At 42.8% G+C, this 72,089-nt stretch overlaps 4 protein-coding genes and 1 pseudogene across 5 annotated transcripts; 2 read left to right on the forward strand and 3 right to left on the reverse strand.

Annotated features, from left to right (window-relative positions):
* The first annotated feature begins 9,571 nt into the window (after window positions 1-9,571).
* Window positions 9,572-10,525, forward strand: LOC112117398 (olfactory receptor 6C74-like). The gene has a single exon (XM_024215345.2). The coding sequence runs from the start codon at window positions 9,572-9,574 to the stop codon at window positions 10,523-10,525; it is 954 nt and encodes a 317-aa protein (XP_024071113.2).
* Window positions 10,526-24,404: 13,879 nt separating this feature from the next.
* On the reverse strand, window positions 24,405-25,202 carry LOC112117397 (annotated as a pseudogene).
* Window positions 25,203-30,856: 5,654 nt separating this feature from the next.
* On the reverse strand, window positions 30,857-31,801 carry LOC112117364 (olfactory receptor 10A4-like). The gene has a single exon (XM_024215319.2). It carries the CDS (start codon window positions 31,799-31,801, stop codon window positions 30,857-30,859), a length of 945 nt encoding a protein of 314 aa, XP_024071087.1.
* Window positions 31,802-33,322: 1,521 nt separating this feature from the next.
* LOC112117363 (olfactory receptor 10A7-like) lies at window positions 33,323-42,305 on the forward strand. Of its 2 annotated transcripts, none has more exons than XM_029912609.1 (2): window positions 33,323-33,347; window positions 41,392-42,305. In XM_029912609.1, exon 2 carries the CDS (start codon window positions 41,451-41,453, stop codon window positions 42,303-42,305), a length of 855 nt encoding a protein of 284 aa, XP_029768469.1. In that variant the 5' UTR covers window positions 33,323-33,347; window positions 41,392-41,450. The 2 variants fall into 2 exon arrangements, with proteins under 2 accessions (XP_029768469.1, XP_024071086.2); XM_024215318.2 differs by lacking the exon at window positions 33,323-33,347 and adding an exon at window positions 36,591-36,601 and having other exon boundaries at window positions 41,375-42,305.
* Window positions 42,306-53,268: 10,963 nt separating this feature from the next.
* LOC112117396 (olfactory receptor 14A16-like) lies at window positions 53,269-54,204 on the reverse strand. Its single transcript, XM_024215343.2, has one exon. The coding sequence runs from the start codon at window positions 54,202-54,204 to the stop codon at window positions 53,269-53,271; it is 936 nt and encodes a 311-aa protein (XP_024071111.2).
* Between the last annotated feature and the right edge of the window lie 17,885 nt (window positions 54,205-72,089).

A 72,089-nucleotide genomic window follows, 5' to 3' on the forward strand; every position in this document is an offset into this window, starting at 1 on the left:
ATGGCAGGTGGTGGTAGAACCTCTTATGGGTCTGAGTGATTCCCCATGGATGGGTATATCTGTATTAGAATGTAAGGGGGTTGGGAGCGTGTGTTAGGAGAATGTCATTGCGACCCACCTACACCCCAGGAGAAGGTGACCGATGCCTATCTTTTTCTGTACATCTGTTATTTCTCACTCTAATAGGAACTGTCATCACAAGGTGTGCTTTTGGTTCAAATAAAAATTTGAATGAAGAAACCTGAGCATCTCGGACCAAGAGTGTATCATTCTCACACAACAGCTCTTATGAAGCACGTGACAGTGACACAAACAGACACAGAGGCAGGCTCTGCATAGGGTTCTTGAACTCTTTATGTATCACAGAAAATATGTAGATCCAGGCAGAAATAATAAACACACCAACATGCATTTCCTTGCCTCAATTTCCTCATTATTCTGGAGCATTCTCTGGGCTTATGACAGAGTCCTCTGGGGTGTCCAGGATCCACCGCACGTCCACATGGCTGCATCTCTGAATCATGGAGTCTTTCTTTCTCTCTCTAAGTCAGCTAGCTTCCTTCTCCCTCAGTGGTCCCAGAGTTAAACAAGAACCCCCTGCTAGGGAAGCAAGCCTGCCCTCTCTCCTGCCCAATGTTTTCTGTGTGTCTCCTCCTGACTCACTGAGCCTCCGTGGTTTCTAAAGGCTCACACCTCTGCCTGGGTTTCTTTGTTCTGCTACAGGGCATTTTCCATACTAGAGAGCCCTGCAGAGAAACTTGGACCATGTCTATACGTACAGGACTGCACCAGTACAGCTGCCCCACTGCAGGGCACATGTGGTGAAGATGCTCTGTGCCGACAGGAGAGAGCTCTTCGGTCGGCATAAAACCCCACCTCTGCGAGCGGCATAAGCTGTGTCGGCAGGAGAAGCTCTCCCTCTGACATAGTGCTGTGCACACGAGCACTTATGTTGGTGTAACTTATGTCGCTCGGGGGATGGGTGGAATATTCACACCCCTAAGCAACATAAGTTTTGCCAACATAGGATGTAGTGTAGACAGCTTTGGCTGAACTGGTTTCCCAGTTCCTTCTGAATAGGTGAACATTACGATTTAATGACCCACCCTTGTACCCTGTCCGAAAGGGATGTGCTACAGTCCTGTCAACCATCTGCTCTCGCTGAGGCATTCCATGATTCAACAATTTCATAACATCCACCAGAATTCATAAGCTGTGCATAGACAGATTCCCTGAATTGTGCGATTTTCAGAATCATATTTTGAATATTTAAGAGGGACTTAAGTACATGGGCTTTGTGTGATTCTGGTCATCTTTACAAGGGTAAATTTACCCCAGCCCCAAGCATTCACTAAATTATTAGAGCACAATCACCTCATAGACTTTAGACTTTAAGATCAGAAGGGACCATTATGATCATTTATTCTGACCTCCTATTTTCATTGAAAGAAGCAGCTTTAGCAATGTCTACATAAACAGTTGGAGTGCTGTATCCAGTTCTGTGTGCCAGATTGAACAAATTGGAGCAAGTCTAGTTGAGAGATCAAAGGTTTAGAAAACCTGACCTGTGAGGAAAGGATAAAACAAGTGGGCATGTTTAATATTGAGGAAATAAGACTGAGGGGGGACCTGATAACAGTCTACACATATGTTAAAGGTTGTTATAAAGAGGAAGGTGATCAATTGTTCTCGATGTCCACTGTAGGGAGGACAAGAATGGGCTTAATCTGCAGCCAGGGAGATTTAGGTTAGGTATTAGGAAAAACTTTTTAAGTCTCAGGGTAGCTGAGCTCTGGAACAAGCTCCCAAGGGGGGTTGTGGAATCCCCATCATTGAAGGATTTTAAGAACAGGTTGGGCAAACACCTGTCAGGGATGGTCTATGTTTACTCAGTTCGGCCTCAGCACATGGGCTGGACTTGATGACTTCTCAAGGTACCTTCCAGCCCAACATTTCTCTGATTCTATGATCTGGTATTTCAGACAAATATGAAACAATAAACCATGGTTTACATAGAAAATAAATCAAAATGCGTAAAACCTGTTATGACAAAAGTGGGGCACTCAGTGGTGAACCTTGATCTCTACCCCAAAATATGGTTTATGTACTAGATTTCACAGATGTCATATTGAAATGTAAGGGGGAGGACACAGTTACAGCACATCTCCCCCCACCAGTTGCAAGAGCGATGATTGTGAGCCATTACGGCTGAATGAGTCTAATCACCAAACAACTGAGCAACCATCTGGGAGCAGCATCTTAGCATGTTTGGCTGGCTGACTGTGAGAAACAGGTCTGAGAGAGAAGAAAGAAGATTTCACACCTCAGGCCTGTAACACAGATTGCTGAACAATATTGTAATTGATGGCCAGAGAGACATAGTGAGGGTGGTTTCTTTTTAAAAAACAGAGCTTTTCTGAAAGACAGACTAGGGGAGTCATGCTCTGGAAGACAAAATAGGACCAAAAGCTCCTTGACTTACTAAGAGAAGGTAAATTGGTTCTGTTCTATTCCTGTAACTTAAGTGGAAAGACCATTAGATTTAGCTTTAGTGAAATGTAAGATTAGAGGAGTCAAAACATGCATGTGGTCTGGTTGTTGTTTTGAAATGATTTCATCTAAAGCTTTGTTCTGTTTGCTAATAACTGAACTTGTTTTCAGAAGACTGTTTATCACCATATCAGTGGTCATAGGCCCCCAAAGGGAGGAAACACATGTGTCAAGTTGAACTTATTCAGTAATAAGAGGTTGGCATTAGATGAGGGGTTGTACCCAGGTCCTGGTCCAAGAGTAGAAGGATCATAAGATTCCACGGGCAAGAGACCAAACACGTGAGCCAGTGCACTCAGAGAGACCACACGGTGGTTGGAGGTGCAATTAGCGCCATAACCATAACATCTCTTAATTGTGCCTTTTTGAGCTGCCCACATCTTGGTTTTCCTGCTATGAAAGACCACATGTTTGTAATCAAGGCAACTGTTTCATTGCTCCTTAGGTTGGTGCTCATGACAGAAGCTGGTTGAATGCTGCAAATACCAACCAGAAAACCAAACAAAAAATAGGTTGATACAACAGTTAACCAAACTATGGGCTATGATCCATTGGTGGTTCATGGGACACTTGCTGTTGACATGCCTCAGGTTCCTCTGTAGTGCCACCATCTGGCAGAAAAAAAAACAGTGGGTGGGTGAGGTCCTAGGTAGATCTGGGGAAAAAAGTAGTGGTGATACTCTTCTGAACTCCATCCATGAAATGAGCACTGCACATGTGAGTCACCAAGTAGATTGTGGTCACCGGGTAGGATGTACCTAGTGAAATTTGGCTGCTGCTTTATTTGGGTCTGTCAGGCTCCAAGGGCTTGGCTCTTTCTTGAGTCGGGGGAAGAGAAAGTGGATGATACTTCCCTAAATGCCCTTGGGGGCAGCAGAGGGTAAGGGATGGGAGTCAGATAGTTTGGAGTCTAGTCCTCAAACTTAAATATTCCATCCTATCTGCCTACAATATAGAAAAGCCATGCTGATATCTTACAGGGTTTTTTTTTTTTTTGAGATCATGTCACTAGCTGCACACAACTAAAGGCTGACTTCAGATACCTCTAGAGAATTTGGCCATAAACTCTGAAAATAACCCAATTTCTAGATGACTCTGTTTCAAAGTTTCAAAGAAAGATAAAAGTGGCTTGGTCAGAAGAGATCTCATTTACGACATGAGATTAAATAGCCAGATTGTCTCCTCTGGGGTCACAGTGACATGAGTAAAATTGCCTATGGTCGCAGCTACATAAACATGTTAATAGATCCCTTTGGTAGCACATGCCACAATATTTGTAAAATCCATGAAACAGGAAAGAGTGGGAAGTGGGAGGAGACAGAGAGAGAGAGAGGAAGAATTTCCTGGGTCTTAGTGATCTGAAATTAAACAATAAAAAGCCAAGGGACCTCAAAGCCAAAGATTCTTTCCTGAATGAATTTTGTCAGTGGACCATTCTGAGGATTTACCTCATTCTGTCTGATATAATTGTGTTTGTCTTAGACATGGCTGGGTGCATGCTGGATGGATGGAGGCTGTGTTTTATATGAGAGAGAGAGAGAGAGATGTTGCCAATGGAATATGTCTGATTACTGTTCAAGACAGAATGGATGAAGTGTCAACTTTCACAACAGGTAATTTTTTTTTCTCTTTTTGTTTTTTGTTTAATCAAAATTGATATTCTTTTTTTTCTTTGCAAAAATTTCTTTAGATGGGAAATAGCTTTTTGAGGAAACAGAAATTTCACCAAAATAAATTGTTTTAATAAAAAAAAGTGGTTTCGTTGAAAAAAAGAAAATAAAAAAAGTGTTGTTTGTTTAGTTGTTTGTTTTTGACAACCAATCTCCCCAACCCCCCAAATTGGGGGTGTGTGTTTTTTCAATGAAAACTCCAAACATTTCAATAATATTTTAGTTTTTTTTTCATTTTCATCAAAATTGTTCATAGGGTAGAAAATATCTTCCCAGCTAGCTCTACTTAACAGTCCCTTTTGTTTCCATCTATCTTTTCCACAAATATTGTTTTCATTCTTTCAATCCTTTTTTTTCCCTGTCCAGATCTGAACTCCCTCTATTTCTGCTCTATCCCATTATGAGATGGGGAGATCAGTACCAGAACACAATATTCCAGAAGAAGACATCTTATTAATTGATGGAATGGCACAGGAGTATTTTCAGTGTTATTCTCCATCACAATTCTTATTCATCATGGCTGAGTTTTTTTCAACTGAGCTTAATTTTCTGGCTCCCACTGAAAGTTATAGCTTGCCCCTTTGAAAATAACAGACAATAGGACACTTGAATAGTAACTTTCCATTTCTGGGTAAAATAACTTATAGAATCATAGCTTCATAGAGTCCAAGGCCAGAAGGGACCATTGTGATCATCTACTCTGACATCCTGTATAACACAGGCCAGAGAACTTCCCCAAATTTCCACAGGCCCTACAACTTCCCCAACCTCCTTTCATGTCCCAGTTGCCCGTCTATGAAAAAGAGAGAAAAAACACTGCCCTTTCTGCTGTGTTACATGTGCGGAGAATGAACTAATCAGTGTTTGTCAGTGACATGGTGACAGGTCAGCTGCCCCATTTCCCTTTTTCTGGTCTTCCCTGTCTTGGGGTGGAATCTTCTTGCCGGTCTTCTACTCTCGGTGATGGGGATGTGGCCACACTGCCCTGTGTACCAACAACATATCAACCTGCAGCTCCATCTGGGTTTCAGAGAGACAAAGTGGGTGAGGTAATATCTTTTATTGGACCAACTTCTGTTGGTGAGAGAGACAAGCTTTCAAGCCACACAGAGCTCTTCTGAAAGTCTGGGAAAGGTATTTCAAGGGTCACCGCAAAATGCAAGGTAGAACAGATTGTTTAGTATAAGTAGTTAGCACATATTCTAAGGGACCATTCAAGTTAGAGTGGCCCATTAATACCTCTGCAGTCACAGGACAAAAAGAAGGGTTAGTACACTACACATCTTTGTAATAAGCCATAAATCCAAGGTCTCTGTTCTGTCCAGGATTTTTAGGGTTTAGCAAAGTTATGAATTTAAGCTCCCAGGCTTATTTTTTGAAAGTGTTGTGCAGGATGAGGATGATAGGTCAGATATAGAGTGATAGCTTTGTGAAAAGTGTTCACTCACAGGTGACTGTCGATTTCACCCAGATAGCTGTTATTGGGTCACTTAGTGCACGGGATGAGGTACACCACATGTTGGGATAGGCATGTGTAGGACCCATGGATCTTGAAAGGTGTGTTCCGGGGAGTGTTGATCATTGTAGCAGTGGAGATATGTCTGCAGGTTTTGCATCTGTTATGGCAGGGTCTGTTGCTCTTTTGTGTTGGTGTGTCATAGAATCATAGAATCATAGACTTTAAGGTCAGACGGGACCATTATGATCGTCTAATCTGACCTCATGCACAACACAGGCCACAGAATCTCACCCATCCACTCCTGTAACAAACCCATAACCTATGTCTGAGTTATTGAAGTCCTCAAATCATGGTTTAAAGACCTCAAGGTGCATAGAATCCTCCGGCAAGCAACCCGTGTCCCATGCTGCAGAGGAAGGCGAAAAACCCCCAGGGCCTCTGCCAATCTGCCCTGGAGGAAAATTACTTCCCGACCCCAAATATGGCAATCAGCTAAACGCTGAGCATGTGGGCAAGACTCACCAGCCAGCACCCAGGAAAGAATTCTCTGTAGTAACTCAGATACCACCCCATCTAACATCCCATCACAGGCCATTGGGCATATTTACCGCTAATAGTCAAAGATCAATTAATTGCCAAAATTAGGCTATCCCATCATACCATCCCCTCCATAAACTTATCAAGCTTAGAATTGAAGCCAGATATGTCTTTTTCCCCCACTGCTCCCCTTGGGAGGCTGTTCCAGAACTTCACTCCTCTGATGGTTAGAAACCGTCATCTAATTTCAAGTCTAAACTTGCTGATGTCCAGTTTATATCCATTTGTTCTTGTGTCCACATTGGTACTGAGCTTAAATAATTCCTTTCCCTCCCTGATATTTATCCCTCTGATATATTTATAAAGAGCAATCATATCTCCCCTCAGCCTTCTTTTGGTTAGGCTAAACAAGCCAAACTCTTTGAGTCTCCTTTCATAAGACAGTTTTCCATTCCTTGGATCATCCTAGTAGCCCTTCTCTGTACCTGTTCCAGTTTGAATTCATCCTTCTTAAACATGGGAGACCAGAACTGCACACAATATTCCAGATGAGGTCTCACCAGTGCCTTGTATAACCGTACTAACACCTCCTTATCTCTACTGGAAATACCTCACCTGATGCATCCCAAGACCGCATTCGCTTTTTTTTACTACTTTTTCCTTCAGTTTTTTTCCCAAGACCTTGCATACTACAGATGTCAAACTAACAGGCCTGTAGTTACCAGGATCACTTTTCTTTCCTTTCTTAAAAATAGGAACTATGTTAGCAATTCTCCAGTCATACGGTACAACCCCTGAGTTTACAGATTCATTAAAAATTCTTGCTAATGGGCTTGCAATTTCATGTGCAAGTTCCTTTAATATTCTTGGATGAAGATTATCTGAGCACCCGATTTAGTCCATTAAGCTGTTCGAGTTTGGCTTCTACCTCGGATATGGTAATATCTACCTCCATATCCTCATTCCCATTTGTCATCCTACCATTATCCCTAAGCTCCTCATTAGCCTAATTAAAAACTGAGGCAAAGTATTTGTTTAGATATTGGGCCATGCCTAGATTATCCTTAACCTCCACTCCATCCCACTTCTTCTTTCTTTGTTTTCTTCTTATTTATATGGCTATAGAACCTTTTACTATTGGTTTTAATTCCCTTTGCAAGGTCCAACTCTACATGGCTTTTGGCCTTTCTCACTTTATCCCTACATGCTCTGACCTCAATAAGGTAGTTTTCCTTGCTGATCCCTCCCATCTTCCACTCCTTGTAGGCTTTCTGCTTTTTCTTAATCACCTCTCTGAGATGCTTGCTCATCCAGCTTGGTCTACAACTCCTGCCTATGAATTTTTCCCCCTTTCTTGGGATGCAGGCTTCTGATAGTTTCTGCAACTTTGACTTGAAGTAATTCCAGGCCTCCACTGCCTTTAGATCCACAAGGTCTTCAGTCCAAACCACTTCCCTAACTAATTTCCTTAATTTTTTAAAGTTAGCCCTTTTGAAATAAAAAACCCTGGTCACAGATCTAGTTTTGTTTATTCTTCCATTTAGTTTGAACTGAATTAGCTCATGATCACTCGAATCAAGGTTATCCCCTACAACCATTTCTTCTATAAGGTCCTCACTACTCACCAAAACCAAATCTAAAATGGCATCCCCCCTTGTTCGCTCAGCAACTACTTGGTGAAGGAATCCATCAGCTATCACATCCAGGAAAATCTGAGCCCTATTATTATTACTAGCACTTGTCCTCCAGTCTATATCTGGGAAGTCCTGGTCTGTGGGGAGCTTGCTTCTGATGATGAGCTTGGAGGGGTTGGGGGGAGTTGCATGAAGGCCAGAAGTGGGAGTTCAGGAAAGATTTATTTCAGGATCGGGTCCCCATTGAATATAGGTCGTAGTTGTTTGATGATACCCTGTATGGATCCAGTGCGGAGTGGTCCATGACAACTATTGGTGTGCGGTCAGAGGGGGGTTTATTTCTGAATTGAAGCAGGTTGTCACGGAGTATTTGGGTGGCCCGTTCCATGATGCAATCTACTTCTCTGGTGGAGTATCTGCCCACCACACTTTCAAAAGATGAGCCTGGAAGCTTAAATTCATAACTCTGCTAGACACTAAAAATCCTGGACTGAACAGAGACACTGGATTTATGGCTTGGCTTATTACAACAATATGCAATGCACTAACCCCCTGTTTTTGCCAAATGACTGCAAAAGGGTTAATGGCCTACTTTACCTTGAATGGTCCTTTTTGATATGTGCTAACTACTTATGCTAAACAATCTGTTCCATCTTGCATTTAGCTGTGACACTTGGAGTACCTTTACCAGATCTGAATCCAGCACAAAACTCCTAGTCAAATCTGAACATTTGAAAGAGACATCCAATCTCATTTTAAAGACTAAAATCCACCACATCCCTGGGTAAATTGTTCCAATGATATTTACTCTCATTTTTTTTAAAAAATGTGCTCCCTTACTTCAAATCTGAATTTGTCTAGCTTCAGGTTCTAACCATTTAATTCTTTATCTGCTAGATCAAACAGATTTCTACAGTCGGAACTCTTCTCCCTGTTTAGGAACATACAGACTGTGATCAAGTTGCTTCTTAACATTCTCTTGTGTAAGCTAAATAAATTGAGCTTCTTGAGTGCCTCACTGTAAGGCAGATTTTTCAAACCCACGATCATTCTCGCAGCTCTTTTTTTAACACTTCCCAATTTTTCAAGATCCTTTTTGAAGTGTGGACACCAGAACTGGAAACAGTATTGCAGTCACGGACACAGTAATGCTGTATATGTATGCAATGCCACCTCTCTATTCCTACTCAATATTCCCTTTTTATACATCCAGAGATTGATTAACTCTCTTAGCCACATCGTCACACTGGGATCTCAAATTCAGTTGGTTATCTACATAACACCCAAGCCCTTTTCAGAGTAACTGCTTTTGATGGTACAGTCCTCAATCCTGTATATGCGACCTACTTTCTTCTAGATATATGACATTGTGCATTAATTCGAATTAATTAATTAATTAATCAGAATGTCATGCAGTGCTAAGTCAAATACCTCACAAAACTTTATGATATCAACACAGTTACCTTTATCAACTGAGCTTGTAAATTCACCAAAAAATAAAAAAGTATCAAGTTTGAAGTCTCCAAATCAAAATTTGAATCTCTCTCCAAGAGATGTGCTCTCATTCAACCATAAGATATGGGCGTGATGCAAGAATTATTTGGGGAAATTCTCTAACCTGTGTTATGCAGGAGGTCAGACTAGATGATCACATTGGTCTCTTCTTGCCTTAAATTCGATGAATTTTTATCAACCCTATTTTATTCCCCTTTAGATAACCAATGGCTGGACTAGAGAAAGGAAACCATACACTCATTACAGAGTTCCTGCTTGTAGGATTTGAGACTTTTCCCAAGCTGCAGATAACCCTCTTTGTGGTGTTCTTTGTCATCTACCTAGCAACCATTGCTGGGAACCTTCTCCTCATTCTGACCGTGTGGACTGATCACCACCTACACACCCCCATGTATTTCTTCCTCAGCAATTTATCCTTCCTGGAAACTGGCTATGTCTCCAATATCATCCCCAGGCTGCTGGTGAGTCTTGCGACAGGTGACAAGACCATTTCTCTCCTGGGCTGTTTCCTTCAGTTGTTTGTTTTTAGCTTTCTGGGTGCTACTGAGTGTTTCCTCCTGACTGGGATGTCCTATGACCGGTACTTGGCAATATGTGATCCACTGCATTATGCAAGCAATATGAGCCCCAGGTTTTCCTTTCTGCTGGCCTTTGCTTCTTGGGCATTAGGCTTTGTGGCTCCTTCCTTCACAGTAATTATGGCATCCCTGTTGCCCTTCTGCGGTCCTCATGAGATCAACCACTTTTTCTGCGATTTAACAGCTGTGTTGAAGCTTCCATGTACTGATACTAGCCTGATAGAAATAGCAGCTCTAATCTCTGCCTCTATTATATCAATGATCCCATTTGTCCTGACCATCACGTCCTATGTCTATGTCATCCTGACTATCCTGAGAATCCCATCCACCACTGGCAGGAAAAAGTCCTTTTCCACCTGTTCCTCTCACCTCATTGTGGTTTCAATGTTCTATGGGGCTCTGATCATCATGTATGTGGCACCATCAGGAAACCAGTCTCTGGACTTCAACAAGGTGTTCTCCCTCCTCTACACGGTGGTGACTCCCATGTTCAACCCCATTGTCTACAGCCTGAGGAACCAGGAGGTAAAAGATGCCTTGAGGAGAGCTATCGGTAAAATGTGGCCTTCCACCAAAATGTAGCTGTCACTAAGTTCCTCTTTTTGAATGAACTTATAAGGGAGGAAAAGTTAGGAGTGAAATTTACATGTAAGACAGTCCAACAATGTCTTTCTTTGCCTCAAATTCTTCCCCCCCCCCTTTTTTCCACGGTTTCGGTTGCTGCCTTAAATCTTGATCTTAAAATGGTCAAGAGATGGCAGTTTTATTAATGATGCAGAAAGAAGGCCTAAGCAGTTTTTGTAACTGTCCTTAGCTGTGATTTTAAAAGGGGCCTGGTGGAGTTAGGCACCCAACTCTTGTTGAAAGTCCACGTGATCGTCCTGTCTCCAAGAATACCAGCTATGTCAGAGGAAAGAACCAATACCATGGTGATCATGGCTGGGATTCTTTTAAGATGTCACAAGTAATTAGACACTCAAATTCTTCTGACATTCAACAGGAATTTGGCACTTAATCCTTTTAGCTTCCCTTGAAAATCCCAGGCCAAGTTTTCGATGTAGTGAACCATATTGAGTTGTGGTAGGGGTAATCTCCCTTGAGCACTTATTTCTTTACTCTTAGGTCTCTTGAGCATCAAGTGCTGATGAGATAATGTGCATTTCTAAGAATCAGAGTCATACTTTCATGACAGGTCTCAGGCCTGCTGCTGTTGATACATTAAAGGATCACGGGAATGTGATTAAGCCCATATATTTTAGATTCTCATAGAAACACCGGCCTCAATAGGAGTGGGCAAAGAAAGCTATTCCATTTCATGGAGGAGTTTGATATTTCAAAATCAGGCTTCATTCTGACTAAGAGCAAAAACCAAAACATTAAATATTCTCCATGAAGGGGGATGGAGATGTGGCTCCAGGGCAGTCCAACCAGCTCTCAGCTTGAGCAGCTGATATTTCAAACAGTATCATAGAATCATAGAATATCAGGGTTGGAAGGGACCTCAGGAGGTCATCTAGTCCAACCCCCTGCTCAAAGCAGGACCAATTCCCAACTAAATAATCCCAGCCAGGGCTTTGTCAAGCCGGGCCTTAAAAACCTCCAAGGAAGGAGAATCCACCACCTCCCTAGGTAACGCATTCCAGTGCTTCACCACCCTCCTAGTGAAATAGTGTTTTCTAATATTCAACCTAGACCTCCCCCACTGCAACTTGAGACCATTGCTCCTTGTTCTGTCATCTGCCACCACTGAGAACAACCGAGCTTCATCCTCTTTGGAACCTCCCTTCAGGTAGTTGAAAGCAGCTATCAAATCCCCCCTCATTCTTCTCTTCTGGAGACTAAACAATCCCAGTTCCCTCAGCCTCTCCTCATAAGTCATGTGCTCCAGACCCCTAATCATTTTTGTTGCCCTCCGCTGGACTCTTTCCAATATTTCCACATCCTTCTTGTAGTGTGGGGCCCAAAACTGGACACAGTACTCCAGATGAGGCCTCACCAATGTCGAATAAAGGGGAACGATCACGTTCCTCGATCTGCTGGCAATGCCCCTACTTATACAGCCCAAAATGCCGTTAGCCTTCTTGGCAACAAGAGCACACTGTTGACTCATATCCAGCTTCTTGTCCACTGTGACCCCTAGGTCCTTTTCTGCAGAACTGCTACCTAGCCATTCGGTCCCTAGTCTGTAGCAGTGCATAGGATTCTTCCGTCCTAAGTGCAGGACTCTGCACTTGTCCTTGTTGAACCTCATCAGGTTTTTTTTGGCCCAATCCTCTAATTTGTCTAGGTCCCTCTGTATCCGAACCCTAGCCTCCAGTGTATCTACCATGCCTCCCAGTTTAGTGTCATGTGCAAACTTGCTGAGAGTGCAGTCCACACCATCCTCCAGATCATTAATAAAGATATTAAACAAAACTGGCCCCAGGACCGACCCTTGGGGTACTCCGCTTGAAACCGGCTGCCAACTAGACATGGAGCCATTGATCACTACCCGTTGAGCCCGACGATCTAGCCAGCTTTCTATCCACTTTACAGTCCATTCATCCAGCCCATACTTCTTTAACTTGGCGGCAAGAATACTGTGGGAGACCGTATCAAAAGCTTTGCTAAAGTCAAGGAATAACACATCCACTGCTTTCCCCTCATCCACAGAGCCAGTTATGTCATCATAGAAGGCAATTAGGTTAGTCAGGCACGACTTCCCCTTGGTGAATCCATGCTGACTGTTCCTGATCACTTTCCTCTCCTCTAAGTGTTTCATAATTGATTCCTTGAGGACCTGCTCCATGATTTTTCCAGGGACTGAGGTGAGGCTGACTGGCCTGTAGTTCCCCGGATCCTCCTTCTTCCCTTTTTTAAAGATGGGCACTACATTAGCCTTTTTCCAGTCATCCGGGACCTCCCCCGATCGCCATGAGTTTTCAAAGATGATGGCCAATGGCTCCGCAATCACATCCGCCAACTCCTTTAGTACCCTCGGATGCAGCGCATCCGGCCCCATGGATTTGTGCTCATCCAGTTTTTCTAAATAGTCCTGAACCACTTCTTTCTCCACGGAGGGCTGGTCACCTCCTCCCCATGCATTTAGGGATGACTAACAAGAATTTTAGTTATAAGCTGGGGACGCATCGGTTGGAAGTGACGGAGGAGGAGAAGGACCTCGGAGTCCTGGTTGACCGCAGGATGACTATGAGTCAGCAATGTGACGTGGCTGTTAAAAAAGCTAATGCGATCTTGGGGTGCATTAGGCGAGGTATTTCTAGTAGGGACAGGGAGGTGCTGCTTCCGTTATACAAGGCGCTGGTGAGACCTCATTTGGAGTACTGTGTGCAGTTCTGGTCTCCTATGTTTAAAAAGGATGAACTCAAACTGGAACGGGTACAGAGAAGGGCCACTAGGATGATCCGGGGAATGGAAAACCTTTCCTATGAAAGGAGACTCGAGGAGCTCGGTTTGTTTAGCCTAACCAAAAGAAGGCTGAGGGGGGATATGATTGCTCTCTTTAAATATATCAAAGGGATAAATACCAGGGAGGGAGAGGAATTATTTCAGCTCAGTACCAATGTGGACACGAGAACGAATGGATATAAACTGGCCGTGGGGAAGTTTAGGCTTGAAATTAGATGAAGGTTTCTAACCGTCAGAGGGGTGAATTTTTGGAACAGCCTTCCGAGGGAAGCGGTGGGGGCGAAAGACCTCTCTGGCTTCAAGATTAGGCTAGATAAGTTTATGGAGGGAATGGTTTAATGGGATAACGTGATTTTAGTTAATTAGGAAATAAAGTGCCATCGCTGGTAAAATGTGGGTCTGGCCTGTATGCTCGGGGTTCTACTGATCGCCATATTTGGGGTCGGGAAGGAATTTTCCTCCAGGGTAGATTGGCAGAGGCCCTGGAGGTTTTTCGCCTTCCTCCGCAGCACTGGGCAGGGGTCGCAAGCTGGAGGATTCTCAGCGACTTGAACTCTTTAAATCACGATCTGGAGACTTCAACAGCTGAGTTAAGGGAAAGTGGGTGGGTCAGCTTTTGTGGCCTGCATCATGCGGGAGGTCAGACTAGATGACCATAATGGTCCCTTCTGACCTTTAAGTCTATGAGTCTATGAGTCTATACTGTGCTGCCCAGTCCAGCAGTCTGGGAGCTGACCTTGTTTGTGAAGACAGAGGCAAAAAAAGCATTGAGTACATTAGCTTTTTCCACATTCTCTGTCACTAGGTTGCCTCCCTCATTGAGTAAGGGTCACACACTTTCCTTGACTTTCTTCTTGTTGCTAACATACCTGAAGAAACCCTTCTTGTTACTCTTAACATCTGTTGCTAGCTGCAACTCCAAGTGCGATTTGGCCTTCCTGATTTCACTCTTGCATGCCTGAGTGATATTTTTATACTCCTCCCTGGTCATTTGTCCAATCTTCCACTTCTTGTAAGCTTCTTTTTTGCTTTTAAGGTCAGCAAGGATTTCACTGTTAAGCCAAGCTGGTCACCTTCCATATTTACTATTCTTTCTACACATCGGGATGGTTTGTTCCTGCAACCGCAATAAGGATTCTTTAAAATACAGCCAGCTCTCCTGGACCCCTTTGCCCTTCATGTTATTCTCCCAGGGGATCCTGCCCATCTGTTCCCTGAGGGAGTCAAAGTCTGCTTTTCTGAAGTCCAGGGTCCATATTCTGCTGCTCTCCTTTCTTCCTTGTGTCAGGATCCTGAACTCGACCATCTCATGGTTACTGCCTCCCAGGTTTCCATCCACTTTCGCTTCCCCTACTAATTCTTCCCTGTTTGTGAGCAGCAGGTCAAGAAAAGCTCTGCCCCTCTGTTCCTCCAGCACTTGCACCAGGAAATTGTCCCCTACACTTTCCAAAAACTTCCTGGATTGTCTGTGCACCACTGTATTGCTCTCCCAGCAGGTATCAGGGTGATTAAAGTCTCCCATGAGAACCAGGGCCTGCGATCTAGCAACTTCTGTTAGTTGCCGGAAGAAAGCCTCGTCCACCTCATCCCCCTGGTCTGATGGTCTATAGCAGACTCCGACCACGACATCACCCTTGTTGCTCACACTTCTCAAGTTTATCCAGAGACTCTCAGGTTTTTCTGCAGTTTCATACCGGAGCTCTGAGCAGTCATACTCCTCTCTTACATACAGTGCAACTCCCCCACCTTTTCTGCCCTGCCTGTCCTTCCTGAACAGTTTATATCCATCCATGACAGTACTCCAGTCATGTGAGTTATCCCACCAAGTTTCTGTTATTCCAATCGCATCATAGTTCCCTGACTGTGCCAGACTTCCAGTTCTCCCTGCTTTTTTCCCAGGCTTCTTGCATTTGTGTATAGGCACTTAAGATACCTCATCGATCGTCCTGCTTTCTCAGTATGAGACAGGAGTCCTCCCCTCTTAGGCTCTCCTGCTCGTGCTTCCTCCCAGGATCCCATTTCCCCACTTACCTCAGGGCTTTGGTCTGCTTCCCCCGGTGAACCTAGTTTAAAGCCCTCCTCACTAGGTTAGCCAGCCTGCTTGCGAAGATGCTCTTCCCTCGCTTCGTTAGGTGGAGCCCGTCTCTGCCTAGCACTCCTCCTTCTTGGAACACCATCCCATGGTCGAAGAATCCAAAGCCTTCTCTCCGACACCACCTGCGTAGCCATTTGTTGACTTCCATGATTCGACAGTCTCTACCCAGGCCTTTTCCTTGCACAGGGAGGATGGACGAGAACACCACTTGCGCCTCAAACTCCTTTATCCTTCTTCCCAGAGCCACGTAGTCTGCAGTGATCCACTCAAGGTCATTCTTGGCAGTATCATTGGTTTCCACGTGGAGAAGCAGGAAGGGGTAGTGATCCAAGGGCTTGATGAGTCTCGGCAGTCTCTCCGTCACATCGTGTATCCTAGCTCCTGGCAAGCAGAAGACCTCTCGGTTTTCCCAGTCGGGGCGGCAGATAGATGACTCAGTCCCCCTGAGGAGGGAGTCCCCGACCACCACCACCCTCCTCCTCCTCTTGGGAGTGGTGGTTGTGGAACCCTCATTCCTAGGACAGTGCATCTTTTGCCTTCCAATCGGTGGAGTCTCCTTCTGCTCCCTTCCTTCAGATGGGACATCTAGTCCACTCTCCGCATTAGTACCTGTAGAGAGAACATGGAAACGATAGCTCACCTGTATCTCCATTGCTGGTACATGGATGCTCCTCTTTCTCCTTCTGGAGGTCACATGCTGCCAAACTTCTTCACCATCCTTCCATCCCTGCTGCGCCTGCTCTGAATCTTCAGAACAATGTGGCCGTAGAAGCATCTCCTGACGTCTGTCCAAGAAATCTTCATTTTCCCTTATGCAACGCAGAGTCGATACTCTTTTCTCCAAACCTCGAACCTTCTCTTCCAATATGGAGACCAGCTTGCACTTTGTACAGACAAAGAGTAGTGAAATAATAATGAGTAATTCATGTGAAAAATAAAATGAGTTGTTCAAACCTTTTTCAGGGTTGAGGGAAATCATGGGGGCATTCATACAACAGGAGGATGTCAGACAATAGTTGTTTAATGGCAGCAAATGTTGAGATTCAAAGAGTTACAGCTTTATAATCATTAAAACAAATAGTCAATATCACATGTCAAAATATACAAAGTCAGTATCCTTAAACTGAACACTGTTAAGTTCTCAAGCAGCATTTTTCTTATTTGCCTAGCTGTAAATTTTGGTTATTATTGCTAGAAATATTTTTTGTTGCTTTGTGTGTGTACATTGAAATCAATATTTGCCAACATTTACCAATAAAAATCTAATCCTTCCAAGCCAGTTATAATTAGAGCTGGTCGCGGGGAAAAAATCCTGTAGGGAAACATATTTTCTTTGAAATAATTCAGATTGTAATAGAAATACCAAAAGCCCGCAAAGATAAAAAAAAATCAGGTTTTGGTTTCCATTTTTGTTTTGTTTTATTTTTTTCTATAAAACCTCCAAATAATTTGATGAAAATGGATTTTCTTCCCCAATACAATTTCTGTTTTCTTGAAAACTTCTTTCCTTCGAGGAAAGATTTCAACAGAAAGTTTTCAATGCACAGCAAGATTTTCAAAGGATCTAAATAGGGAGATAGGCACTTAGGAAGATTTCCAAAACTGCCAAAGTGAGTTAGTCACCTCATTGTTTACAATGGGAGATAGCTGCATAGCTTAGGTGCTTTTAAAACTCCCACCTTTGTAATTTTGACCTCAGGTCTAGTGATGAGGAACTCTGGTCAAACACAGATTTTAAGAGGCTCATTTCAGCCTTCTTGTTAGTTGAAATACTTCTGTAGCAAAACAACCAACATTGCGGTCAACACATTTTCTTGCCCAGTGTTTTCCTCAGGGGGCCTTCACCTTGTTCTTCTTCAGGCTGTAGATCATGTGGTTTAGCATGGGAGTGAGTTCGGTGTAGGTGAAATATAGCAGCTTTTTGGTATCTGGGGAGTAGCTGGACTTAGGTCATAAGTAGGTCAAGCTGCCTTTACTGTAGAAGAGAGTCACTACAATGAAGTGTGGAAAGCATGTAGGGAAGGCTTTTTGCCTGCTGTCTCCTGACGATTAGGCTAAAGGGCCTATTTCTCAGTGAAGACCTATTATCAAGTGATCCAAACTCCCAGCAACATTTAAGAATAATTTGTAGTAATAATGCTAAATTGTATCACCTTTATTAAAAGCAGAAAAATTTAATTTAGTGAGAACGAGAAGTTTAGTCGTTTAATGTTTAGTACAATATTCTCTTTAACAGAACAAATGTTCTGAATGCAAGATGTACTAGTCATGTTAGTATGGGAAGTTTGACTATTGCAATATCTATATCAGAGAAAGCAGATTATGAGTAATTATCTTGAGTGGAAAAAGAGAAGTTATAGATTGTCAACACATCTAACTATAAAAGAGTGTATGTTTGGATTATTAATTGGATCAGACAGAACTGGGATTAGACTGCCTTGGACTGCAGCCTTTGGTTCCATAAGGATTGGATATTGCAGGTCTCTCCTTGTTATGCACTATTCTTAAATAATAAAGGCAACTTTATTAATAAAGGCAACCAAGCTTGACTACTCCTGTCTCACTATTTTATTGTTACCCTCTAAGACTGGACCACTAATCAATTTTCTATATAAAGGTAAGAGCCAGGATGGTGTAGATGATATGTATGTAAGAGACGAGGATCAGCATACAGGGGGACAATAATAATAGAGCCCATCAGGGCATACATCTGAGAAGAGCTTCAGGATGGGGGGCACAGGGACTGTTGCTGAAGTAATAGTGTTGATATACTATACTTAATAGTCTGTAAGGCATTTGACTTAATACCACACAACATTTTGTGGGAGTTGTAGTTCAGGTGCCTCACACTTCCATTCTCATTTATTGACCAGAATTCCTGATCAGGACTACATCTCCCTTATCACCCCTTTTGTAGATTCCCACTGCCCACTGGTGTATCATGGGAGATGTAGTATATCTTAGGTGCATGGCCCATAAAGGAAAATGGCCCATGAGGCAATTGAACTACAACTTCCACAAGGCACTGAGGAACCATATCCAAATTTAAATATTTCAGACTTCAGCTTAATATACTTGTTTTTGGCTGAAATATTTCCAATTTTTTTATTAAAAAAAAATCAAAATTTTCTGCATAGAGCAGACTCTTTTTGTGAAAACCTTTAATTGAAAACCCAGGTTTCATTGGCAAATTTTCAACAAGCCTTACTTTTTTTGGTCAAAACTAGAGCTGGAATAGATTTTCCAAATTTCCAATTTTGAGTTTAAATTAAAAACAATTGATAGAATTTTCTCTCTCTCCTTCCTTTCTTCTCTAGTGGGTCTGAATGAATGCTTCCCTGACAGCTAGCTGGGAGGGGGAGAGACTTTGGGTGTGTTTATGTAAATACAGTTTGCTCCTGCTCTGCTTACATATTCAGCAGATAGAGCAGTGTCAAAGTGATCAACTTTGGCAGGTGTTGGGTTACAAATCACCTTAGTAATGAATGCAGGGGTAGTGAAATATGGTTACCAATGTTGTAATTATTTTAGGAATACAGGGAAGCAGGACTGTGCTTAACCTGTCCCAAATGAGGGGGTCACCCTCAGTTGAAAGAACCTTGTTAAGCCAGGGAATTGAATGTCAGGGTCCTGTAAGAGTAGGAGGGGTGGGGACAGGTGTCTTAGCTAGGAGGCTGCACCAAGGGTCCTCCCTGGACTAGTTTAACCTGTTCTTCACCACTGTTTAAAGAAAGAGCTAAGTCGGCTTCATTAGGAGTCTCTTTGTTATTTTAAATGCTCGTTAAGAGCTTAAATCACTTGTGTGCTACTGTGTATGACATTACACTCTATATGATTTTATGAAAATATAGTAATGTAACAGGAAAATGCTTCATGCAAAAGGTCTATTGTAATGTATCATTACAAAGCTTATAATCTACTGAGTGTGATCATCCTATTTGTATAAATGTACCACTCTTGTATCTGAAACTAAAAATATGAAATATAACTCTGAGAGCCTATTGTAATTATGCAAAGTGTGGGCCATTAATGGTGGTTTGGAATCTTGATGACTCCCATTAACCGGGACAATTGACTGCAGATGGCTCTGTTTTACCTGTAAGTCTTCCTGTATATGTGTGTGCTGGCCAGTGGGTAATGAAGTCTTACAGTAACATGTGATCATGTCACCTGAACAGGATTCCATCTTTAACCTGGTGCTTTTCCATTGAGGGGTGGGGGGAACCCAGAGGGACAAAGGATTCCCACCTTATGCAAAAGATATATATGTGGGTGGAACAGCGAAAAGGAAGAGCCATCATGAGGAATCCCCTAGCTACCACCTGAGCTGGAACAAGGGCTGTACCAGGGGAAAGGACTGTGCTCAGACTAGGAAGGTGTCCAGTCTGTGAAAGAGACTTATTGAAACATCTTTCAGGATGAGATTTTATCTGTACTCAGTTGTATTACTGTATTAGGCTTAGATTTGCGTGTTTTATTTTATTTTGCTTGGTAATTCACTTTGTTCTGTCTGGTACTACTTGGAACCACTTAAATCCTACTTTTGGTATTTAATAAAATCACTTTTTACTTTTATTTAACCCAGAGTATGTATTAATACCTGGGTGGGGGGGCAAACAGCTGTGCATATCTCTCTATCAGTGTTATAGAGGGCGAACAATTTATGAGTTTACCCTGTATAAAGCTTATACAGGGTAAAATGGATTTATTTGGGTTTAGACCCCATTGGGAGCTGGGCATCTGAGTGTTAAAGACAAGAACACTTCTGTGAGCTGCTTTCAGTTAAGTCTGCAGCTTTTGGGCAAGTAATTCAGACCCTGGGTCTGTGTTGGAGCAGACGGGCGTGTCTGGCTCAGCAAGACAGGGTGCTTGGGTCCCGAGCTGGCAGGGAAAGCAGGGGCAGAAGTAGTCTTGGCACATCACTTGGCAGTTCCCAAGGGGGTTTCTGTGATCCAACCCGTCACACTGTGTTTCTGACCAGAGCTGAAAATCACTGAGAGCTGAAATCACTCAAGTTGGAGAAGTGTTTCTGCCCAGCCTGCAAAGAGCTGAAAATCACCACGAGACTGCTGTGCAGAGGTCACAGCAGAGAGGCAGGTGGCAGCAGAAGGTGACTGACAATCAGCTGGTGAATGAACAGCTGGTGAGGTGGCCAGGTGGCACAGCGAGCGAGTGGCAGGCAAGGTGGCCAGGCAGAACAGTGAGTGGCTGGCGGAGAGGCGCAGCGAGCGGCCAGCAGAGTAGCTGGTGGAGAGGTGCAGCAAGTGGCCAGAAGGGCGGCTGGCAGAGAGGGGCCATGGAGCAAGTAAGATGCCTCCTTACTTCCACCCAGGGTGGGAGGTGAACTCTGCAGATGCACCTATGAACTCTGGGTCTGCACTGACCAAGGACAGCAACTGTGAGTGGGGTGCAGAGAAGGGACAGGCACATTAAAGGGACTTTTGCGTTGCTGGACTTAAGAACCTGAAGGGAAAAGGACACTGCCCAACTTAGTTGGGAGTGGGTATTTTGCTTAGGGTTTATGTTTATGAATCCTGTTTGCAGTGTTTACCCAAATTAACATTGACTTACTTCCCTACTTTCATTAAAAGTTTCTTTTCTACACTAAGACTCTGTGCTTGCGAGTGGGGAAGTAATGCCTCTCAGGGGTGGTGTGTCATTTTTCCAGGTTACTGGGTGGGGGCTTGAGACTGTTGTGTGTTGTATCAATAAAAAGGAACCCCTAGATGTTGAACCCAGCCCTGATTGCTGCTGGCTCTGCCTGGCAAAAGGATTTTATATATATACACATTTTCAGCAATCAGAAAATGTTATTGATTTTTTTGAAAATTTTCAAAATTTTGATAAACCAGTAAAAAATTTCCTGTGAAATATTTTACTGTTTTTACTGTTAGACAAAACCAACATCTTAAAACAAACCAAGAAACCAGTATATAGCCAGTGGAGATTATTTCATAGGGCACATGTTCAATACAGCCCTGAAAAGAAGTGACATCTAGGCAGTTTAGAGACACGATTGCAGACTGGAAGTCAGGACTTGTCTATATGACAATTAGTGGATGTCAAGCTGGGGTGAAAATGCAAAGCGCTGTGTATTAACTTTCAGTGTGGACCCTGCTACCATGCACTAACATTTCTCCAGTGTGCATTGACCTACTCCTGTTTCAAAGAAGAGTATAACAGAACACGCTAGGGAACCTTTAGAACTCAAAACCAGGGTCCACATGGACTGGTAGCATGTGGTACATTTTCATCCCAGCTTGCTGTGCACTAACTGTTCATTTAGACAAGCCCTCGGATGCTGATCTTGGTAACAGCAGTTTAAATCAGGAGTTAGTCACCATAAGTGAGGCTGGAATCCGATCCCGGTTCCCTTCTTTGAAGGCTGATATTAATTGAATACTCAATCATAAAGGATATTATTTTTATTCATCAAACAAACTAAAGACACTAAAACTTAACTAAACTTATTTTTTTTTAAATTAACAACTAAACTTTACTTAAAAAATGAGACACAAAATACCAGATTTTTGCTGTAATGATAACTAGGCGTATACAAAGATACAGTCAATTTTCATGATCTTTATCTTTAAGCAGATAATGAGCTAACCCAAATTGACCAAAACAGATTAAGGTTTCTTCATCTTCCTGTCCTAGAGAATGAGACGTCGCTCACCAGGTGTTATGGATTTAAATTTTTGTTCAATGTACAAAATCATGAGTGAGTTGAGGCGCTGTTGGGACATTGTACTTCTTAGTTTGTTTTTTACATGTGGTAGTTTCGAAAAGGCTCTTTCACATGAACAGCTTGTAACAGGTAAGACTGCAAAGCATTGAATAGATTTATAAAAGGCCTGGAACATGGAAGACTGATCCGATTCCTTTAGCTAATCAAGCCACTCTCTGGTGGTGTTCGTAGTGCTACCTTTAGGAACAGATCCGTCATAACCCCGAAGCAATCTGACTTCAGCTTCCAAATCATCCAAGGACAGTTTACATTTGTTGGCAATGATTCTTATATCATATACCTGCCAATGTCTAAGCTAAGTTTATTGCAGTCACAATTTTACAAGTCTCCTGTTCAAATAGCTGGTCAATGCCGGTAATCATTGAGTCTAGGAGTGGGTAAAATGAAGTTATACTCTCCTGCTCCTCTTTTGTATCAAAGTGATGTTGGGACTCAAACTCGCCATCAATACGAGTGGACGTTTTTCTCTTAACTGGGGGAATCGATATATCATTCTCTACAGACATTTTCACACTGTCATTGAAAGTAGATTGAAAATATTCTGGGCCACTTCTCATTGCAGCCAAAGAGTTATGCAAGCTTTTCACCCCTGTTATTGCAGTAAGTAAGTTGAGATCTGGAGTTTGAAGAGCCTTACTCACTTTTACCACCATCTGGAGAGTAGGGTGCATCATGTGAAGGGCAAAGATGAACTTGAATGAATTTAGTTCATGGATAAGGCCCCTGGCTTTTATTTTAGCGTCAGCAAGGCGAGTTGTTTCGATCATCTCTTGTAAAGCTTGTAAAATGATGGAGTAGTTTTGTTTTACAGCAGCCACTGCTTCTGCTCTGCATGCCCATCTTGTGTTTGATAGTGACTTCAAAGTTTTCAACTGGGATCCTACTTCTTGTGAAATCTTCTCCATTACTGCATGTCACACAGGACTCCCCTCCATGAAGGCATAAAGAGTCTGAATAACACCAAAAAAATCAAAGACAGTTCTGTTTTGTTTACTTGAAGTGCATGCATCTACTAGGACGAGGTTCAAACAATGTGCATAGCAGTGTACATAGAGTATTTCACTGTTTCTTTCTTTACATTTCATTTGAACTCCCGCAGTACATCCAGACATAGTAGATGTGCCATCAAAACAGACAGACATCACTGATGACTGGTCAATTTTAAGAATGCCAAGGATGCCATTTAACTAGTCAAAAATAGACTGAGCATCAACTGTTAATAGTCTCTGAACAGACACAAAATGTTCAACTGGACTATGTTTTTCGTTGTCAAAATACCGCACCACAATGGACATCTGTTCATGGTGTCCACAGTCAGTAGTGTCGCCAGCAATTATTGAGACCATTTTTCCATTTAGTGAAGACACAATCTTTTGTTGCACAACGTTGTGCAAGGCCACAATTAAATCATTTTGGATGCAATTACTCAGATAGGTAGTGTTTCGAGGAGATTGTTGCACATGCTTTGCCATTATGGGATCATATTTTTGGAGCAGATTGACAAGATTTAGAAATAAACCTTTATCAAAACTGTCAGCTTTTTCATTGTGACCCCTGAATGGTCTCCCACCTTTCACCAAACACAGAACAATGTCAATCAGTCGCTCCATTACACTTCAGTTATGCCACCATTTTTCTTCTTGTTTAGACAGATAAGCCTGCTTGCCCTCATCCAACAATACATCAATAGGTTTCCTTTCATTAAAACTTGACCATGAAGAACAGCTCAACACATGAGATTTTGACAGTTGGTGGTTTTTAAAACATTCGTTAGCCCTATGCCAGTTTCTGAATCCCTTATCAATAAATGCTGGATCAGTGTGACCATTGTTTGCTGCATCATTAGAGAAGAAGAAATGGCAGTAAAAGCAAAATGCTGCATCCTTTGATGGGCTATATTCTAACCACCTATACTTTTCATACCAATTGGACTGAAAACTTTTTTGTTTCTTCCCTATTTTACTTCTAGGAAACATGCTCAATCTAGGCTGATAAGGACCTCTAGATAATCGAGACCGGTGTGCTAATCTATTTTTTTGAATATCACAGACCGGGTCATCAGATGGAATGTTTGATGGCTTTGGATCCGGGACATAGTTTGCCTACCCCTGCTTTAGGGTGTGCCTGGGCACACCCGGCACACCCCATGCGCACACCTATGAGGAGTCATAATATCAGAGTTTCAGCTACCTAAAATATTCACCTCCTTATCAAAACACATTTCTTTGGTCCAAAATTCTCTGGAGAGCCCATTTCACCTCATTGTTCCTCAGGCTATAGATAATGGGATTTAACATGGGTGTGAAGACTGTGTAGGAAAGAGAGAGCAGCTTCTTGGTATTTGTGGAGTAGATAGATTTGGGTCAGAGGTAGGTCAAACTGGCCGTGTCATAGAATAGAGTCACCACAATGAAGAGAGAGGAGCAGGTGGAAAAGATTTTGGGCCTGCCTATGGCTGTTGGCATTTTTAGGATGGTGGAGATGATATGGACATAGGAAAAGAGGATAATCAGAAAGGGTGGAGAGGTAAGTATAGTGGAGGCAATTAATGCATACATACAAAAAGGTAGGAATCTGCACAGATGAACTCTAGAACTGGTGGGTGCATCACAGAAGAAGTGGTTCAATTAATTGGACCTGCAGAATGGGAAACTAAACAACCATGTTGTTTGCAGGAATCCCTGAGGTCCAAGAAGTCACTGCCAGCTTTTTACAAAATTTCTTGTTCATGATGGTGGTGTAATGCAGTGGGTCACATATAGCCACATAGCCATGGTGGACAGGAGGAAGGACTCTGTGATGCCAAAGAAGAAGAAGAAATACATATGTGTCATGTCACCAGAGAAGTGGATGTCTTTATTCTTAGAGAGGAGGTTCATCAGCATCTTTGGTACAGTGACTAAATTGAATAAGATGTCCACAAAGGACAAGTTCTGGAGGAAGAAATACATGGGGCAGTGAAGGGCAGGGTCCACTAGGGTGATAAGGATGATGAGAATGTTTGCCATCAGTGTTAGCAGATAAATAACCAGAAATGCCACAAAAAAGCAGAAGCTGGATCTGGGGCAGATCGGAGAACCCCAGGAGAATGAACTCAGTGACCACGGTCTCATGCCATTTTTTTAAAAAAGCATTTATAATCTGGAGTCATGGTAAAGTAAGATCTAGGAATAAATTCTGCCCTGTGTTTTTTCTTGAACAACATCAGAGCTTCTGTATATATGTAACTGACAGCATAGCCTGGGTCTTATTGAATTTGATCTGCTGGGGAGGTGGGGTTTGCTGCCTCCAGGATTCTAATATATGGATAGATTCTTTCAATTCCTCTTCAGAAATGTTTTTCTCCAGTTCCCAGTTCAAGATACAAGACAACAGTTGGTATGGCTCAGACTTGGCAAAGATCCACAGTGTCTCAAAACATCATCAAAATGCAGTGTGATGCTCGTTCCCTTTTACACCTCGTCAGGGTAATGATGGAGGAAAGGAGCAGATACCACCCAGAAGTATGTGTTCTGCATGAGAGAAACAAACACAAAATGGGGGGGGGACACTGTAGCTTTCATATGATTCCCACCAGCAAACTTAATTCTGTTGATGTTGCTTAAATGTGTAACACACATCTTTGTCCCCCTGCCGCACTTGCTCCACTTAAATGGAAAAGAGTCTACAACTGCTGACTGGCAGAGGCACATGTAGAAATTAAATACTCTTCTTTATTTGTTTTCAAAAATTACAACATGCTACTAGATTGACAAGTCAGGATTGCCGGTGTCAGTCCCTAGAAAGAAAAAAAAAAAAAAAAAAAAAAAAAAAAAAAAAGAAACAAACAAACAACACCCCTCCCCATCCCCCCCCAGAAAAACAGGATGGTGAAAAAACTCAAAAAATAATGAATGATACAACCATAGAGCAATAGAGTTCATGGCCTGAAGGGCCCACCGGATCATCTAGTGAGAACTCCTCTCTATCACAGGCCTGCAACACCAGCCATCACCTGCCCACTTAACCCAAGAATGACTGGAGTCTGAAAAAAAATCCATAAAATACGAAGAAAACAGTGAAAGAGGTTCAGTGTTACAGCACACACAGAAACATGCACACCCCCACACTGCCCATTCCCCACCCACACCAACGCACACCCACACACTCATCGGGAAGACAAGAGCCTTATGAAGAACATGAAACACACAAAAATAAATAAATGACTTGCGTCTGATGAAGTGGGCATTCACCCACGAAAGCTTATGCTCCAATACTTCTGTTAGTCTTAAAGGTGCCACAGGACCCTCTGTTGCTTTTTACAGATTCAGACTAACACGGCTACCTCTCTGATACTTGACAAGAATAAAGAGAATGACAATGAAGACCAAGGACTAATCATAATGAAGAGCAGTAAAAATGAAAACATGAAATAAAACACAAAATAGACAATTTCCCCCCCATCAAATGAATAATTAAAAAAAAAATTAAAAGAGCCCAGCTGATGGAACAAGTCTCATTGTCTCATTGCTTCCTTATACTCCCCCTTTTGTCTGTCTCCACCTGTTGTCTCTTGTCTTATATTGTAAGATCTTTTTTGTTCTGAGCTTGTACAATACCTACACAATGGGGTCGTGGTCACGGGCTAGGGCCTCTACCTATTATGGTGATACAAAGAAATAACAATAACAACAAGTGAGGCGGGATGTGGGAGTTGTTATAGGTTTGACATGCAGCCAACATAATCCCTTAACAAGAAAGAAATGACCAGTTCAGGGTAAATTTGCTACCCTAACTTAACAGCTACACAAAGAGCTGTGCAGGACCTGAAATTTCTGTTTGGAAATTCTTGGGAGGTGGACAGGCTGGTGGGAAACCAGAGAAGCAGATTCAGAGCAAGCCTGCCTTATTACCATTGAAACCTTAGAAAGAATCAATATATTCCTGTAGAACAATTTGATTCTGTCAAATCAGCATTTCCTGATGGAAAATGGTTCAGGGCAGGAAAGAGCTATAATGAATTTTAAACAGGAGGGAATAACTCAGTGCCCCTGACTCCCATCCAGGACACTCTTCACTGGTCCAGATAAACTATCAGACACAGCAGTGTGTCACCCAACTCCCATTGAAAGTCAATGAGACCTGGTTGCCTGACTCCATCCGGTGCCTGTGAAAATCTCTGTCTAAATGTACAAGGAGCCTAATTCTTTGCTGTGTAGCTCAGGGCAGCTCCACTTATTTTCAGTTCCCATCAGCTGGAGATTGAGATCACATGCTGCCATTTTCAGAGGGGGAGGGGGATAAACATTCCTGTCCACCTAAAAGTTGTCATGCTTACTGTTAGGCAATGGGTTTAAAACAAACAAAGGGAAGTATTTGTTCACACAATGCACAGTCAACCTGTGGAACTCCTTGCTAGAGGATGTTGTGAAGGCCAAGACTATAATAAGGTTCAAAAAAGAACTAGATACGTTCATGGAGGATAGGTCCATCAATGGCTATTAGCCAGGATGGACAGGGATGGTGTCCCTAGCCTCTGTTTCCCAGAAGCTGGGAATGGGCAACAGGGGATAGATTACTTGATGATTACCTATTCTGTTCATTCACTCTGGGGCACCTGGCATTGACCACTGTCGGAAGACAGAATACTGGGCTAGATGGATCTTTGGTCTGACCCAGTATGGCCAATCTAATGTTCTTATCTTCGTCTGGAGGACAGTTTGGGGAAACAGCTGGAGAATAGTCAGATAAAGCAATTTGGAGTTAAAAGAAATTTATTTAATTTTTTTTTAACTTGTTTAAAAGTCCTCACTTTCGTTCTCATCTAGACATGTGTCACAACAGATTTGGTCTATACACACTATTTTTGTACTCATTGTTCTGCACTGACCAATCAATGGGATCTGGGCACATAAACCCATCAGGATCCTTTCAGAATTCCAGCCATCCACTTTACTGCAGTGCCTAGACCCATAGAATGAAATGTGACCACTCATGCTACCAAATGAATGGCAAAATTTGCAGGATCAGTCGCTAAAGAATTGCTGCTCTCAGATATAGTTCTTCAGTGTCAGAGGCTTAAAGCCTGATCTTTCAAAGTTGGAGTTTATGGCACTCAAAAAAAATAAAAAATAATCCTTGATGGGAAAAATCATTCATTTGAACGAGAATTACTCATTGGATTAGGCCCAGACATGTATGATCATTGCAGACATGGATTATTATGATTATTAATAATAATTCAAGTAAAGAAGAAGATAAAGGCTTAGAAGGAATGCGCAGTGGCGGGGAAGCCAAAAGAAGAGATAGAGCAGCGAGCAAAGTGTCTATATTGCTCAGGGCAGCTGGCACATCAGGAAGGATGAGAGTAAAGGAAGCATCAAATGTATTTAGCTATAAAGAGGTTATTAGAGTCTTCAGTGAGAAGAAACCGGGTCCAAACTGGAGGAAGTCAGTTAAAGATAAGGGAATAAAAGATCTGTTGTTCCTGTTTCAATAGAGCGCAACAGCTGGGGAGTATCGATTTCATAAACAGTAATGAGACAGGTGAGGTCAGTTTCAGCTCTCTGCCCTTACGAACCTGGAGGAAGCTGGACGATTTTACGTGTCTAATGAGGTAAATCACTGGCAGTGGTGGGTATCCGTTTCTCATCTGAGTAACATGGCAGGATCCATAACAAATGAATCCTACTTCATTGGAAGGATTTAAATATCTCTAGACAAGAACTCCCTTTATTGCAGCCCATGGACATCCTCACCCATGTCTGGAATTAGTGGTGGCTCCTCCACAGCAGAGCCACTTTAGTTACCTTTGATAAATCCCCTTAAACCACAGCTGGGACAGCTGCTTCTGTGTCATCTTCTCTTTTTGTTTAGGGAATGACTCATTAAACTTCTGTTTGACTTTCTTTACACAAATTCACAGATATGTTCCCATGATTCCTGTGCCTATATAACTGGGGGGAAATTTTAGTGATAGTGGGGCACCAAACCACACCTTGTGCTTTTGATAATTTCCCCTGGTTTCCTTCTCTCCCTAATATTGATTTTAAATCAATGGTTGTTGTCAGAGGTGTTTGCCCGCCTGCTTCCGTGCTTGACAGGACACAATTTTTAATGCATTCATGGGACTATGCTATCCTAGCTTCACCTTCTCTCTAATAGCTGTTCTCAAGGAAATGTTGTATCGAACCATGTAAATGCAGCCCTGTGTCAACTACTAGTGATGGGCCCCTTTCACATGTGGTGAAAATTATCATAGCTCCACTATAGCCATTGGGCCAGATTGCCAGCTGCTGTAGCCTAACATTGCTCCACTTATGTTGTGCAGTTATTTTACTGCCTAGATCATGAGAGAAACCTGAATAAAAACTAGTGGTGAGAGCGGTTTGTTAGAAAAGAATGAATAAATAGTGTTATTTTGCCCGACTGCAGAGAGGGGAACGATCCAGTGTCATGTTCTTCAGTTTTTATTGTTTCCACAAACATTTCTTCATGCTCACTGGGACCTCTGTGTAAGAATAATAATTAATCAGACACGGATGAATATTTATATTTATTGCTGGTTCTCATTTTATTCCAGCCAAACCCTATTTATTTGTTTAGTCATTTAAATACTTTCTGCTCTACAATAAAATAACATCCAATCAAAGTTCTGTGTGGCCTTGAAAATCTTTTCAAAAGGTACTTTTCAACAATTAAACCCAGTCAAATACCACAAGGTCAAACAACCCAGCAGCAACATAGATATGACAGAAACTGAGCCCTCATCCCCCCACACCCAGCTCCCAGAATCTCTCACCAGTGTCCCACAGCATGACTACCCAGCCCTAGCCAATCCCATATCTCCCTGTGTGCAGCAGAGAAAGAAGATGACACTTGCTCCGTGCCCTGAAGGTTGACAAACTCACGACAAGTTGGAGCACAGGGGCTATGAATTCCAAAGATGTGGGACTCTCATGTATAACAACCTGACAAAAAGCCTCCTCCCATAGACCAATGAGGCTCCAGCTCTGTTACTTCCACTGACTTTAACTGTGGCAGAGGGTGACCTGTGGATCCATTAGATAGAGTCTTATGGCAGAGAATCCAAGTTGGTTAAAGGAGTAAGGTGCCTAAATACCCTTGGAACTCAGTCAGAGCTGTATGCCTAACTTTCAGCCCACATGTCAAAACGGTCATATTAGAATCAGCCTGGAAGCCAGCAGCGAGCTCATGCAGAAGAGAGAAACAAGATATGGTAATGGGAAGAAACATTGCATGGACACTTCACAGGTACACCAGGAAAGAAGAGGTTTCATTCTCATCTCATTTCGAGTGGTATAAAGCTGGAGTTACTCTAGATATTCAGAGGTATATCTGAGCTCAGACTCCAATTCATGGTCCTTGTTTAAAATATAAGCTGAGGTTTTTAAAGGGAACTAAGAGACTTGGGCATCCAAATTTCCATTCAAATTGGGCCCATGATGCACGATGTATTTATATTAAAACTAAGTGTAGGATTTGCAATGGATGTAAGGAATTTGGGGACCTATATCCTGTTGACCCCCATTGCCCTTTTGAAAGTCCCAACAAAAACAATACAGTTTGAGATTTATATTCTCTCCATGTATGATACCAAAGGCCACATGGTAACAGCCTTTGAGTTAACTGAAACATTTACCTGCCTGGGGAGAAAAAAAAATCACAATTGCCTTGAATATATTTGCCAGCCCAGCATTTTCCTGAGGGCTCCCTTCACCTCTTTGTTCCTCAGGCTGTAGATGATGGGGTTTAACATGGGTGTGAAGACCGTGTAGGAGAGAGAGATGAGCTTCTTGGTGTCTGGGGAGTAGCTGGATTTAGGTCGGAAATAGGTCAAGCCAGCTGTGCTGTAGAACAGAGTCACCACCATGAGGTGAGAGGAGCAGGTGGAGAAGGTCTTGAGTCTGCCTTCAGCCGAGGGTATCCTCAAGATGGTGGAGATGATGCAGATGTAGGAGACCAGGATGAGGATGAAGGGGAACAATACAATTACAATGGTGCCAGTCACAGCATACATCTCAAATAGGTAGGTGTCCCCACACACCAGTTTCAACACCGGGGGGCTGTCACAGAAGAAGTGGTTGATTTCAGTGGGACCACAGAAGGGGAAACTGAACAGCCAAGTCGTCTGCACTGTACCTACAGGAATCCCTGAGACCCATGAAGTCACTGCCAGCTGGATGCAAATCCTCCTGTTCATGACGACTGTATAGCGCAGCGGGTTGCATATTGCCACATAGCGGTCGTAGGCCATGGCGGCCAGGAGGAAGCACTCTGTGCTGCCAAAGAAGAAGAAGAAATACATCTGCAAGATGCAGCCATGGAAGAAGATGGTTTGATTGGCAGACAGGAGGTTCGCCAGCATCTTAGGGACAATGACTGAGGTGAAGCAGATCTCCAGGCAGGACAAGTTCTGGAGGAAGAAGTACATCGGGCTTTGTAGAGCAGGCTCCACTGTTGTGATGAGGATGATGAGAATGTTACCCATCAGAGTTATCACGTAAGCAGCCAGGAATACCACAAAGAGCAGGCGCTGGAGCTGGGGGAGATTGGAGAACCCTAGGAGAATGAACTCAGTGACCATGGTCTGGTTGGCCCAGGTCATTCTGTCACCATTCAGGGTAATTTCATCTATATTTCCCCCCTAATGTTCCACCAAGGGCACCCACTCTACGCTCTGAGCTCCACAGCTGTCACCTCTCTGGGGTAGAGACTCATGTCTCTCCCTCTTTACCAGAGGGCTTCGAGCCCTGCCTACATTCTAATTTCCCCAGTAAGCCAGACTGCCTTAGCAGGCCTACGTCTGTGCTTTCCTTTCTCTTCCAAGCCTACAAACGGATTAATTCCCCCCAGCTATATGTTACCATGCAATTCTTTCTAAGCAAGAACGTTTACTCTTAAGGTGAAAGCATTACAGAGAAAACATATTAAAATAATAAAAGAACCTATATGCATGCTCATAAGATAACCAGAGATCACCTCAACTCCAGCAAGGGCTCTGATAGGAGTTGTTCCTTCCAAACCCACCAAAGGGTTTTTCTGAGGTTACAAGTTCATAGCAGCATTAGCTCAGAACTCACACATTCATGAAAACTTTTGCCTCTCCTTTATACAGCCTGGACCTTTGTTTTTCAGATTCCAGGAATAGGTAATCAGCCGAGAATAGCTCTCTCCTCAGGGCATAGCTTCAAATGGCTGGGTTGCTGCATAACCGAAGGGGTGACATTTACATTCACCTCAACCTAGAGCTTCCCAGGAAAGCCACCAATCAGTGTATGTTCTAAATGTATATTCTTGTCTGGCCCATTCCTTAGTACAATCCTTTGAAGCTCATACGACTGCCAAGAGTTCACCACCCCTCTCCCATTCTGGACAGGTTACAGATAATCCTGGCCCACAATAAATTATAAACCATTAATTTAATACAATGGACTCCAAAGATACTTAAACTTAATTCAATAAGGTTTTTCAAGGATATTGCAGGAAATTGCCATATCTGCAACACATTCTTCTAAACATTCTTAATCTGAGTCTGAATGAGGTTACGAAGAGAGTAATCCATTTCTCCTGAAGCCTTCAGATTTCCCGTCCTCTTTGGTAAGTTTAGTTATGTTCAGTGGAATTCACGCTGCAGGCAAGGTAGTATTTCCTCTCTGTCTGATTGTCATGGAAAGTGGTCAGAAGTGTCACATTGTGGACTACCCCATTTATGATCCACCTTCTGTTCCTGAGGCAGCCACTGACTATGAGCAAGATATTAAAATCTCTGAGTAATATAGTGTGATGGAAAGGCTCTGTTATTTCAAGCCAGTGTCAGAGTACAAGTGGAAGCCAATAGAAGTCTGTGATCTGCAAAACATACAAGAATGAAAAACAAGACAAAACACAAAAGTAACTAGGAAATTGTTTGGACTGTGGTTTTCACAGCCTCTAACTGGGGCGGGGTGTGAAATGGTTTTCCCATCCAGCAAGAATTTTTGAGATTTCAGAAAAAATATTCTCATCTTGAATCAGGCCAAAAAATCTTTTGTGAACCAACAAACCAAATAATTCAACTGATGAATGAATCAATCAACCAATCAAGCAGTCACTCAATTTGAGGCAATGAAAATGTTTTATTTTGTTAATTTTGAAAAATGCTTCATTTGAATTTTAACCTTTTTATTCTTTCTAAATAAAGTTTAATTTTGAAATAAAAAAGTCATTTTCAACTGAAATGTTTTGTTTAGAAGATGTCCATTTTTTGAGCAGAGAAATTCATTGAAACTCATCAGAAATTCATTCATTTTCCCATGTATGCATTCAGTTTACATGAATCAGCATTTTTCAGCAAAAAATATTTTGTAGAAAAATTCTCAGAGAACTCTATTCCAATGGGTTGTCCGCTGGTATAATTAAGACCAGAACTTGTCAATTGTCTTTATCCATTTCCCACATGACCTCCAAATCAGATCAATTGTGATCCATTTGTCTCTGTTTTATCACAGAGGTCTGAACATTCTAGATGTTATAGTTCCTTGCTATTCATAACATCTTGTGATACTGAGGGGAGAGTTTCAAAGGCAAAAAGGAGAATTAATTGATTATCCCCTTTGTGACTTAGAAAATCATAGACTCATAGAATCATAGGACAGGAAGGGACCTCGAGAGGTCATTTAGTCCAATTCCTTGCACTCAGGGCAAGGCTACGTCTTTACTAGACCATTCCTGATGAGTGTTTGTCTGACCTGTTCTTAAAAACCTCCAATGATGGAGATTCCACACCCTCCCTAGGCAATTTGTTCCAGTGCTTAACCACCCTGACAGTTATGAAATCTTTCCTAATGCCCAGTCTAAATCACCCTTGCTGCAATTGAAGCCCATTACTTCTTGTCTTATCCTCAGAGGTTAAGAACAATTATTCTCCCTCCTCCTTGTAACAACCTTTTATTTACTTGAAAACTGTTATCATGTCCCCCCTCTGTCTTCTCTTCTCAAGACTAAACAAATTCAGTTCTTTCAATCTTTCCTCATAGGTCATGTTTTCTAGATGTTTAATCATTTTTGTTGCTCTGCTCTGGACTTTCTCATATTTGTCCACATCTTTCCTAAAATGTGGCGCCCAGAACTGGACACAACACTTCAGTTGAGGCCTAATCATCACAAAGTAGAGTGGGAGAATTACTTCTCATGTCTTGTTTAGTGCTCCTGCTAATACATCCCAGAATGATGTTCATCTTTTTGCAACAGTGTTACACTGTTGACTCATATTTTGCTTGTGATCCACTATATGTAACTCCCCCATCCCTTTCTGCAGTACTCCTTCCTAGGCAATCATTTCCCAATTTGTATGTGTGCAACTGATTGTTCCTTCTTAAATGGAGTACTTTGCATTTGTCCTTTAAATTATAAAAAAAAAAATGAATTTTTACCAAACCTACTTATACAGGAGGCCAGAGGAAAGCATTGAAGAGCTAGTGATGCACCATGTGGAAGGCTGTTGACGAATCAGGAAGAGTAAGCCTAAAGAAACACCCCTTGGATGAAGCTGGAAAAGTGTTCATCAGAGTCCTTTGGTAAAGGATAGTTTCAGGGGGAGTGAAGGGAGGAGAACTCACTGTGGAGGCAACCAATGCGGTGGGAAGGAAGACAAGACAACAAGAATGAAGAGTGCATGGGACATCAAAGGTGTTAAAAGTTTCTCTTAATCTTTCAACAGTGCACTACAAAAATATAATAGATAGATAGATAGATAGATAGAACAGTAACCAGGATTAATAATGAAGCAGGTTTCACATCTCTGGAAATATGAACCTGCTAGTTATTTCATCTGTTTAAGAAGGTAAATCACCGACAATGGTGTGTAAAGTTTGCCTTTTGGAGCAACACAGAAATAGGTGAAAGAATGTCAACATCTGGAGGGAGAGAATACTGCTAAACTCATCTCATGAAAATCTTTACCTTCCTCTGCCAGAGTGAGGGTTTCCTACCGACAGCAAAACAGGGTTGGTTTAGTCTTCTTATCTGGATTTACTCATCAGCACTGGGACACTTCAACAGAGACATCCGACGATAGCAACTACAGGCAAATTGGCTGTTTACACATTACCTTAATCATACCATAAAACCTGCTAATATAGCTTTAGCATTGGGGTTAAGTGAGTTGATGTGATCTGGCAATGTTTCATTCCCCGATGCTGTCCTTCTCTGAGGTGTCTGGTAACATATTTATGGCATCATGAGACGTTTATGTGGCCTTCTCCCCAAGGGCCTTGTTTCCTGGGAACTCATTATTGCCTAGTGCAACTATACACATATAGTTGGCTTGATAACTATTACCTCATTTATTGGTGGGGTGTTCTGAATGGTGATGGGCCTGAGCCAACCCTGCAGGATAGAGTGCTCCTACATTTGAGAGAGTTTGGAACTCAAAACCTGATGATGATGATTTTGATGATGATGATGATGATGAAGAAGAAGAAGAAGCTGTTGAAATATCACCTATCAGGGATGATCTAGATCAGAGGTCCCCAAACTGGAGAAATGTTCAGGGGTGCACGGCTGGGGCCCAGGACAGCACCCACAGGGGGTGGGGAGGGAGCACCACCCAGCTCCGCTCCTGGTCCTGGCCCTGGCTGCTGGCCCTAGTTGCCAGCCCTGTGCCTGGGGACCTGCTAGCCCAACACCTGAGGTCCCTGCCGCCAGCCCCATGCCAGGGGCCCCAGATCCTGGCCTGGTCCTGGCCTGGTGGAGACACTGCTCCCAGCCCTGCCCCCAACTGTGGCCCCAGCCTCAGCCTCCTTACCCCTGTCTGCATCCCCCTTCCCAGAATTGAGGCACCGCTCCTGGTTCTGGCTCTGGATTGGGTGGGGGGATAGGGGCAAGGGTGTGTGTGAAGTAAAAGGTTTGGGGACCACTAGTCTAGATGATAGTTGTGCCATGAGTGCAGGGGATTGGATTAGATGACCTCTCGAGGTCCCTTCCAGTCTTTTGATTCTATAATTCTATGACTTATATTACATCAGTGGCTTGAGGGCTCAGTGGAGATCAGGTTCCATTGTGCCAGGCACTGGACAAACACACAGTGTGGATCAGTTCTTTCCTGGAAGAGCTCAAGGTCTAAATAGACAAGAGAGAAATGTCAGGAGGGAAAGCAGAAACCTGAAGGAGAAATGAAGTGACTTGTCCAAGTTCACAAAGTAGGTCAGTGCCAGAGCTGGCAATGGTTTCCAAATGTCCTGAATCCTATTCAAGTACCCCTACGGCAATGAAGGCTAGGGTTGTAAAATTAGCTAAACTAAGGCATCCTATTGGCGCATCTAACTCCCTTGGGTTCCCTTGAAACATGCAAATGAAGAACTGAGGAGTGGATAGGTAGATGGATAGGAAGAGGAGGTTATTGTATAATTATGTGGATGGATGGAAAGTTACAATAGCTAGAGGGACTGATACATAGAGCAGGTGGATAGTTATAGTAGGTGGATGGATGGATTATTTAAATGGATGGATAGACATCCCCCTGCCCCAATGAGCCCCACTCACATGAGCAGCCCTACTAATGCCCAGAGCAAACCCATTCACATGAACAATCACACATGACTAGAGCTTGCTCACATTATCAGTCCAAGCCCCAGGCCCTGTTCACATGAGCGCTGCAGTCTCAGTTCCTCATGACTGTATTCATAGAGTCACAGAGTATCAGGCCAGAAGGGACCATTTGACCAACTAGTCTGAGCTCTGCAGTGCACAGAACATTACATTTCAGTCAGTTACTCCTTTATTGAGCCTAATAACTTGTGTTGGAATGAGGTCAGGTCTACATGGTGGATAATGCTCACTTACAGTGGTGTGATTTCTAACGCTCACATTAATTGGTCTGCATAGACCCTGCTGGTGTGCTCCCTGGTGTGCTTTAACACAGTGTTGTTTGAAAGAGGACTAAGTTAAAGTGCACTAGGGAACCTTTAGCATGTGCCAGCAGGGTCTACATGAATGAATTAAAATGCAACACCTTAGTGAGCTTCAGGTATCACACACTTATAAGTGTGCATTGCCCCACCAGGTAGACAAGCCCTAGAGCATGACTTGTGTTTCTCTAAAGCACATCTTCCAGCAAGGAATACAGACTTAATCTGAAGACATCAACAGATGAAGAATCCACCCCTTCCCTCAGTAGTTTGTGCCAAAGGTTAATCACCACCACTGGTAAAAATGTGAGCTTTATTTGTAATTTGATTTTGTCTGGCTTCAGTTTGTAACCATTGGCTCTTATTCTGCCTTTCTCAGATAAATAGACCTATTTACTGTCACAAATATACTGTACTTACACACACACAGGTACCTTTCTCCAAGCTTAGTGGCACAAGTAGTCACTGTGGGTATTGACACACATAGTCTCACACTTACTTTCCTCAAAAGAGTTGTTCCATGTCCTCAGGTGAATAATGTTGATCACGTCATGACATCACACGTACAATACCAGTTCAACTTAGCCAGAAGATTTCCTCATGTGAGTACATTTTACTCATGGACTTAAACCATCATGGTGCCTAACTCTATAAAGAGGGTTTCACCACTGAGAATTACAAGCAGAGGGAGTCACATAACTCTGTGAGAGGGGCAGGATGTAGGACACATGCCTTTCATCAGCATCTCGAACTGGCTATCTTAGTGGCTCCCCACCTTGCATGCCGGCTTTTGTGACTCGCAGTCTAAGGTACCTAGCTTTCCCCACTAATTTACAGGGAGTCTAGGCACCTAACTCAGGTTTTTGTGAATCACAGAATTGCTCCTGTGATTTTCTAGGCACTGAAAAGTGAATTGAGGCCTAAGTAAGCACTGAGTACGTAATGAGTAAAAACTGAGTAGTTCACTTCAGGCTCTGGTCCACTATTTTATTGCATGTTATTTTATTTTTGCTTCATGTTTGCATGACAAATGCACTTCCATTCTGCAGATATATGACCTTAATTAAGGGGAAAACCCACCTTGGTTTGGATGGAGAAACTGAAACCTTCTTATAGAAAAAAAGTAGAGGGAGAGATTAAGAGAGAGAGAGTGAATTTTCTCCTTGCCTTCAGTGGGAAAAGGATCAGACCAAAAGAGACAGCAAGAGACAATCACAGAGAGAAAGAGACAATGTTGGAATGTGAAATGAATGCGAACCCCACACACTGTAACTATTGCACTAAAAAACACTATGCTCCCAGGAGACCGAGGACTCCGAGGATCAAGACAACTTCAGTGACCCAACTCTTACAGTTACAGAATATATTTCACAGACACATTTCAAGAAGAAAGCAGAACTGAAACCCAGATCCTGTTCTCATTGTAGTCAGTTGTAAAACTGTTCTTAAACTCACCCTAACCTGAACTGTAATCCTAATGGCCTCATTGGTGAAAGATCAGGGGGCAAGAAATTTAATCTCTTCCACTAACACTGGTCAGCTTTCTAGCACTGAACAGACACATGGGCCAGATTTCTTCTACAACACTAGGAACCAAATAATACAAAGAAGCTGAGAGTTTGATCCAACTCTACTTAGGGGAACCCTTGAGAAGTGAATTGGAAATTTGCCATTGATCTCACTGGAAGCAACAAAAGACTCTTAATGATCTCAGTCAACTGTTTTAACCTAATAAATACTGGAGTATGGTTCAGAGATGTTATCCCTGTGCTCACTACTGAAAAGGCAACAGAGACAGCGTAACTTCATTAACACATGGATTCTTTGGAGTCAGTGAAAAACCTTTCCAACTTCAAGAGGTCGGTAAAGAATTTCCTACAGCATTTACAGGTAGTGTTACGTGGTGTGCAGATACTATGCAGTCAATGAAGGAAAAAAGAAAGAAAGAAATGTAGATAAATAGATAGACAGACCGACCTTCTCATAGATGATAATAACTATTCTACAGTATTTTGATACCATCATCTAGACTTATATAGCAGAGATATACTTTTTTCTTCTATTCTATGGGATTTTACAAGTGTAGTTTTGGTTTGATTGGTGTTTGTTTGTTTTTTGCTTCTTACAGTTAAGGCATCTTAAGTAATAGATGGACAGTTTTTGGTATATTTTACTGGAAGTCTAAATAAATACATAATAATAAGATATGAAGCAAGTCTTCCCATTGGCTGGTGTTTTCCAGAGTTCCTAGGTGTCTATTGGATTTGTGCTCCTAACTCAGTTAGGTGATTTGGAAAATACTACTCTGAACAAAAGGAGCCAACCTCATTTTTGATGTGATTGCAATGAATTCACCAGAGTTGCCCTAGAAAATTTCTTGGCCCTTTTCTGTCTAAAGACCCAGTTAAAGAGAGGCAAACAGGGCCAGATTGTCAAAGATATTTAGGCAGGTTAGGAGGCTAAGTCCCATTAACATCAGTTGGAGTTAGGTAGGTGTCTAAACTGCCTAGACTTTTAAAAATCCTACTAGGTGTCTATCTGAATCTATAGACATTCGATTAGATTCAGTCATTTAGAATTCAAAGTGATATTGATAAACTGGGGAATTGTTCTGAAATCAACACGATGAAATACAATAAAGACAAGGGTAAAGTACAGGGGTTGCCTCAGCTGGAGCACTGTGTCCAGTTTCGGTGCCAGATTTTAAAAAACCTGGGAACAAATTGGAGATAGTCCAGAAGAGAGCACCAAATATGATCAGAGGTTTAGAAAACCTGATCTATGAGGACACATTGAAAGAACTTGGTATGTTTATCTAGAGAAGAGAAGACGAAGTGGGGACACAATAACAATCTGCACATAAACAACAAGGAGTCCGGTGGCCCCTTAAAGACTAACAGATTTATTTGGGCATAAGCTTTCGTGGGTAAAAAACCAGTTCTTCAGATGCATTACCCATGAAAGCTTATGCCCAAATAAATCTGTTAGTCTTTAAGGTGCCACCGGACTCCTTGTTGTTTTTGTGGATACAGACTAACACTGCTACCCCCTGATATTTGACAGTCTTCACATAAGTTAAGGGAAGTTATAAAGAGGATGGTGATCAATTGTTCTCCATGTCCATTGAGGGTAGGATGAGAAGTAATTAGCTTAATTTGCAGCAAGGAAAGTTTAGGTTAGATATTAGGAAAAAATATTTCTAACTATGTGAGTAATTAAGGAGTGGAACAGGTTGCCTAGAGAAGTTGTGGAATCCTCATCTTTGGAGGTTTTTAAGCACAGGAAAGATAGATAGACAAACATTTGGAAATCTCAGCCTAAATTCTCCAGCTCTGTCAGTATAATGACTCCCAGCAAAGTTTGGAACTCCAAATCCTCAGCACCACTGCAGATTGCTACCACTTGTATAACTTAGTCTCCTATCAGCAGTGATAGGCTTTTCTCTTCCAGAGGATCAGTCAGTAGCAAGCTATCTGACACTCATTTTTCCAGTAACTTACTTAAACCACTGAAGGTGTAACCTACACACACACACGCACATTCACCAGGTATGGGATAACCATAAATATAAAGGACGCTTCTTCCAGAATTTTAATGTTCATCCTCTTTGTAACTGAACACAAAGAGTTATTTTATTCTTGGAAGAAAAGTCTCCTGCTTGGAAGGGGGATTAGTTACCCAGTAGTGTGACATAAGCATCCACCATCTGAATGTCATGCCCCTTCAACGTATCTCAAGTTGGGCAACCAAAAATTGATACAACAAAAATAACTGGGTCACTTTTGAGAATAATTGGAGGATTAGAAAACATGCCCTAAAGTGTGCTCAGCTAAATAGATTGAGCTAAGAGAAGGTTAAGGGATGACTTGATCACAGTCTATAAATACCTACTTGGGGAACAACTATTTGATAGAGGCTCTTCAGTCTAGCATACAAAGGTAGAAAAAGATCTGATGCCTGGAAGTTGGAGTCAGACAAATACAGACTAGAAATAAGGAGTTAATTTTTAACAGTAAGAATCGTAAACCATTGGAACAACTTACCAAAGATTGTGTTGGATTCTCCATCTCTATTTTTAAATCAAGATTGCATGTTCTTTCCCCCTAAAAAGTCTGCTCTAGGAATTATTTTGGGGCAGTTCTCTGGCCTGTGTTATACAGGAGGTAAGATTAGACGATCACAATGATATATTTTTGCCTTGGAATCTATGAATTTTTAACAGTGCACCCAGATAACCCTTCACTGCCTTCATTGCCTCTGCAGATGACACCCACTGAGGAAGCGCAATGGAGGAATCAAACCCTCATAACTGAATTCATCCTGCTGGGGTTCTCCAACCTCCTGCACCTTCAGGGTCTGCTGTTCTGCATGGTCCTGTTCATGTACATGGTGACAGTGATGGGAAACACCCTGATCATCCTTGTCATCACAGTTGACCCCGCTCTCCACTCCCCTATGTACTTCTTCCTCGGGAACCTGGCCTTCATCGAGATCTGCTTCACCTTGGACACGGTGCCCAAGATGCTGGTGAACCTCCTGGCGGAGGACAAGAGCATCTCATTTGCTGGCTGCGCAGTGCAGATGTACTTCTTTTTCTTTTTTGGCTGCGCAGAGTGCTTCCTTCTAGCAGCCATGGCATACGACCGCTACGTGGCCATCTGCCACCCGTTGCGCTACAACATCCTCATGAACCAACGGGTCTGCCGCAAGATGGTGGGCGGTGCCTGGGTGATCGGAGTTCCTGTCTCTCTGCTGCAGGCAGCCTGGATCTTCAACTTGCCCTTCTGTGGCACCAACGAGGTCAATCATTTCTTCTGTGATGCTCCTCCAGTGCTGAAGCTGGTCTGTTCCGACACCTACCTGTATGAGATGCAGGCTGTCGCCTCCACGTTCCTGTTCCTCATGTTCCCCTTCATGCTGATCGTGGTCTCCTACGTCTGCATCCTTACGACCATCCTGAGGATGCCATCAGCTGAGGGCAGGCGCAAGATCTTCTCCACCTGCTCCTCCCACCTCATTGTGGTAACCTTGTTCTATGGGAGCGGCAGCCTGGTGTATCTAAGGCCCAAGTCTAGCTACTCCCCAGATATCAAGAAGCTCCTTTCTCTGTTCTACACGGTCCTCACACCCATGTTGAACCCCATCATCTACAGCCTGAGGAACAGTGACGTGAAAGGGGCTCTGAGAAGAGTGATAGGGCGGAAATTGTTTTTGCAGAATTAGTATGTGCTTTGATTAGACGTTGTGTCAGCATGGAGGATTTTGACTGATATCCTGCAATCCCCATAAACACCCGGAAGAAGGGACATTGAAGTCTGAGAGGGGAGCCGATGAAGGGACAAAAACTCAGTTATAGTAATGATAGTCTAGCAGTTGGAAACAAGATGGGTCTTTTTGTAAAGGATGTGGAATGGAACTCTGTAGAAAACAGATTTTCCCCCAGAAAACTGAGACCCCCAAAATTGTAATTTTTTGGCTTAAAACTGGGTATTTTTAGCAGTATTTGGCTAAAAATGTTCCACATTTTTTGGTAGTTTTCAGAATTTTTTGGGGGGCGGGGGGAGAATGACTGCTTAATATTTTCACCTGAAATATGCCAAAATTTTTCAGCTAAAAATTGCTGAAAACCTTTGGCCAGAAATAGCTGCAAACTTTTGGTTTCTGCACAAGAAATCTTTGATTTTCAGTTTTTAATAGAAAAAAAACAAAAGGAAAACACACATTCCCATGAAAGTCTATGATTTGATGAAAATTCAGTTATTCACCAAATGTTTTTGACCAGCCCTGTACAATAACATGTGCCATACAGTACTGAGCTAAGTCCAAAGACACTGCTCAAGAGTTAGAAGCAGAACTGGTCAAAAAAAGTCAATGGGAATCAGAAACAACAATTTTATTGAAATTGAAAGTTTTTCACAGGCCGATGTAGATTTCAACTAATATTTTGATGGCAAAATTTCAAAATGATTTATTCTGACTTTCTCATTTGCTTTCATTTCATTTTGATTTTTATATCATATTTTTATTATAATATGCACAGCACCTATCACAATGGTTCATAGCTAGTGTTCCTAGACATCAATCATCATTATCGAGAATATAATAATGATGACATGATTCAAACAGAATGGGTTTAACTTTTCAAAATGAAAAGTTTTGGCGTTTCTGAGTTGAACATTTCCAAAATTTCTGTTATGCAGGAAATTTCAAAATTTGAAATTCAAGACTTTTTTTTTCAGCAAAAATATTATGATTTCCCATGGAACAGAAATTGTGTTTTTCCAGCAGTTCTAATAAAAACGCATAAGTTGTTATTAAAATATTTGGAGGGACCTGATCCAGTCAAGTGCTGATTGTCCTCTGTAGCTGTTGATGTCAATCTAGGTACCTCATACTATTGGGCAAAGAGTCTTTCTAGGCGAGGGAGGCAAATCCTTGAGATAAAAGTAGAATGCTTGGAGGAGAACAGGGCGAATGGGATAGCCACATTAGATGAAATTCAGAGGGGCCAGTAGAACTCTATGCCCCCTTATGAGCATTGTCCCTCTGCCTAGGATTGACTGCCATTCCCATTAAGCACTGTTCTTCTGCAGAGAAAGATTCTGAGGACACAACAGGGCTTGGCAGTGGGTGTGTGGGTTCTCACTGGCCTTTAGCTCTGCAAAGAATTGATACTAAACAAATCACCTGCTGGTTGGATGCTGAAAGATCTCGAAAGCTATGAGGGCTGGGGTAGGTAAGTATGGGAGAAATCCTGGGGGAAACCCAGAAAAAGTCCCATGCATACCATATTATTAATTTTATTTATGGGAGATGGTGTCCTGTGATCAATAGAAGTGAGGCTTTTATCTGAATCATCGGTCTTTTATTCAGAAATATGCAGTCAACAGTGCCTATGTGTCTATCTTAGGTACATGTACACAAATGCAAGAAACCTGGGAAACAAGCAGGAAGAATTGGAAGTCCTAGCACAGTCAAATAGCAGAGACTTGGTGGGGTACCTCACATGACTGAAACACTGTCATGGATGGGTATAAACTGTTCAGCAAGGACAGGTAGAGGAGGAAAAGTGGAAGAGTTGCACTGTATGTAAGAGAGCGGTATGATTGTTCATAGCTTCAGTATGAAACTGGAGAAAAGCCTGTTGAAAGTCTTTGGGTTAAGTTTAGAAGCAAGAGCAACAAGGGTGCTGTCATGGTAGGCATGTGCTGCAGACCACCGGACCAGGAGGATGAGGTAGACAGAGGCTTCAGACAATTAACTGAAGTTTCCAGAACACAGGCCCTGGTTCAAATGGGGGACTTCAATCACCCTGACATCTGCTGGGAGAGCAATACAGCAGTGCACAGACAATCCAGGAACATATGGAGAGTATTGGGGACAACTTCCTGGTACAACTACTGTAGGAACCAAGCAGGGGCTGTTCTCCTCTTGACCTGCTGCTTACAAACAGGTAAGAATTGGTAGGGGAAGTAGAAGTGGGTGGCAACCTGGGCAGCAGTGACCATGAGATGGTTGAGTTCGGGATCCTCACAAAAGGAAGAAAGGAGAGTAGCAAAATACAGACCCTAGACTTCAGAAAAGCAGACTTTGACTCCCTTAGGGAACTGATGGGCAGGATCCCCTGGGAGGCTAATATGAGGGGGAAAGGAATCCAGGAAAGCTGGCTGTATTTTAAAGAAGCCATATTGAGGGTGCAGGAACAAAACATCCTGATGTGCAGAAAGAATAGCAAATATGGCAGGCGACCAGCTTGTCTTAACAGTGAAATCTTTGGTGAGCTTAAACACAAAAAGGAAGCTTACAAAAAGCGGAAACTTGGACAGATGACTAAGGAGGAGTATAAAAATATTAATTGAGCATGCAGGAGTGTAATCAGGAAGGCCGAAACACAACTGGAGTTGCAGCTAGCAAGGGATGTGAAGGGTAACAAGAAGGTTTTCTACAGATATGTTAGCAACAAGAAAAAGGTCAGGGAAAGTGTGGGACCCTTAATGAATGGGGGAGGCAACGTAGTGCAGATGATGTGGAAAAAGCTGAAGTACTCAATGCTTTTTTTGCCTCAGTCTTCACAGACAAGGTCAGCTCCCTCACAGCTGTCCTGGGCAACACAGTATGGGGAGGAGGTGAGCAGCCCTCAGTGGTAAAATAACGGGTTAAGGACTATTTAGAAAATCTGGACATGCACAACTCCATGGGTCCAGATCTAATGCATATGAGGGTGCTGAGGGAATTGGCTGATGTGATTGCAGACCCATTGGCACTTATCTTTCAAAACTCGTGGAGATCGGGGGAGGTCCGGAACGATTGGAAAAAGGCAAATATAGTGCCCATCTTTAAAAAAGGGAAGAAAGAGAACCCAGTGAACTAAATACAGGTCAGCCTCACCTCAGTCCCTGGAAAAAATCATGGAGCAGGTCCTCAAGGAAACCATTTTGAAGCACTTCTAGGAGAGGAAGGTGATCAGGAGCAGCCAACATGGATTCACCAAGGCAAGTCATACCTGACCAAACTGATTGCCTTCTATGATGAGATAACTGGCTCTATGGATATAGGGAAAGCAGTGGATGTGATATATCTTGACTTTAGCAAAGCTTTTGATACGGTCTCCCACAGTATTCTTGTCAGCAAGTTTTAAAAGTATGGATTGGATGAATGGACAATAAGGTGGATAGAAAGCTGGCTAGATTGTCGGGCTCAACAGGTAGTGATCGATGGCTCCATGTCTAGTTGGCAGCCGGTATCAAGCAGAGTGCTCCAGGGGTCGGTCCTGGGGCCAGTTTTCTTCAATGATCTGGATGATGGGATTAATTTCACCCTGAGCAAGTTCTCAGATGACACTAAGGAAAAAAGGAAAACATAGAATATCAGGGTTGGAAGGGACCTCAGGAGGTCATCTAGTCCACCCCCCTGCTCAAAGCAGGGCCACTCCCCAGATAGATTTTTGCCCCAAACAGTTCTCTCAAGGATTGAACTCACAACCCTGGATTTAACAGGCCAATGCTTAAGCCACTGAGCTATCCCTCCCTCTAAGCTGATGGTGAGAGGTAGATATGTGGAAGGGTAGGGATAGGGTCCAGAGTGACCTAGATAAATTGGAGGATTGGGCCAAAAGAAATCTGATGAAGTTCAACAAGGACAAGTGAAGAGTCCTGCACTTAGGACAGAAGAATCCCTTGCACTGCTAGAGGCTTGGGACCAACTGGCTAAGCAGCAGTTCTGCAGAAAAGGACCTGGGGATTATAGGGATTAAGAAGCTTGATATGAGTCAGCAGTGTGCCCTTGCTGTCAAGAAGGCTAACGGCATATTGGCCTAAATTAGTAGGAGCATTGCCAGCAGATCAAGGGAAGTGATTATTCCTCTCTATTCGGCACTGGTGAGGCCACTTCTGGAGTATTGCATCCAGTTTTGGTGCCCCCACTGCAGAAAGGATGTGGACAAATTGGAAAGATTCCAGCGGAGGGCAACGGAAGTGATCAGGGGGCTGGGGCACATGACTTACGAGGAGAGGATGAGGGAACTGGATGGTGTTTAGTCTGCAGAAGAGAAGAGTAAGAGGGGATTAGATAGCAGCCTTCAATTATATGAAGGGGGGGTCCAAAGAGGATGGAGCTTGGCTGTTCTCAGTGGTGGCAGATGACAGAACAAGAAACAATGGTCTCAAGTTGCAGTGGGGGATGGGAATGGGTTACCTAGGGAGGTGGTGGAATCTCCATCCTTAGAGGTTTTTAAGGCCCAGCTTGACAAAGCCCTGGCTGGGATGATTTAGTTGGCGCTGGTTCTACTTTGAGCAGGAGGTCGGACTAGATGACCTCCTGAGGTCTCTTCCAATGCTAATCTTCTATGATTCCATGAAAGCATATTTTTTAGATTCCTAATGATTTAAATTTTCACAATTGCATGAAATTATGGGTTTTAAGTATTTGTATCAATTTAAATTTTCACAGTGATAGGAAAATTTTGGGGAGGTGTCAGACAGTAGATGCTGAGATTCAAAAAGTTAACGCTTTAGAACTGTTACAACACAAATTGTTAACATCACCTGTCAAAAGAAACACAGCAAATAGCCTTCAATCTAACTCAGATAAGTTCTCCAGCAGCATTTGCCTATTTGTACATATTGCTTATTATCGATGGAAATATTTGTTTTTGGTTTGTGTGTGTGCGGCGAAATTGATGTTTACCAACATTTAACCCATAAAAATCTAATCTTTCCAAGCATGAACAAAGCCAGTGAGCTCTGAATGCATGGGCCTGGAATGTTAAAATGCCATTTCTTCCTGTAGAGAGGGAATGTGTCTCTTTGACAGGAACTCAGCACTCGTCAATGTATTCACTTTGCAGGGCAGAATGCATGTTGTTTCTATAGGAAAGATTTTTCAAAGGCCGATATGGAGGTTAGATGCCCAATTCACATTGAATTTCTGTGGGACCTGGGTGCCTAATGCCATTTTGTGCCTTTGAAATTCTCTTTCTAGAACTATGTGAAGTGAAATAATGAATCATCCCTTAAAAACATAACACTTAGGAAACTTGCTTACCAGTCATATTAATCTCCCAAGAACTTATTTTTGCTGGTACTTGTAAAGTTGTGTCAGGATCTGACATTCCGGGGTGCAATCCAGACCAGAGAGGGGCTGTGTTACCTGTACCCTGCAACCTGGGTACCTCACAATGCTTCACTGCTGTAGCTCCCATGAGGGCTACTCACAAACAGCTTGCCAGCCTTCAGGTCACACCCCGAGAGTCTTGTATAGCCACAGCCCTGGTCCAGCAACTCTGACCCCAGCAGCCTGTCAGCAAACACCAGCCACACTCTGGCTTCCAGCCACCTTGGTTCCTCTTTGCAGGGTGACCCCAACACACCCCAAGACTTGAATTCCCCGCTTCCAAAAAACATGTGTGTTGTGCACTATCCAGCCCCCTCTTGGACAATCCAGATATATTAGGTCTGTGGTTCCTCTAAGGGGATCAATATAGAATAGCCGGCTTCCTTAAATGAAGTTACCCAAACAATTCACAACACTGGATTAGTTTTAATTATAAAATAAAAGACCTTTATTTAACTACAAGGAGTTAGATTTTAAGAGAGTACAAGCATAAGGCATTAAAGTCAGAAATGGTTACAAGAGAAATAAATATAAAATGCTTCCTAGTACTAAAACATAAGCTAGATTTGGTTGAAGGTAAAATTCTTATCCCATGCTTCCATCTTCAGGTCAGGAACTGCTCCCAAAGTCAAATGGACTGGTTTCTTTTGTCTTCTTAGGTGAAAGAACAAGAGATGGATAGGGAGAGGTAACTTGTGGTGTTTTACTCCTCATATTTTTTATAGTGCAGTCACCCTTTGAAATGCACTTTCCTGAGGGTTACCTCTAGATAAAATTAATTTCCACTGTGAGGTTGGAGTCAAGGACTCTGGTGGTGAAAGAAGTGTCATGCTGTTGTTTGCTAAGCTGTAGATCTGTTTGTTCCTGCCCGCTTCCTTACCAAAGAACGACCACTTGACAGGTGATGGCCCATCTGCTTGGATGACACTTTGTCTTTAACAAACAGTTTTACTCATGCCCAGGCATGTCTGGTAAACACACTTCAGTCATGATTTCAGCTTATGTCCATAACTTTATATATAATGTTGCTACACAAATTTATCCATATAATTATTCACCAGTGAGTTATTAGTTTTCAGAGGATACCATAAGAGACATATTTAGTACAAAGATTATTACAATGGTGTGTAGGATGTGAATACAGGGGTGCATTCTGTGAGACAGGGCTATCACTGTAGCCAACCCCAAGTACTCAAAAAGCACGTGTCAGGCTGTGGAAAATCCTGAGTTTGGCTTAAAAATGATGAGATTTTTAAAATGATAAATTTGGGTTGCTTTTTTAAAATTTACCTGCTGGTTTTGGAGTGTTTAGGATTCGCTTTATCAAGGTTTTCTCCAAAACCATGAAGGCCAGAAACTTACTTTTTTATTAAAGGAAAGTTGAGGCTCTCAGGTAATAACCCAATTCCAAGCAGACGGGTTTTAAGAAATGTTAGGGCAGTTATTCCTTCACCCGCTCACTTCCCTGGTCCTTCTCGCATGAACAGAGAGCAACAATACCCAAAGTCCGAAGGTGCAAACAATTCAATGTTTATTGGGGTGAATTTCCTTCCTTAGTGTCCCCTTTCCCAGCTCTGACACCACAGAGCCTTGCCTGTGTCCCTGTTCCCATTCCCCCCTTAGCAAAACATAATTCCAATTCCTCCACCCCCATCCCACCCCCTTACTTCCTGATTGACTGCAGACTATATAGTAAAACTTGAGTTCTGCTTAGCTATACCTTAACCAATCATTTTACTGAATTTAACTAACCAATCCTAACATATTGTAACATGATTATCTAACCAATTATATCCCACCACCTTAATTAGTTTACACCCAGCAAAATTAATTATACAGCAGACAGAAACAATCACAGAACCAGACAGAGATTATACAGACAAACAATAGGGAAATGGAGATTACAGTGATAGAACATCAAAGCAATGAGGATTTCACATCCCAGCTATTGATAAGTCTTGCCAGACAGGATGCTATCAAACTAAGTTTCCTTTTACATCTTCTAGGCTCTTCTCTTTCTCTGGAGGTGATAGGCATTATCAGGACAGGATTGCATTTCTAACAGCCCAATAGCACCTTATTTCAATCTGATTAGTTTTGAATGTAAGGATGTGACCGTATGCTGCCCAGTTTATGGCTGCCTCTGCTGCTTAGCCAAAGGCATTAGCCTAAGAACAAGGCCTCAGACTGTCACAGTAAGAGAAGACCCTTACACAGATTCTTTCTTTTATACCTCTATAACTAGCTAAATGATAAACATATCCCTAAATTCTTTAAGTATAGGCCTTTACAGACAGGCCTGAATATCTATATCCTAACAAGAAAAAACACCAAATATCACAAGACTCAGACACAATAAGATCTAAGGAGTTAGCAATAACCTACTATTCCAGGAGTGGGCAATGTCACTCGCCTTATACCAATGTTTCACCACTGTCACCCTAATGCAACACACTTCTATGTATGAGCAAACACCTCCTCCGGTGAAATTCACTGTTGAAATGTCCAAGGTCAATGCACCATTTCAGCACTTTCACATGGAAATCATGAAATTAAAGTTGAAGTGGTATTGAAGTGATATTTATGCCTTGTGTTTTACCTCTGCACATGGGTGAATTTCACCATTAACTTGCAGTCAATAGCATTGTAACTGATGTCAGTTATTTTAATCACCGTGTCAAAAAGGGTGATTTGGAAATATTCTTAGATAAAATGATAATTTGATACATTCAGCGTCTCTTCTCTGAATTAGAAGACCCATAACCCTGGTCAAAAAAGGGGTAATATTTTAAATGAAAATATTCATCAAAATAATTGTCCCATTCTCATTTAAAAATCTTGAAATTCAAAATGTTTCAAATAGTTCTTCTCATACCTAAAAGGGGCACTGTCCAGGAAAAATGAATGCAGATCCTAACTCCCCTCTCACTCACCCAGGCACAAACCAGGAGTAATGGCACTGAAGTGTAAATCAGGAGTAACACAGCTGAAATAACTTGAGTGAAATGAGAGGGAGACTAGGCCCATCATCGGAATGAGAGGTTGGAGAACTCAAAGTCATTCCAACATGAGAACAGTTTTATTCCATGTAGGATCATTCAAATAGAGTCCAATCCAACTGTACTAGAATATCAAAGTGAGGAATTCAATTATTTTGGTAAAAATGTCCTCCCAAATAGTTTGCCCAGAGCCTCCTTTAGCTCCTTGTTTCTTGGGCTGTAAGTGATGGGGTTAATTATTGGTGGTTCCACAGAACAGAGAACTGCAGCCAGCAGGTCCTGATGCAAGGAAGAAGCAGACCTTGGCTTGGTAAATGTCGTGGCGCCAAGGAACAAACTGAACACAATGAGGTGGGGCAGGGAGGTGGAGAAGACTTTTTGCCTACCCTGTCTAGAAGGGATTCTCAGCACAGCGGAGAGGATGTGACTGTAGGAAAAAACTGTTAAAGCAAAGTGGCTCATACATATAATTGCTGCTCGGGCAATCATCAAAATATCTTTAGTGTCTATATCTGCGCAAGAGATCTTTAGCAGCTGGGGGGATATTGCAAAAGAACTGGTCAATAATATTGGATCTGCGGAAGAACAATGTAAAGGCCTGGTGTGTAACAATGAGTAGACAATATTGCTGAGCCACCAGCCATGAACTCTGGGCACATGAACCCTTGTGCATGATCACCCTGTAATGAGGAGGTTGGTAGATTGCAACATTATGGTCAGACGCCATCACTGTGAGAAAGCCCAGCTCTGCAGCTGCCAAGGTGGGAACCAGAAAGACTTGAACAACACATCCAGGAATGAGTCTGGTATTGGTTAGGAATTTCCACAAAATGGTCTGCCCTGAACCCAGCCCTCTTGTGGAGCATTTGGAGGAGTAATCAGGTTTGTTGCTCCTTTAAAGAGACAAAACCACAGCAGCTTGTTGATTTAACTGGAGTTGATAGTCACTTCAAGTCAAACCCAGCACTGGGTTGGTTTAGAATAAAAGTAAATCAAGTTTATTTAATCAAAAAGAGAGAGAGGTTTTAGATGAGTTCAAGTGTAAGGGATAGAGTCAGAAAGGGTTACAAGCAGATACAAGTGAAATAGTGATTAAGGCTTAACAAAATGACAGTATTGGCTCAAGGTCAGAGACTTATCACTGTAGTAAGATGAGGCCCTGAAACATAAACCCTTATCAGAGGCCCAGTATGAGGCCTGAGGCCTGAACTAAAGTAATCGTCAAGACTTTGCTAACATAAAGCAAAGTTAGGCTGTGAGCCAGAGGCAGGCCCTGCTCACAGAAGCTGGCAAGGAAAGGGCTGATGCTGCAAAAAGAGACATACCTAAAAGGTACTGGACACCAGATATCAGAACATTTGCATACTTGTACATTCCACACACAACAAGGAACAAGCTGACCCATCCTAATGACAGGGCCAAAAGGGTAATATGATGGATAGAGTTGTTTTGTTCAAACCAACATGTACAAGGTGAGAGGCGGCACCTTACTACGTAGAGGGGTTGTACCTTGCTACGTAGAGGGGTTGCACCACAATACGTCAGGAGTGATGTGTAACTTGTTTGTACCTGTGTATAAGAATGCATCCCTGGGGCGGTGTCTTTGTCCAGCCTAGGGGGCAGTGGAAAGTCCCGCCACTGACTGAGCTGAGTCCATTGCCAGGGGGCACATATTCGTAGTATGTCCTGTAGAGTAAAGTCTAGAGGGAACTATTACTGTGCTTCGTTTGACAATAAACCTGGCCGACGTGCCTTCGTACCTTACTAGAGTCTGTGGTAATTGGGGGTTCTCTCGGGGTCTGGTGTGTCAGCTCTCTGCGCAGAGCTGGGGCAGCACACAGAGGGAACACACGCACGCCGCCGATTGATATCAACATTGAACAAAGCAGAGCACCACACCGAGAGCGTCTGACAACAATCACACCTCCTTCCAGCAAGACTGCTGACCAACCCCTTGGTCAGGATCTCCCACAAAGTCCAAAGTGCTCAAACCCTTTGTAAGAAATGTCCATCCACATCAAGGTTCAAATTCCTAACATGTCCAACTACCACTGGGTTAGGATTCAAGCTGTTGGTCCATTCCCTGTTCTAGAGTTAGATCCCCAGCTGGCATCAAGTGATGCAATTCAATTGAAGTAAATGGGGCCACATTATCAGATGGTGTAAACTGATGTAACTCCATTGAACTTAATGGGCCACATCCCAGCTAATGTGAATCAACCATAGCTACACTGGACTTAATGTGGCCAGACCCTCAGTTGGTGTAAATTGGCCTAGCTCCATTTCTGTCAATGGCATAGAATCCCAGCTAGTGTAAATCAGGATTGCTCCAGGAGCCTATTAAGCTACATCAATTTGGCCACTACAGGTGTAATATTAATTAGCTAGGCTAATGAACATTCAATTGTCCATTGATACCCATAAGCTCCAGAATTGTCTTTTACAGATGGTTTATTTGTCGTCATTTTTTTCCTTTTATTTTTATTAAAACTTGTACATATAAATGTTGAAACCCATAACAATGTAGATATCAGGAAAGACAACACACAGTTCTCTGAATGTTAAATCCATCTTATTCATATTGGACCAGGCTGGTGAGCAATTAACATTTTCCTGAGCGCACCCTTTATCTCATTGTTTCTCAGGCTGTAGATTATTGGGTTCATGGTTGGTGGCACAACGGAATAGAAAACGGCCACTACCAGGTCCAAAGCTTTTGAAGACTTTGATCTGGGTCCCATGTACGTTAATGTTGAAGTGCCAAGAAACAAACAGAAAACAATCAAGTGGGGCAGGCAGGTGGAGAAGGCTTTGTACCTGCCCTGGTTGGAGGGGATTCTCATCACCGTGAAGAAGATGTGAATGTAGGACACAAATATAAATACAAAACAGGAAACAGCTGCAACAGAACCAAGAACAAGCATTACTATATCATTAACACGTGTATCCCCACAGGAAAGCTTTAGTAGCTGTGGGATATTACAGAAGAACTGGCCAACCATGTTGGAGCAGCAGAAGCGTAACCTAAATGTGTTACCGGTGTGTATCACGGCACACACCATGCTGCTGAGCCAGGCCCCAGCTGCCATCTGGGCACACCTGCCCCTGTTCATTAACATCCCATAATGGAGGGGATGGCAAATTGCAACATAGCGATCGTATGCCATCACCGTGAGTAATGCTAGCTCTGTAATGGCAAAGGTGACAACCAAGAAGAGTTGGGTGACACAGCCTGAGAAAGAAATTGTTCTGCTGTCCATGAGAGAGTTGGCCATGGATTTGGGGACAGTCACAGAGATGTAGCACAGGTCTAGGAAGGATAAGTTGACCAGGAAGAAGTACATGGGGGAGTGAAGTTGTCGGTCAAAGGCTACGACTATGATGATAAGGAGGTTCCCTATCAAGGCTGCCAGGTAGACCACTAGAAACGCTGTGAAGTGTAGAATCTGCAGCTCCCAAATGTCAGAGAATCCCAGGAGAAGGAACTCCAGCATGGAGGTTTGGTTGTTCATAACCTGCTTCAGACACACTCTGGGGAACAAGACAAGGGGAACAGTCAGCAAAATGGTGCCAAAAGGAGGAAGGGAGAAAGAGACAGACTACCATCATCCTTCAAAAACAGCTATTGGAGCTACTTAAAATGAGCCATGACCCCATTCTGTTAGGCTGTGTGGATAAAAGCTTATTATTCGAGTCACTGGGCCCCAGAGAGAAAATTACTCTATAGCCTGGTCAGTAGGGCTCTCGTATGGGAGACAAGGATGCCAATGACTCCTTAATTATTTAATACAGAGCGAACCCCTTCCCCACCCCAGGAGAATGTCCCATGCTCCTGGGAAGTGGAGTACCCATCTTCAAATCCTTTCTCCTCCTCAGCGGGGAATTGAATTGAGGTGTCCCACATCTCAGGTGGGTACACTAACCATTGGGCTAAAGATTATGGGGGACATCTACCTCCTCCCCTACACAGCCATGTCATGTGATTTTGCGTGCCGGCCCATTCTGGTAAGTGGGCTCTGAACACACCTGCCAGATCAGGCCCTGCAGTTGAATAAGGCAAGGGAACATCTATCTTCCCCTTGTTTGTGGATTTCTCTGGGCTTAGCTATCCACATGCCTCAAGCGAGGCTGTGGTGCTCATGCCCAGAGACAGAAATGTAGCACGTAAGAAATGTTTACATCAAAAGAAAGGAGGTGCAGAGCGAATTTAGGTGCCTACAGGGTAAGGTAGCAGCTGAGCAGTAAATACTAGTGGTGCATATATCTGGGAGTTAGGTGCCTAAAGTGGTAGTGACACACCTAAGTCCCTTGGAGAATTTAGCCTGAGGTAGCACCCAAAAGCAGTTCTGCCTGTCTCTATTCATAAGACCATAAGAGTTGCCATACTGGATCATACCAATGGTTCATCTAGTGTAGTATCCTGTCTTTGACAGTGAGCAGTACCAGACCTTCAAGTGCAAGGTACAGAACAGCGCAATTTTGGAGAGATCCTCCCCTAGCTTCTGGCAGTCAGGTTTTGGGTTTCCCCAGGCATGGGATTGCATCCCCTGACCCTCCTGGCTAATAGTCTTTGATGGTTTTATCCTCCATGAACTTATCTAATTCTTTTTTGAACCCAGTTATACTTTTGGCCATCAAAACATCCCATGGCAATGAGTTCCACAGATTAATTTTGCATTGTGTGAAAAAGTACTTCCTCTTGTTTGTATTACACCTGCTGTCTAATAATTTCATCAGGTGACCCCTGGTTTTTGTGTTGTGAGAAAGGGTAAATAGCACTTCTCTATTCACCTTTTTTCACACCAGTCATGATTTTATAGACCTGTATCACATCCCCCACATAGTCATCTCTTTTCTAAACTGAACAGCCCTAATCTTTTTAGTTTCCACTCATATGGAAGCCGTTCCATACCTATACCAGCTTGTACTCACTGGCTTTCTCAATTAATGTGGATTATTTATATTTCTGCTGGCCCAAAAGAGTCAACACAGCTACAAGAGGGTAGACTGGCTCTGTTTCTGGCTCATTATTCATCACTTCTGTTTTGAATTAAGGTAATTTTATTTATTTTCTTTTTATTTGTGTTTAGAATAATAAAAAATGCCTGTCAGAGACTCCAGGTGCCCCTATATAATTAATAACACAATGAAAGCCCAGCAACATTAAGTAATCATTGTAGCTGGAACTCGGCCAGCCAGACATCTACAAAATCTCCTTTTCCTCCCCTTCCACTCTTTCAGCATTGACTCTATTAAAGATTTGGAGGCTGTGGTGGCTAATCAGCTGAACATGAGCTCCCAGTGTGACACTAACGTGATCCACAGATGCATAAACAGGGAAATTTTGAGTAGGAGTAGACAGATTATATTACCTCTGTATTTGGCACTGGGTGCGACCACTGCTGGAATATTGTGTCCAGTGGATGTCCACAATTCAAGAAGGATGTTGTTAAATTGGAGAGGTGTCAGAGAAGAGCCACGAGAATGATTAAAAGATTAGAAAATATGTCTAAAAATCATGGTCTTAGTAAAGACACTGGATTTATGGTTTGCTACAACAATCTATAACCCTCTAATCCCCTTTTTTGCGCCATGACTACAAGGGTGTTAATGGGTCACTTCACCTTGATTGGTCCCTTAGAAGATGTGCTAACTATTTATGATAAGCTATCTGTTCCATGCTATGACACTGTGAGTACCTTTCCCAGAGGTGAGGAAGAGCTCTGTGCCACTCGTCTCTCTCACCAACAGAAGTTTAGTCCCATAAAAACATTATCTCACCCACCTTGTCTCTCTAATACCACACTACAATTAATATACCCAATAATGATATAAGCCTTTTTTCACAATTGGAGACATGGGGAACCAATATTTGATAATGGGCTTTTCAATAGCAGACAATGGTATAACAAAATGCAATGTTTGAAAGTTGAAGCAAGACAAATTCAGACTGGAAATGAGGCATACATTTTTAACAGCGAGAGTGATTAACCATTGGATCAATTTACCAAAGGTTGGGGTGGATTCTCCCTTACTAGCCATTTTTAAATCAAGACTGGATTCCCCCCACCACCACCAAAGTAGAGCATACTTCAAACTTGAATTGTTTTTGGGAATTTCTCTTGCTGTATTATACAATAGGTCAGAGCAGATGATCACAATACTCCCTTCTGGCCTTAGCACCTATGAATCATTATGGGAAGCAAGCCATTAGACCTCTCCGAAGGTATGTCTATACTACCCGCCGGATCGACGGGCAGCGATCAATCCAGCGGGGGTCGATTTAGTGCGTCTAGTCTAGACCTGATAAATCAACCCCCGAGTGCTCTCCCGTCGACTCCTGTACTCCACCGCTGCGAGAGGCGCAGGCAGAGTCTACAGGGAAGCAGCAGCAGTTGACTCACCACAGTAAAGACACCGCGGTGAGTAGGTCTAAGTACGTCAACTTCAGCTATGTTATTCACGTAGCTGAAGTTGCATAGCTTTGATAGATCCCACCCCTCCACCCAGTGTAGACCAGGCCCAAGAGCCTTGTCAAACAGATCTGCATTTTGCAGCATGGCCAGATCAGGCTGTTTCAGATCAAGTGGGGAAGCAAGTTCCAGCCCCCCAGAGCCATCACAGAGGAGATCCTCCCAGCTATACTGAGGGGGAGCCAGCTTAGGAGTCCCTACTGACTACAGATGGATGAATTGTTTCAGATAAACCAAATGCAGATATGGGTCAACTGAAATATTTCCCCAATTCATGTTTGAAGGGTTAAAATCCATGTGCATTTTATATAACAACCTGGTATATGGATTGTGCCAGCTCTGTTTCAGACCCAAAGTCCAGAGTACGGTCAAGAGACCAGAGGCCTAGCAAATAGTGATCAGCTAAGAGAAAGCTGGGGTAAACAGAAAACCTTGCTTGCTAAGATAGGCCTGGTCAGCAAATTGCCAGGTGTTGGAGCTAAGAACTAAATAATTGTGTCTTATTCAGAGTTGCAGATTGAACAAAGAATCCCTGTTCCTATTGTGTTTGTTTCTTCTGTAGGGAGTCGTTCTTCCCACTGATCCAACCTTGAGTTTATGAAAAGTTGGCACATGTCAGTATAAAATATGGCATCCTTCCACCTCCCCTTCCCAGGGACCAATGTCTTGCCTTAAGACACATAGAAGACAATCTTTATTGCCATATACTTTCACTGTTTCTTTGCTTTAACCCCTAGGAATGTACCTGTTGGACAATCAGAGGAGTTGCTCCATTCCTATGGACCCCAAATCAGAATTCAACATATATATTTTATACTAATAACATTTTATCAAAGTATTAATTAAATGTTAACTTGCTAACTTGAGACCATGGGCAGAGACATTATGTAACCTGTTAACCATTGGCTACTGTGCTATCTTGTCTTGCTGCAAAACCTATCCCGGGGTGTGGAACTGCCTACCCCATTACTTTCCTCCGCCCATGGAAAATCTATATATTCCATTGTAATCAATTGATTGACAGTGTCTCTGAGCCTAATAAACCAGGTGACACTCCGCCAGCGCTGTGTGTAATAAACTCCTATGCTTGACCTCTACATGGTGTGGATTTATGTCCTTCAATGTTGAATTTGCTGAATTGTTTTGAGTGAAAAGATTATATAAAACCCGCTCAAAAATCAAAATGATATTTTTGAAATAAAACATTTAGATTTTTCAATTTGAAATTACTTTTCCTATCAAATTTTACTTCAATTTTATTTAAAAATATGTTTAAAAGTACTCAAAAACCAAAACATTGTTTCTCTATTCTAGTCTACACTGTTTTCTTATACTTCATTCATCACTGTAGTATCTGAGCACTTTGTTTTAGTTCGAACAAAAGGTGTTGTTCCCAAAATATTGTATTTTTTCTTTTGTTTTTTGTTTATTACTTTTGTGTTCTACCAAAAATAATTTAAAAAACATCTATTTAAGGTCAACCCGAAAGGATTTTTTTGGATTTTTGGTTCAGCCAGCAAACTAAAAAATGACTTATTTGAACAGCTCTGCTGCTGACTACAGCGATGGCAGCATGGCACAAGGAGAAAGACAATCTCTCAGATAAGCCAGACCCAGCAATTTATGGGTCAGGTGTAAACTCCATCCAAAGAATGGCAGGCAGCCAGTGCCAATTTCATTGCACTGGTGCTATATGCTCTCAGCCAGATGCACTGTTCACTAAGTTAGCCACTATATTCTGCACCAGTTTTTGCCTCTGAATGATTTAAAGTTGAGCTCCATGGAGAGTGCATTGCAGTGGTCTAGTCCTGTGGTAACAAAAGCATGGATCAGAGACAGATAAAAACTTATGAAGTATAATAATGATGATAAAAGTAACAAGAGCTGACCCAAAGTCTGCCTTCCGTTCCAACAGCATTACCTGTTGTCTTCCCATTTTGTCCTCAGTCACAAATCTGCTATCCTACTCCCTTTACTCTTTGCTCTCAGTGGCACCTAAGTGACATCTGTTAAAAATTGCTGGCTAGTGACCTGAAACCTGAGGGACAAAACAGACGAGGAAGTGTGAAAACTGCTGAAATGACAGCTCAGTAGGATTGTAACTGTGTTAACTGAAATTGGTTTGACCTGGGTTTAGCTTGAACTGGTTTTAACAAAGAATATGAGTCGGTCCTTCACAGAATTAGTCTGTATATTATGGAACATTCTTAGATAAAACAGATACACACGAACCTTTTCCCTCCCAAAAAAGAGTCTTGTTTAAAGACCCACATCTGAGAAACATAATGGTAAGTGAGACAGTCGAAATGAGATAAGAACCGGTTTTGAGGCAGACGGAGGCAGAAGTCTCCTGGAAAGGAGACAGATAGAGAAAATAAAAGGAAATAGAATGTGAGTGAGAGTTTGAGCTTGAAAGGAAGAGGTGTAAAAATAATATTGAGGGAGAAAGTGAGGCTGGAATTTGTAAGTGTTTCTAAGACCTTGCTCATCAGCAGTAGAGGACTTACAACTCTAATGAGAGTCAGAATTACTCCTAGGGCAGAGAAAGGCATCCCTGTATCTTAAGAGGATAATAAAGGACACATGAGCGGCTACCAATTCCTATAGAGTCCAGGGATGAAATTTTGGCCTCTGACAAGTCAATGACAAAACTCCCATTGACTTCAATAGAAACAAGTTAATCCAAACCACACAATTGAAGGATCCTGTTCTACATCTCCAGCCAGTTATGCTCCAGCTATCCCACACTCCTTGGGTATTATCAGCTTACCTGGAGTAACATCTGCTTTACCCCTTAATATCCAGCTAAGAATCCTTTCAGATACACAGATTCCAAAGCTATTATTGGAAAGCCCCTGCAGCCTGCAGGGGAAAGACAGAGTAACTTTTAGATGTCAGCATCTCACTTGAGTGACATTATAAGTCACTTTGTCCTAAATTGAGCCTGTTTTTTCTGTAACTGACAATGAAGACTAATAAATGACTGGACTATGAAATGCTCTGGAATCTGAATTGTCGTTGATTTTGCAGGGCAATGCTTGGAAGTACAGAACTTCATAACCTGACTTTTCTGATTGTTTGCTTGGAATAGGTAGCAGTGAAAGCAGAATTTTTCTTACTGCATGTCTGGAGTGCTGAATACTGAATGATAGTTTGCTTTCCAAAAAGCTACAGAAACACTTTGGGCAGTGCTGATTTTAAGGGCTTGTCTACACTTGGACATCCAGGAAAATTAATCCAAATTAACTAACATCAGTTTGAAGTGGATTCGTTAAACTGCACTAAATCTGTGTGTAGACGCTGTTATTCAGAATTAAAGCAGCCTAATTCAGTGTATCTTAAGTCACATTGGAAGTCAATTAAAATAAACTGAATTAAGGCTATTCAATTGTGAATGAGGATATTTGCACAGGAATTTAATGTGGTATAACAAGTTCACATCAAATTCCCTCCTTTAGTCAATTTGGGTTAATTTTCCTGGATGTCCTGTGCAGACAAACCCAAAGCAAAGCAATCCAGTGCCCCCACACCACATTTGGGGTACTGGTGGCAAGGGGCCTTTTTCCTATCCTAGAGAGGCAGGAGCAGTGGCATGGAGTCCCACCCAAGAATGGCAGCAGAGACACCTCAGTATTACCTAGGTAGATGAGGTGTCTCTGGTTGGGCTACAGGGCACATCAACTGTGGATGTCTGAGAAATGGAAGTCTTATAGCACCAGGGCTACCGAGATCCTTTCTCAGCTAAAAAAACATCTCTCTGTGTTGGGGCTAGTTTCTTATCAGTGAATTAAATGGAGATTGCCTCAATTTTTTCTCCAGTCACATAATTGTTCCATTTTTGTTGGCTTTATCTGACTTCAAAGCAGTCACTTCTGGTTTGCATTTGAAAGCAGAGAGTGTGATTTCACAAACTCCTCCAAGGCACTCAATGTGCAATTTACAGGCATGAAGTGGGAGATTGCCATATGTATAAATGAGGGTTTGGCACTCAACTCCCACTGACAATTTGAATGTCTCCTCTCCCTTAGAGTACATCTACATTGCAGCTGGGAGGTGTGATTCCCGGCTCTGACAAACGGACCTATTCTAGCTCTGCTGAAGTTAGTGCCTAAAAATAGCAGTGTGGCCCAAGAACAGATGTATTTTTAGGAAATAGACCTCCCAGCTGCTGTGTTAACATGCCCTAAAACTCTTCTCTCCTAGCCATGTGCCCTACCGACTGGGTTACAGTATCTTCCTTATCTGAAACAGACAAAAAAAGAATTCACTCCACTATGACTTGAGGAATCATTCAAGAATCTGGCATATATGGGCAAGAACATTGGGGAAGAGACTTTACTTGTTATTCAAATTTTGGCTACTAAATTTGCTCTTTTCAGAACCACAGCTATTAAATAAGAGCTGGACACTTACTGTGCACTTTCTTCTTCCAATTCCAAGAGGCTTATAGGTATGATGTAACCTGTATGTAGTGTAGTCAAAGTCGAGTCAGTGCCAGGATATTAGTGAGACAAGGTGGGCGAGGTAATATATTTTATTAGACCAACTTCTTATCTAAACTATCCATGGAAATTTACATGTTTACTTAGATGGATGGATGATGCTGTATATCTATCTAATCTATCACATCTTTGTCCATAGAATCTACATGCCAAAGGCACAGCTATCTTATAGCCCTTACATCCTTTACAGAGGATGAACGTACACTTAGTCCTATTGCTCTCTTCAGATGAACTGTGTGTAGCTGACTTTGGGCTTCACAGACACAAACAGATTGGTGCTGTGGGAACATGATTTATCCAAGTCTGTTCCCTAAGGCCTTTCAGGGACTCACTCCCTGGAGCCCTGCACAGCTCAGAAGTGGAAGCCGAGAAGCAAACATCTGCTCTGCTGCTCATGAGCGTTGATGCATTTTCACCAAACTAAATCAAGAGCAAAGACCAGATGATATCAGGGCTTAGTGATCTGAGGGCAGAGCCAGGAGTTCTTGAGTTTGAATCCCAAGTGTGCAGAGAGGACGTATAACTGTTCCCTGTCCATTCTCAGTGTATGTTCCCTGTCTGGTTAATCATAGAATATCAGGGATGGAAGGGACCTCAGGAGGTCATCTAGTCCAACCCCCTGTTCAAAGCAGGACTAATCCCCAACTAAATTATCCCAGCCAGGGCTTTGTCAAGCCTAACCTTAAACACCTCTAAGGAAGGAGATTCCACCACCTCCCTAGGTAACCCATTCCAGTGCTTCACCACTCTCCTAGTGATTTTTTCCCCCTAATATCCAACCTAAACCTCCCCCACGGCAACTTGAGACCATTACTCCTTGTTCTGTCATCTGCTACCACTGAGAACAGTCTAGATCCATCTTCTTTGGAACCCCACTTCAAATAGTTGAAAGCAGCTATCAAATCCCCCCTCATTCTTCTCTTCTGCAGACTAAATAATCCCAGTTCCCTCAGCCTTTCCTCATAAGTCATGTGTTCCAGCCCCCTAATCATTTTTATTGCCCTCCGCTGGACTCTTTCCAATTTTTCCACATTCTTCTTGTAGTGTGGGGCCCAAAACTGGACACAGGACTCCAGATGAGGCCTCACCAATGCCGAATAAAGGGGAATGATGATGTCCCTTGATCTTCCGGCAATGCTCCTCTATTGGGCAGCTAATGCCGTTAGCCTTCTTGGCAACAATGCACACCGTCGAATCATATCCAGCTTCCTGACCACTGTAACCCCTAGGTCCTTTTCTGCAGAACTGCTCCTAGCCACCCGGTCCCTAGTCTGTAGCAGTGCATGGGATTCTTCCGTCCTAAGTGCAGGACTCTGCACTTGTCCTTGTTGAACCTCATCAGATTTCTTTTGGCCCAATCCTCTAATTTGTCTAGGTCCCTCTGGACCCTATCCCTACCTTCCAGCGTATCTACCACTCCTCCCAGTTTAGTGTCATCTGCAAACTTGCTGAGGGTGCAATCCACGCCATCCTCCAGATCATTAATGAAGATATTGAACAAAACCAGCCTCAGACCGACCCCTGGGGCACTCCGCTTGATACCGGCTGCCAACCAGACATGGAGCCATTGATCACTACCCATTGAGCCTGATGATCTAGCCAGCTTTCTATCCACCTTATAGTCCATTCATCCAGCCCATACTTCTTTAACTTGCTGGCAAGAATACTGTGGGAGACCATATCAAAAGCTTTGCTAAAGTCAAGGAATAACATGTCCACTGCTTTCCCTCATCCACAGAGCCAGTGATCTCATCATAGAAGGCAATTAGGGCTAGTCAAGCATGACTTGCCCTTGGTGAATCCATGATGACTGTTTCTGATCACTTTTCTCTCCTCAAAGTGCTTCAAAATTGATTCCTTGAGGACCTGCTCCATGATTTTTCCAGGGACTGAGGTGAGGTTGACTGGCCTGTAGTTCCCCGTATACTACTTCTTCCCTTTTTTTTAAGATGGGCACTACATTAGCCTTTTTCCTTTCATCCGGGACCTCGCCTGATCGCCATGAGTTTTCAAATATAATGGCCAATGGCTCTGCAATCACATCCACCAACTCCTTTATCACCCTCAGATGCAGTGCATCCGGACCCATGTGCTCATCCAGCTTTTCTAAATAGTCCTGAACCACTTCTTTCTCCACAGAGGGCTGGGTCACCTCCTCCCCATACTGTGCTGCCCAGTTGTTCTGTGCTGCTGACCTTGTTCTTGAAGACAGAGGCAAAAAAAGCATTGAGTAGATTAGCTTTTTCCACATCCTCTGTCACTAGGTTGCCTCCCCCATTCAGCAAGGGGCTGTGGAAGAAACAATATCCACTCTCAGGTTGGAAGCAACAAAATCAGAGACAGCTTTATTCAAGCAATTGCAAGGGAAGAATACAGCTGGCAGAGAGCATCTCTGCCTCAGTTTCTCCAAAGTACAAACAAAATCACACAAGCATTTATACCCCTTGTGATGTGCATTAATTAAAACATCTGCAATTTATTTAGGCTATGTGCTATCTATTCCAGTATTTTCTCACTTTCTCTTCTCTAAACATCATTATCTCAAGGCTAGGTCACTCTGACTATTCACTCGCTTCTGATGTGGGCCCTGCTTCTACAGATCTCGCGATATTAGGCTAAGACTTAGCTCAACAGTAGCTCTGTCTCTGCTGTTAAATGGCTGCACTTAAACCCTCCCTTCTTTCTCAGCTTACACACTCCCCACTTTTGTGCTTCCTTTAGCACAACTAAGATTCTTAAACCACGAATTGCATCAAGCCTTGTATTTCTGTTTTTAGCTCAGGAGGATCAGAATCAACCCTATAAGTTTTAACTGGATATAACGATAATGCATGATTAGTGTGAACATGAAAGGCATTTTTGTTAGTACATCCCTTACAACAACAATAACGTATTCCTAGACTAAACAAAAGCAATACAAGCATTAATGTCCCCATTGCAATAATATGCTGGGGTTGTTTCATTGCCTTAGTTACTTTGCACATTACATCATAATTAGTACACAGAATAGACACTTTTCAGAGTAGCAGCCATGTTAGTCTGTATCAATAGACACTCTATAGGCTGTATGAAAAGTATGTTTTTTTCAATTTGATATATATTCTGAAGCACATGGATTTGACTCTGTAAGTCAGAAATTTTCTGAACCTCTGGTAGGAGTGAGCGTAAATTTTGAAACCGGTCGGGTATCAAAGTGGTCCAATTAAAAGAAATCTGATACCTAAGGTCTAATTGTAGTGCTTTGTCTGCAGGCCAAGAAATAATGTGATTTCCTGCAGTCGTAGTAAGATTAATATGCATGTCTAGCAAAGTGGTGGCTTTAACATATATACAACTATCATTCGCTTGGAACAACAACTGTCCTGTCAGGGTAGTTCCTTGTCCCATACCTTCCCAACGAACTTTGTCAAATACTGTGACAACTTCCCCTTGCTTCCATTTCCTTACGCACTGAAGTTGTGGGTGTTCTTAGGGCCATGATGTCCACTGATTCCCTATTCCAATCCAAATATCAGGTGTTATTCCAGGAGCACTAACAACAAATCGGCTAGGCATACTAGGTGGTGTAATCTCCCAGACGTCATGGTGAATAATCCAGTCCCACATTCATCCTCCCCATGGACCCAGCAGGATTCGGTATGTGGGAGCCCACATCCCTCCTACCGGTCCATATGCTTGGAAGGAGCACTGCGAGTACTTGCAACTCCATCCTGAAAATCTCCAAGTATGTCTCCATGGCCACAAATCAGATGGTACTCCTGAAGCTCTAGTAAGGGCAGTAGGCCATGCCTGATGCTCCAGATCACTCCGAACGGCCATCAGCTGGTCATTCAGGAAATCCTGCATCTCTGAACATGCTAGATCTCACTGCAATTTCTTTCCTGCCTCAGTGATATTCAGTACTATCTCTGTCAACAGCTCCTGGGTCATCGAACTAACAGCAGAAATAACATGTAATTCACCAACTCCAGCTTGCACCTGGGTCAGTTGTGCTCCAGTAATAAGACCAGTGGCTTTAGAATATTCCAAATTGCTGCTGCACTATTTGCACCATCCCATAGGTGTCCAGCTAAATCTCTTTTCTTCCTAGAGGACACCCATGCTCTTTGCTGCCCTAGCCAAATAGCAGCACCCTTGGAGCAATTTGGATACATGGAAGTGATTTGGAAACTGGATAAGGGCAGGGTGAATTTCACAATCTCTAATGTGGCATTAATTATTGTTATTCAATGCCCTAGTACGTCTCTCTCGGAGATAGCATTATACCACATCTGTTGTTTAACTGTTCTCAAATACTTTTGAGAAGCATTAACATCAATAACATAAGAAGGGTATACTGTAATATGGTACAGGTTAGATTATTAGTTACTGGGATCATTTCAGTACAGATAAAATTTCCAGTGACAGAACACACTCTCTGAGTATGAGTCTGATTATTTACTAATTAGGTAACTAAATAACAACAAGGGCCCCTTTCTCCCAGTACACTACAAATCCCTGGGATGGCCATCATATAAATCCCTTCATAAAACCCATTTATCTCAAATTCAAATTCCCTACAGTCATTTGTGGTAATGTTATATACTTCTATTTGTACTGATCCATTTGTTCTCCATCCAATTGTTTGCTCATATGACATGTTCTGAACCTTAAAAAATAAATTTCCCAGACAATACTTAAATAAATCACTAACATGTGAAGGCCTGGGCCATTGGGTTTCATCAGAATAGATAGTTTTGTCTGTATTTGGGTATGTTACAGGAGTAGAAATGGTCGTGATAATGGAGGTAATGGCAGGGACAGTGGTTGTGGCGATAAGACGTTTTTGGTATTCCTCATCTGAAAGCCAATTAGGGAGAGCAGTACATTCTCAAGGTACTTGTCCAACAGCGCACTGTGCAGCACCTGGGAGAAACCCCAAATACCAAGTAGTACCACATATCCAAGCAGTGAGTCCACAACTTCCTCCTTGCCAGTGTATAATATTCCGTCTCTTCCACCAGGGCCAGTTCTCAATGTCCTTTGTAGTCAGGAACTCCTGGGCCTTGGCAGGTTCGGCGGAGCAAGCATTTCTTTTTCTTCTTTCCTGGAACAGCCGTGGTCTAGCATCATACAGGGGAGAGATTACCAGCACTTCACCCTGTAGTGCTGTGGTTTCTGTAGCAAATGCTGACGACACAATGATTACATCAGCGGACAAGGGAGAGGTTACTAGCACTTCACCTTGTCCTTTTCTCCTGCCATTCAGGAGGAGGAACAGAAGTACCAGAAGTAGAAACAAGCTGATCAGCAGTTGATGTAGAATCATCTTGAGGCAGAGGGGTCTTTTTGCAGTGAGAAGCATGGGTCCAGGCAGTCAGTCCTTGGCACTTCACAACGGTGTTGGTAGTCAGAAGGACTTGGTAAGGGCCTTTCCAGCATGGAGCCAACGCAGTCTTTCGCTGGTGGACCTTTATGTAGACCCAATCTCCTGGTTCGAAGGAGTGGCAGGGCTGTTCAAGGTCCTTGGGTAATGCTTCTTTCACCTGTGAGTAAAAAGACTTAACGCATTTCATTAGTGCCTGGCAGTAATTAATCATCATATCATCCATCAAATGAATATCCATCTGAGCAAGGGCCAGTGGGGGTGCTACTGGAATTCGCATCGGGCTCCCTGTCAAAATCTCCTGTGGGCTAAGTCCAGTCTTTCGGTTGGGAGTGGCCCTCATGCTCATCAATGCTAATGGCAAAGCATCTGGCCATTTGAGGTTTGTCTCTGCACAAATTTTAGCCAGTTTGTTTTTCAGAATCCCATTGTGACGTTCCACTGTCCCAGCAGATTGTGGATAGTGAGGGCAGTGGAGGTTGTGTTGTATCTTCAAGACTGCACATAATTCTTTTACAATCTGTCCAGTAAAACGAGTGCCACGGTCACTGTTGATACACACAGGTATACCAAATCTTGGTACAAAGTCTTTGAGCAAAATGTTCACAAGAGACTTGGCATCTCCTGCAGGGGAAGGCCTCAACCCAGCTTGAAAAAACAGCAACTAATACTAATACATATTCATAATTACAACATTTAGACATTTGAATAAAATCAAGCTGAATATTTACAAATGGTCCCCACGGAGGGGGATGGGCTGCTTGTCTGGTTTTAACAGCTTTACCAACATTGTGTTGCAGGCAGATTGAACATTGTTGGCAGTATTGCTGGGCCACAGAAGGAAAACCTGGGGCATACCAATCACGTCCCACTGCAGCAAGCATCCCCTCTTTGCTCACATTCGCCACCCCATGCTGCGCGAGAGCAAAATAGGGCAGAAGCACCCTCGGCGCAACCAGGCAGTCGTCCCTGCAGCGCCAAAGGTGATCAGGGTGCAAGGTGCACCCAGCAACACTCCAAGAACATTTCTCTGGCTCCATCTCCTGGATCTTAGCAAGGTCGTTAAGGGAAGCCAGTGGAGGTTGCTTAATTAAGGCAAAAATAAAAGCAGCTTGAGGGTCAGAAAGGGCCGCATCCTTGGCTGCTGAATCAGCCAAAGCATTTCCACGAGTAACTTCATCATGAGGGGTTCGATGAGCAAGGCATTTTACAATAGCAACAACTTTAGGCAACAAGAGAGCATCCAAAAGAGCAGAAACATACTGACTATTCTTAATAGGGGAACCAGAAGAAGTAAGGAAACCGCTGTGTTTCCAAAATACACCATAATCATGAGCCACTCCAAAAGCATAGTGAGAGTCAGTGTAAATAGTAACGGGTTGATCCTGTGCCAGAATACATGCCCGTGTTAAGGCCACGAGCTCAGCAACCTGAGCTGAAGAGACAGAGGGAAGGAAAACACTTTCAATAACAGAATGTAAAGAACAGCTAGCATAACCAGCAACCAATTTTCCCTCAGAGTTTCGCAAACAAGAACCATCTACAAAATAAATAAGATCAGGATTCTGTAAAGGCACATCAGTAAGATCTTCCCTTGGGTGGGTAAGAATAGAAGTAACAGACACACAATCGTGAGGCTCTCCATCAAGGGGTCCGGGTAACAGGGAAGCAGGATTCAGAATGGAGCAATGAGCCAAAGTAATATGAGATGAAGATAACAGAATAAGCTCATATTTGGTAAGTCGAGAGGTAGACAAATGCTGTGTTCTAGATTTGAGCAAAAGATTTGCTACAGCATGAGGTACTGAAACAGTTAAAGGTGAACCTAAAACAATAGATTCGGATAATTGTACAGCCAACGCGGCTGCTGCTACTGCCCGAAGGCATGGTGGAAAGCCAGTTGCTACTGGATCCAATGCAGTGCTGTAATAAGCCAGTGGACGGTGTTTATCTCCATGTTTCTGTGTTAGCACAGCTAAAGCAAATCCATTCCGTTCATGACAAAAAGAAGAAATGGTTTAGCATAATCAGGGAGTCCCAGAGCAGGCGCATGAGATAAAGCTTGTTTAATATTTATGAAGGCTTGTTCTGCCTCCTGAGACCACAGGAGTGTTCATTTTAGTTAACTCTTGAAGTGGTTTGATTATTGTAGCATAACCCAAAATCCACTGTCTGCAATATCCAGTCATGCCAAGAAAGGTTCGCATTTGAGATATAGTAACAGGCCTAGGCATTTTTAGTATAGCTGTAATAAGAGAGTCTGACAAATGACGAAAACCAGATCAAATATCATGACCTAGATAATGCACTCTAGGTTGGCATAGCTGAAGCTTTTCCCGGGAGGTCTTGTGACCCTTTAAAGCAAGAGCAGTCAAAAGAACCACAGTATCAGTTTTACAAGAATCAAAGGAAGGAGATGCTAGCAAAAGATCATCCACATATTGTATTAATATAGATTTTCCTGGAAAAACCACATCATTCAGATCCTTTTTTAGGATCTGAGAAAACAGGGAGGGTGATTCTGTATACTCTTGGGGTAAGCGAGTTCAGGTATATTGGTGTCCCTTATAGGTAATGGCAAGCAAATACTGGCTATCAGGGTGAATAGGAATAGAAAAGAAAGCTGAACAAAGATCCACAACAGTAAAATAAGTGTCTGTAGAGGGAATACTAGACAAAATAATTGCTGGGCTTGGAACCACAGGAAAAGATGGCAACACAACAGCATTAATCGCACTGAGATCCTGAACAAAGCGATAAGTATTTTCCCCTGGTTTCTTTACAGGGAAAATAGGAGTATTACAAGAACTAATAACAGGAACAACAATACCTTGCTATTTCAGAGAATCTATTACTGGGGCTATACCTTCCTCTGCATCAGGGCATAGTGGGTACTGTGGTACCCTCAGAAAAGGATTAGAAGGGTCAACCAGGATTTTAACTGGCTCCGCAGTTTGAATCTGCCCCACTTCGTTTGCATGCTGAGACCAGAGACAAGCAGGAACTTGCAATAACAAATTAGTGAGGTCATTGCTAAGAACTGTGTTTACATTAACTGGCTCCTGTGTTTGGAGAATGGCCAATACCAGATTGGTATTCTCATCAGGAACTTCTAAGAATATGCCATCTTTTGTACAATAGATAGTACAACGCAATTTACGTAATAAATCTCTTACTAAAAATTAACAGGCGAAGAAGAACTAAGCAAAAATGCATGTTGGTCCATAATAGGTCCCACAGAAATAGAAAGAGGTTTGGTAACAGGATGGGAAACAGGTTGATTTGAAATACCAACTGCATTAACAACAGAAGATGTCAAGGGAACAGAGGAAAACTCAGCAGACTGTAAAGCAGATCTGCTAGCACCTGTATCTACCAGACAAGCTACAGATTGTCCTGCAATTTCACAATTTATGTACAGGCCTTGTTGATTAATAGGAAGCAAAGGATTCATGATGCAGTTACTTTCCCTCAGGCTGTCCTAATAAGGATTATTTTGTGGAACAAAGGTAGGCGCATCAGGGTTTGGGAAAGGGGGTGGAGAGTTCAGAGGAGGTCAGTTAAGGAATTCATTTCTCCAATGCCCCTCCTGCCCACAGAAGTGGCATGCAGTGGAAGACGGGGGAAGATATGAGTGATCTCTCCCTCTTCCCCTTCCTCGTCCTCGCCCACCCCTCAGTTTCCCATGGCCTCTAGGCTGATGAGTTTGCAGCTGTAGAGCCAAAAGTTTGGTTTGAGTGTTTTCCTTTTTCTGTTCTATACAGGCAGTACAGTGGTTGGCAACTGTCACCAATACAGAAAGAGGCTTAGTTTGCCAGCCGATGCAAATTAATTTTAACTGCTGCTGAACCTTTGGCAAGAGTCCTTGTACATAAACAGCTCCCATGGCTTCCTTAGCATTATCAGCTGGTCAAGCAATTCCCGAATGCTGTTCAAACCCCTTTGTTACTGTGTCTAAATAATCGGCAGGGGACTCGCCCTTATTCTGTTTACAGTGGTTAATCTTTGTCCAATCTGTCTTTCTAGGACAAATTTCTGGAATGGCAGTCACTAGATGTTCTCTAGCTTGAGTCAGGGCTTCCCCTGTCCTGGATTGGTAGGGGGCCACTGGGCTTTAGCAATTAATCACTGTTGTACTTCAGATGGTATAACTGCTTGCAAAAGTTGGTTAATGTCAGCCCATGATGGATTATAACACTGAATCACTGTCTGGAGTTCTTCTCTAAACTTTTCTGGCTCCTCTCTAATATTCGGGAACTCCTTTACCAGATTTCTAAGATCCCCTGGTGTCCAAGGGGCATGCACTGTGACCAAATTATCTCCTTGACCAGGCAATTGTCTTAAGGGAGCCTGGAATACTAATGACTTATGGCTCCTAGTATGTTTGGATGGCGGGCTAATATTCTCAGAGCCAAGTGAGGTGCTGGTGGAATCAGGAACAACCCCCGACCGTTGAGGAAGATAGGATAGCGGACAGGTTTCCTCTTTAATAGGAATGATCTCTGCAGCAGACACATTTGCCGGTGAGTCTGCTGCTGCTGCTGGAAAATTATCAAGCAGCACAGCCTGTAAAGAGGGAGGAACGGGGGGCGACACTGCAGGCTGCCGAGCAACACTGAAAAAGTCAACAATGTCTTCAGCTGCTTTCTCTTCACTCTCAGGGCTTGTCTTCACTACCCGCCTGGATCGGCTGGTAGAAATCGATCTCTCCGGGATCGAATTATCGCTTCTCGTTGGGACACGACAATCGATCCCCGAATCGATGCGCGTACTCCACCAGCGCAGGTAGGCGTAAGCGCCGTCGACGGGGGAGCCGCGGCGGTCGATTTGCCGCTGTCCTCACAGCGGGGTAAGTCGACTCGGATACGTCGAATTCAGCTACGCTATTCACGTAGCTGAATTTGCGTATCTTAAATCAACCCCCCCCCCAGTGTAGACCTAGCCTCAGTCTTAACTAATTGAGGATACAAAGGAGCTGAGGATACAAGAGTGCCTCTGAGGTGAACAAGCTTATTTAAATCGAAGGTACCTTCTAGAGGGAATTGTTTAGATAAATC

The sequence above is a fragment of the Terrapene carolina genome, unplaced genomic scaffold, assembly GCF_002925995.2.
Source record: "Terrapene carolina triunguis isolate 2854851 unplaced genomic scaffold, T_m_triunguis-2.0 Scaffold233, whole genome shotgun sequence".
NCBI lineage: Eukaryota > Metazoa > Chordata > Testudines > Emydidae > Terrapene > Terrapene triunguis.

Bases quoted from the DNA above. Each gene is read 5' to 3' on its own strand.
- LOC112117398 (XM_024215345.2), top strand. From the start codon at position 9,572: ATGGCTGGACTAGAGAAAGGAAACCATACACTCATTACAGAGTTCCTG.
- LOC112117364 (XM_024215319.2), bottom strand. From the start codon at position 31,801: ATGACCTGGGCCAACCAGACCATGGTCACTGAGTTCATTCTCCTAGGG.
- LOC112117396 (XM_024215343.2), bottom strand. From the start codon at position 54,204: ATGAACAACCAAACCTCCATGCTGGAGTTCCTTCTCCTGGGATTCTCT.